Here is a 72,089-nt window from a genome sequence, read left to right as displayed (position 1 = left end):
TGGTGTGGCTTTACAGAAAAGATTGTTTGTAGCCTACACGCTATCAGGGATATAGCCCAGGCCAGCCTAAGGCCTAGTAGGCTACCGGTAGCTTAGACTAGGCTGGGCTATTTTCATGTCTTGATCATCATTCAAAGCATACTTTTTTGTATTTGGCTTATTACACGATAGCGTATTTTCAGACACACAATTAAATGAAAGTAAACAAATGTATAGCCTATACTTGGTGGTGCAGTAAGCGTATACTGTGCTCTCATCGCAAACAAAATGATCTTAACCCAGCCTAGCAAGCATCTGAAAAAAATCATAATGAGAGATCAACTTTTATTTTGGAAATGTAGTCGAATAAAATTTATTTTTTAATGTCGGAAAACAACAGCAATGATAAAGTTACCAATAGCCTAGTTTACGGGAATAAAACCGACAAAAGGAAACGTCGTCGTTGGTACACATGAGCATTAACGCTCCAGCTGAAATCCAACAGCCCGTCGCATATAAAGCTTTATTTGGCGGCGTAAATAATTGCGAATCTCGTTGAGAGACGATATCGGCATTAACGCTCGAGTTGAAATCCAACAGCCCGCCGCATGTGACGCTTTTTCTGGTGGCGTAAATAATTGCGCATACCGATAAATGAGGGGACAATATTGGTGGGACGATTTCGGCAAGGGACGATATCGGCGCCACCCGTTTGCCTCAGGTGCTTCTTATTTACTCAACGTCTTTTCTTGATACGTCATATGATGCGTCTTTGCCTCGTGTAATTTAAACGCCATGTGATGTGCCTTTCTCCTATGCTATGCCGTTTCATTTTGCATGTCGTTTTTTCAATTCAGTGTTTAGATCAGTTATTCATTTTCAGTGTAGATATGATAAGCAGTTATTTTTTTGTTACTTGATAAGGGCTAACGTGTGTATGGCCAAAAACGTTTGTAGCTTATAGTTTATGTTCAATTTTAATGGATTATGTTAAATGCCGTGTGGTTGCTTGGTTGTAGGCCTATATGTCTATAATATTAACCTACCTACTATAGAATTATATATAATAATAATTTTTTGCCATATCTCAATCTTGTATTCAATTTATGAAAAGCAAGCTTTTAATTACACACTCCATATCCAGCACTGGTACGGTATGTCATATTTATCAACCTGCAGTTACCAATTGTTGTTGATATTGTGACAACTATTGTTATGATTGTTAATGCTGGTAGCATAAGTCTTTTTATTCGACAGGACACAAGAAAGTTTGCCTGGGCTTACGCCTACACCAGTTGTACCTGTAAATATTTTATCTGTATAATTAATTTAATTTTTATGTAAATATTGTCTAGCCTTAGTTTTCGAAATGCAGGCTGTAACTTGTGGAATACCACCCAACCAGTAAGTGCTGCTGCATTGTCATTCAAATTTTGTGTGTAACTCAGCAACTCACACATTTTCTGGCGTGAAAATTTGGTACCCGAACATTTTGCCGAATAGACATTTTTTCGAACTCATTTTGCCGAAAAGACTAATTGCCAAAAAAACTAATTGCCAAAAGGACTAAATGCCGATTGGACAAATTGGTAAAATTATAGAATTCGGCAATTAGTTCTGTTGGCAAAATAAGTTTCGGCAAAATGTCCGCGCACGGAAAATTCATTGCTAAAGCAGGGGTGTGCAACCTTTTATAATGCAAGGACAATTATGCATATCTGGGTTAGACCCAGGGATGGATCCAGCCTCTAATTTTTGGGGGGGTGCTGCTGAAATCTATTTTCATTCAAGGAGGTCCATCAGTGTGGCACTGTCAAAATGTGTCTCTGCTGTATTTGGCATACTGATAAGCATTTATGTTGTTAATACAGATGTTTTGTTTAATATTTATAAAGACCTGAAAACGGAGAAAGTGTGCATGAAAAATCATGTCTTAAAAACAAGCATGAAAAAAAAACACTTATGAGATAACAAAATTCAAAAACGTGATGAAATTTTGGGAAATATTCTAAAGTTTAAAAACATGAGCAGTACAAAACACATGATTATTTCCATTGGTACACATTCCATAATCTACACAGCATCAATTTGTTACAATTCAATGATTCCCAAACTGTGTGCCGCGGCACACTAGTGTGCCACCACATATTTTCGTGTGTGCCGCGAATCTTTTTGGAATTTTGGAAAAGAACTGTAGGCTATAAATATTTAAAATAAGGCATGCAGACATGCATAAGCGACTTAACCCTATCTTAGTACCAGGGCCGGATTAAGGGTGTATGGGGCCCTGGGCTGAGCTGAAAGTGGGGGCCCTTATCAAGTGACATTTTTCGCTAAAAATGAATGGTGGAGTGGGGCTACGACACGGGCCCAGTTGCATGTATCTGTGGCACCGAGCCCCAAACAGCGGACCAGTGGCGTAGCCAGAAAAAATTTTGGGGGGAGCCAAATATTTGATGAATTGAAGAGAACAACAAAGTGTTTGATTTAAAGCCATCGCCACTTGATGTGCAGTGGCGTATCCTGGTGGGTTGAAGCAATAAAAGTGGTAGGGGGGTTAGAGCGTGCCGAAGGCACGCGTATTGTAGGGGGGTCCGGGGGCATGCTCCCCCGGAAAATTTTTGAAAAATTACACTCAATTATGGATTATAGTGCTTTCTGAAAACACTTTTAGACTAATATTTGTATGAAATTTGTTAGCAGATAAACAGCTATTAACTTATTAAAGATAACTCTTACACACGAACGGGCAAAAGCTGCGGCTAAAATTAGAGAACACTAAAAACTCAGCTACACAAAAACTCAATAACTACACAAAAACCCAACAGAGTAAGCCATTCTGAAATTGCTTCCATAAATTAGTTCAAAGAAACGTAAATCGCGTAAATTTTGCGCGATTTACGATTTGCAAAATTTATTGGTGTCTTTCTGTGTGTCTAAAACAAGTCCTTGGGGGTGTTAATAGCCAGATGTCTTGGAAAACGATATAAATTTCTACAAACTTTATCAAATTTTCAACAAAGGACTCAATTTTGGAATCCAAACTTGGAAAATTTGGGGGGGGGCATGGCCCCTTTCGCCCTCCCTGGCTACGCCTATGCAGCGGATCACCTTATTGTTTGCCCTTGGCTTTCAACACGGTGCAGTAGGTGGGACCTGTCAGTGTATAACTCCGTTGCGGAAGAATGTGTCAATCTGTGGTGTATCAACGAACTTTAGAAGACTCGATAGAAGAAGAACTGCATCATATCTAACTGACCATCTTGTATCAGATAATGTCTTCAAAACAGGCAAACCATCTAGGAACTTTCGATGGACTTGCCAACGATGAGTAGACGAGACGAGCCATGAATAAAGACTTTGCAACAATTCAAAAAGCTCAGCGGCAGAACGGCATGTTTCTACAGGACATTTAAGCTGGCGATTAAATTAAATGAATGTGCTGTGCAAGGGACATAATGAGCTACACTACATTTCTCGCGCAGAAGAGCTTAAAGACCGTTAAACTTGCCACTCATATTGGCAGCATTATCATAACTTTGACCCGTAATCCGTACCATTTTCGGATATGAAAGTATCAAATGAATATGTTTTTGTTAAAAAAAAAGAAGAAAAATTGAATAACTGGGGTTGGGCAGGGGTGCTGCAGCACCGCAGCACATTTGGGTGAGCCACCCTTGCTTGTGTGAGATACGAATTAAAGCAGTAATCTCCAGCTGTGCAACTAAAAAAATTAGTAGATTTTTTTCTTTGAGGTGGGGGCCCCCAAAAGTGGGGGCCCTAGGCTTCAGCCCAGTCCGCCCCCCCCCTTAATCCGGCACTGCTTAGTACGATCTGTTTGCGTACGAGTCATTCCATTATAATTCAACAAATTTTGAAGAAATTTTACACCACCATCTCTTAGATTTTCTTTATTTTTACATATTTGGTACATATTTTAGAATAATATTCATAACTGTTGGAATTTTTTTGATACCTTGTGTTGTTATCAAGTTATCGCAATTTAAAATTTTACATTTTTGCCACTAGTGGCGCCATTGTGCATGGGAATATTTTGGGAAAATGCTCTAAAGTCACCATTTCTTGTCCAATTATGATGAACAAAGTGTCTATTCCCATGTTCTCATGGGTGAGGAATTCAATTATGCTATTAAAATATCAAAAAAACAATTGCTTGATATGAAAATCCTCATGTTATTTTTTTAAATTTCCTCAAACTTTAAGGCCCCCCCACTCCCTCATGATTGCATCAATTTTTTTCTGATTGGCTCCATTTTGTAAAGTGATTGTTTATTTACCAAGAAATGAAAAATCTTTCACTGAACTTTTCTCTAAGTGCTTTTATCACATTAACTGTTAGCATACCCATTGCAAGCTAATAATTATATTTAAGCTATTGTGAAGTTGGGGATAACAATTATGACTTCAGAGCCATTATGACTTCACAAAGACATAAAAATGATGTGGTTAACCTCAATTTAAAATAAACAATATCACACCAAATCAGAAAAATCAATTTATTAAGATATAGAGCTTTTGCCACACAAGTGCGGCTTCTTCAGTATAATCTTATTCGAATCGGAAGTATTGAAAATATTCACATAGAATTATATTTGAATAAGATTGAAACGATTGAAAATATTCAAATATAATTCTATTTGAATAAGATAATTTATAATAATAATTTAAAAAAATAACATGAGGATTTTCATATCAAGCAATTGTTTTTTTGATATTTTAATAGCATAATTGAATTCCTCACCCATGAGAACATGGGAATAGACACTTTGTTCATCATAATTGGACAAGAAATGGTGACTTTAGAGCATTTTCCCAAAATATTCCCACGCACAATGGCGCCACTAGTGGCAAAAATGTAAAATTTTAAATTGCGATAGCTTGATAACGACACAAGGTATCAAAAAAATTCCAACAGTTATGAATATTATTCTAAAATATGTACCAAATATGTAAAAATGAAGAAAATCTAAGAGATGGTGGTGTTCACCATTTGTTGAATTATAATGGAATGACTCGTACACGGAAAGTACGTCAAGGGCTATCTTAGCCCGTGCTAATTAATCGCTAATAACGAGAGCTATGAAAATCAAAGCCAAAATATTTTACAAGATAATAGCCATGTGTAGCCTATTGTGCGCATAGAAATTAATTTTTTTCTAACAACTTTATTGAAATAAAGTGTTTGAGATGAAAAAAACGTCAGGAAGTCGGTTTTCATTCTAATTTCCAGAAAATAGCTTCAAAATTTACGTAAGTGTGCCGCGAGCGTTTTATAATTATTTTAGTGTGCCACAAGCTGAAAAAGTTTGGGAACCACTGCGTTACATGCTGATATAAAAGGATGCAACCTAGTTCGTACCCTGAAAAGATCGAGAGAAAAAATTAAAAAAAAACGAAGTCGCTGATCGCAGTTTCCGCAAACAAACAAAAACTCTTAGGATCATTACCGGAAATTTTAAAATGTTTGCAGAAACTCCGATCAACCCTAACCCTTTTAAAATGTTTGCGGAAACTGCAATCAGCGACTTCGGCAAACTCTGAGGATCATTACCAGAAATTTTTAAATGTTTGCGGAAACTGCGATTAGCGACTTCGGCTTTGTTCTATTTTTTTCTCTCGATCTTTTAAGTTTGTTTATTTGCCGATCAGCGACTTCGGCTATTTTTAATTTTTTCTTCTCGATCTTTTCCTAACCCTAACCCTTTTAAAATGTTTGCTGAAACTGCGATCAAGATATCGGCAAACTCTTAGGATCATTACCGGAAATTTTAAAATGTTTGCGGAAAAACGGAAACTGCGATCAGCGACTTCGGCTTTGTGCTATTTTTTTCTCTCGATCTTTTCAGTTTGTTTGTTTGCGAAAACTGCGATCAACGACTTCGGCTTTGTGCTATTTTTTCTCTCAATCTTTTCAGGGGGAAAATTTAAAAAATTTGCGGAAACTGCGATCAGCGACTTCGGCTTTTTTAATTTTTTCTCTCGATCTTTTCAGGGTACAAACTGAGGGTACGAACTAGGTTGCACCCGATCCAGTTGTTGCTGCCAGTTGCTGGAACTGTTTGCCTATTTGTGTGAAAGATGCTGAAAATTTAAATGAATTCAAAGCTCGCTTGAAAACGTTCTATTTCAATGAACGTTATGACTGAATGTACTGTATTAATTATCACCATTGTCATGTACAACGCCCAGGAGCATAGTTTGACTGTGGATGTGGCGCTATATAAATACTGTTATTATTAATTATTATTATTATTAGTAGATCTTAACACCATTACTTTATTAAAATAATAGCAGTTTGACATTTTTTTGGGGGGTGCGCACCCCCCCGCACCCCCCCTTGGATCCATCCTTGGTTAGACCACTAGCCAAACTTGCATTTCTCATAATATGTTTCAAATCAACGTAAATGTTTTCAAAATCGATTTGATGGTAGCTTTAAAGCTGACTTGCATTCCCAGCCATTCTATCCAGATTCATTTTAGTTAAAATCATTGCAAGGAAAGGATCGGCCACCCCCACTTTTGGAAAATAAATCTAATTTAGATGATGAGATGCTGGCAATCTGAATTCCATAAGTCAGTTTTTCAAAAAGTGTATGGCTTCTACCCTCAGATCACAAAATCGTCTGAGCATACAACTGTTGCTTTGCCAAGGCGCTTTGATAAAGTATATACAGCAGGTCTTGGTGAGCAGAGTTAAGATCATGCAAAAACAAGAATTATGTTAGTGTGACTAAAAAGATTGACACATTTACCGGGTTAATATGTTTTAGTTCAGAGCATTTATTACGCCGGCCAGAAACCAAAGCCTGCCTCAGGCTACATATTTTCACTTTGTGGGCTGCTGGTTACACACCCCTATGTTAAAAAAAGCTCTTGACTAGTCTAGTCATACTTACATTTTGCAATCATCATGTCTTTCAACTTTCAGTTATTGTTTCTCATTGTTGTAAATATCTGCATGATCTTGTTGGTAAATTAAAGTATTAATAAAACAGTTCAGAACTAGCACTTCACACATAAAAACTTATTTCCTGCCTACTTTAGAAACAAAATTTATTCAACAATAATATTGAGATTGTTAATCTTATTTTAAATTTGAAGGATTAATGCTTGGAGTAATGACGCTAGAGCTGGTAGAGACTCCTCACTCCATCGCAATGATTGCGTTTCCACCAAAAAAAGTAGAAATATGTAAATTCTTGTTGATTTTTATTCATGTTTTAACATGTGCAAACTTATTTTGTTTAATCTTTTGTTGTATGTTTGTAAAATTTAGACAAAAAGTTCATAAAATACTGGTACAATGGTACAAGTCAAACCACAGCTTTCTTTGGAATCTGCCAACTGCTAATAAAATCAGCTGTTTAATGTGTTAACTGGATGGGTTTTAGAATTGCAGTTAATTTTGCAAGCAGGCATTTGCAAAGTGGTGATGATTGATTTCTTCATATTACTTTAATTTAAGCTATAGGGGTTTCAGATTTGGTTTTGAATTGCTTCTATTAAAACTTTTGCTTACTACGTGTTTAGATGCATAACATTAACGCAGAGTGATGGAAACTTTATTGAAGACTCTACTTCTTCTAACAAAGGTAAAACCATTTCATTTTGCATTGTGGTTACAATGCATGAACTGAAAATTTCTTGAAACTAGAAATAATTCTTAAAACATATTGACATCTGTTGTCTTGTTTGTAATTGAGATGATTGTATCTATGATTTAATAATTTCTGTAACCAGAACCTCACTTATATATAATTAATTGATTTGATTGTAAAATTTGCTGAGGATACATTAACTCAGTAAAGAGTATCCATTAGGATACGCGACGCTGAAAACACTTTTTTTTATTTAAAGAAAAAAGGAATTGCGAAATATAGCAAACAACCTAAAACTCATTTCTCAAAATTTTGGGGAGTGGCCCTCTCTGTAGCGGACGGCGAGTGGTCTGAACATCCGCAGGCGTTACACCCTCTAATGGTCGTTAGAGTCCAAAAGGTCAAATTGCCATATCTCAAGAATTACTTAGCTGGAAGTGTCATGTTGCGATGGTCTCTGGGGCTGACAAAGAAGAAGTGCCAAGTTTTAAAACCCCCTTTTTTAATTAACACTAGTATCCATCCAGTTATCGGGTGTTTACTGTTTACATTAAGTCTATGTTTGCAAATTTTGTATTGCAGTCTCTGCCTTACCTCATATACAGCCTGGGTTTTTTTTTTTCGGTCATTTATCGGTCATTGACCGATTTTTTAGCAATGTCCGAAAAAAATATAGTCAATTCGGTCAAAATGTCCGAAAAAATATACAGTCAATTGACTATATATGACCAAAAACGGAATGGCCCGTTTCGGCGAGTCCGATTCGGCGAGTCCGATTCGACTAGTCCGATTCGGCGAGTTCCCTATTCGGCGAGAGCCTTTTTCGGCGAGTGCCCTATTCGGCGAGTTTTTGAAATTTTTAAAAGGAAATTATCGGGTACCGTAGCCTAATTACAATTGCCGTTTTCACATCGTTTTAACGTCGCTAAACGTTGAAATCGTGCAGAAAGGAATAAAAATAAAATGTTTGAACTATTAAATTTAATACTCGTCATGTCAGTTCAGTTATTTTTATTTTTGACCATCATATCAAAAACAATACACGTCAACATAGCAAAGGTAGAAGCGACAAAACGCGAACGTTAAAACGTGCTTGAATTCGTCATGTCAGTTCAGTTGTTTTTATTTCTGATCATGATATCAAAAACAATTCACGTCAACATAGCAAAGGTGTAGAAAAAGGTAGAAGCGACAAAACGCGAACGTTAAAACGTGCTTGTGACCGAAGTAAGTTATTGAGTTGAAAGAAATTTGGCAAGGTTGCATCACCTTCAGAAAAATTTAAGATATGAAGGAAAAATAAAACCAAGAAAATGTTACAAAAAAAGTAATGTTTATGTCTATAAGTTAGTACTTTTGAATAGTTAAAATCATAGGCGCCTAACTATTTTTTTGGCCGTGGGGGCGAAAGCGTGTTTCATCAGCAGCAACGTAAATTCAGCGAAATGTCACGCAGATGGATGACGTAATTATGTCGTCACACTAGGATTGCTTTTATTGCCACACTCGGAGTTATCGCTACGTTCGACCTGCCGTTAATTATTATAAACAAAGCTCAACCAAAACACATGCTATGCGTCTGCGTTGGCTAGCGGTTGATGGACTGCGACTCTTTAAGCTAAGCACAACATAAAGTTTAGCAACGAACAAGAGACGAAAAGGTTTACTAAAAGGTATACTGTAAATGGAATGAAAATACTAACTTGATCATATGCTTGAAAATATACCTGTTGAAAGCAAAATCATTCATGTTTACATCAATTCAACAGCACGTCACCTTTAATAAATTTAAAAGTTGCTGACATCCGTAAACAGCCCTTGAAAAATAGTTACAGAGAGACGTTTGATTAAGTTTTCGACTTGACATTGCTCCCTTTTCACTACAATATCGCAACTTATGGCTGACTAGCTTTCAAGTTCCAATTCGCTGTAATACGCCCGTTTTCGTGTTGCAGATGAAACAAAAGATGCGCATATTCCCCACCTTTGATCGGGTTTCCATGGCAACGGACGTGTGTGCGCCTTGCAGTTTGCGCGAGTCCGTTGTTGTATTGATTATGCCGCTTGTGCGCAATGCGGTTTGTACCAGCCCTTGTTACGTTGGTTAGTGGTAACCTCGGGCCGAGACTTCAAGTTCATTTTCACAGCAACCGATTCACTGCCGCAACAATTCTCTGCAGAGGTTTCGACTTTCGAAAGCGACAGCGAGACTGTTTGCAAGCGTCTGCAGACGTTAAATCAACGTAAATATGACAGATTTTTTTGTCTGGGGTGGGATTGTAGCATCGCTACTCGTTCTAGTGATTATTTACTGCAAAGCTGTTGCGGTTTGCATTTAGAAATGTTTTCCTGCTGCCGATCGCTAGTTCATCTATTGTTTTGTGTATCAATGCGCATAAAGAGTTGCTCCCACGCGGAAATATGCGTGGGGGCCTGGTCCCCACGGCTTAGGCGCCTATGGTTAATATGATTAGTTTGGATCAACAAATGTGTGACCTACACTCCTACAGCTTAGATTGAAAGGAAATTATCGGGTGGGCTACCGTAGCCTAGTTATCCCGACCAGCAAAAATTTGTTCCAAGAACCCAGTTAGCCTAACAGTTCATTTTTACATTGTAGTAACAGAATGAAAAGGCTAACCAAGTGTGTGGCCTATCGTTTTAACGTCGCTAAACGTTGAAATCGTGTAGAAAAGGGTGCTTTTGCTGACTAGGATACCTTGAAACTGAGAAACATCCAAGCACGTTTTAACGTTCGCGTTTTGTCGCTTCTACCTTTGCTATGTTGACGTGTATTGTTTTTCATATGATGGTCAGAAATAAAAACAACTGAACTGACATGACGAATTTTAATTTAATAGTTCAAACATTTTCTTTTTATTCCTTTCTGCACGATTTCAACATTTAGCGACGTTAAAACGATGTAAAAACGGCAATTATAATTAGGCTACGGTACCCGATAATTTCCTTTCAAAAATTTCAAAAACTTGCCGAATAGGGCACTCGCCGAAAAGGGCTCTCGCCGAATAGGGAACTCGCCGAATCGGACTAGTTGAATCGGACTCGCCGAATAGTAGCAGACCCGACCAAAAATGACTAAAAATGACCGAAATAAATAAAAAATGACCGAATTTTTTCAAGCCATTTCAGACAAATGATCGAAAAGTCTCAGCGAAAAAAAAAACCTAGTATACAGCAATGCAGCAACTGTTATTTTTTATTGCACATTTTTGATGTTATTCTCATAATTGTTTTCCTATCCACAGAAGCATCTAGCAGAGAAACATTTCGCTTAGCTTCATACAACATGTGTCAAGTTGCGGCATCTCCTTACTTATTGGCAATGGCTGGTTTTTATAATATTGGTCCCGGCGATCGCTCTCGCTGCTTTAGGTACGATATCCATGTGCTGTAAAAACATAATAGTTTTGTATAGCATTTTCACACTTGAATCTCGTTGTCTTTTGGCCAGTTTTTAAATATATACGCCGGTGTATTTCTGGATGGGTGAACTGTGCTGAAGCCACTGGGTAGTGCAGTCCATGGACAATCTAAAATCAAACCATCAACTGTTTGCCTGCTTGTTTCGCAATTGGTGTGTACAAACAAATTGGTGTGTACAAACAACGTGCAACAACGTGACTTGGTTGAAGCAGCTTTTTCAGTTACTTTCACACTGGCTCAGTTTTGTTGTGGACTTTTTTTGTAACTGTATATGGCAAAACCATCTGCTAAATTACTACGTTTTTGTAGTCCTTAGTCCTATGTTGTACTATATGGTACATGAATACTGAAAAATCTTTAGCTGTAGCTATTGAAGGATCTGTAGTCTGTACCTGTAGTTATTGAAAAATCTGTAGCTGTCCTAAAAAACATGTGTAAAGATTTCTTGAAATGATATTCAAAATGTTTATTATTGCAGTTGTGGAAATTGTGTTGAATCATGGCAAGTTGCAGACGATGTTAGTTCTCCTTCATGGCACAAGCCAGATTGCAAGCATACGTTTCAAGAAGATTCCGGAAACATAAAACTAAGTTTGTGGAGTCGTTGAACCTGCTTTTGTGAAGATGCATTATGTAGCTGCATAATTTTTTTTGTACTATTTAATTCTAATGGAATGCCCGGTGTTCTTGGTGTGTGCCGTAGAATAGACCCGTAGCTATTCTCTTATTCGCGTTGTTCAGAGTTGTGTTAAACAGTAGCCTACTTTATGAAAAATTATGGGACCAAGTCTTTTAGGCGCTGACAGTTAGGCGCTGGTCTAATAGGCGCGCACACTGTGGCGTCTGGATATTTAGGTGCGGAGCACTGTGGCGCCCATTCATTTAGGTGCTATTCCTAGTAAAGTCTGTAGATTGTATCAGCTTGCCAGAAAATTACATCCTGACTTCGTGAGTGAAGCTGCTTAAACCGGCAATGCTTTTCACACAAAATGTTATATTGAACAGAAAAATATATTGTTGTTTTATTGATTTATTACTGTTTTATTTGTTGTTAGTCCAGGTTTGCGTTGGTGAAAGCTTTATCAATAAATCATTCAAGCTTCCGAACATTATTGAGTTCATTTTTAGTTAACTCTTTCGCGACCACGGACGTATACACACGTCTTGGGATTTTTGCCATGAAGACCAAGGAAGTATCCCCAAGTATCCCTACGTCCAAGGTTGAAAGGTAGCCTATTTCAAGCAAAAAAAAATGTAAATGATGGCAGATAAAAATTTTCTCATGTGCAGAATTGTTTTGGCATTCGATTAAACTACATATATTTTCATATTATTGTATCATGGTTGGGTAGTAAGGGTTATAATGAAGTAGGCTACACTTTTCTGCCAATTTTTAATTTTTTTAGAAGTTAGAAAAAATACCGTGTGGAAAGTTGCTAGTTGTACAATGAATGTTTTAAATTTTATTGCAAAGCTTTGCATCTTCGGATAGCTGAAGATGTATGCTTTCATTTGATGTCAAGATTGTGCGTCTATGTCGATCACATGAGATGTTTTTACGGCGTAAATACAACAGATTTGTGTGAAAAATGTCTGGTACTATTTAGATTAAACGTCTTGACCTCGGTGGTTGCGAAAGAGTCAAATAATAACTACACTAAACATCAGTAAAAAACTATCATACCGTGGCCTATATTGAAGCGGGTGGTTAAAATTTTATTACATGTAAACTAAAACATTACATGTGAACTAATAGGAAAATCTATCTAATAGTTTTTAATGTAGGCTACAGTTTTTCAGGCTATAGCTTAACCGCTTTGGACATCTCAAGTTTGTACACACTATAGCATTAATTAATCAAAGTTGTGCGCTTTTAAACATTTTGAAAGTCATTTAACAAACAAGCACTGGTTCATTATTGACCTAGTCAAGAAAAGCATTTATGTTGAAAAATAGTCTACCTGAATACACTATTACTCAGCGCTGCCACTCAGCATTACTCAGCAACTTCACTCATTGAAGCCATGACCAACCACGCACACGCATTAACAAAACAATTTTTTTTCCTGTTCAATATAATATTTTGTGTGAAAAGCATTGCCCTACGCCCCTACCTGCCAAGCTGATACAATCTACAGACTTTACTAGGAATAGCACCTAAATGACCGGGCGCCACAGTGCTCCGCACCTAAATATCCAGACGCCACAGTGTGCGCGCCTATTAGACCAGCACCTAAAAGACGTGGACCTAAAATTATCACCTCTAACCATAGACTCCTTAAGTAAAGGACTGGAATGTTGCGACATTCATCATCATAATCCATCGTCGGTTTGTTCCCCACTAGTGGGAGTGGCCGATATTGACATTGGGGATGTAACTTGAGTCTGAAGGATTAACTTGAGTTCTGGGCTGAAATGACTTCTAGAGAAGCTAGAAACACAATTTTGGATTCCCTATTAGGGTTTTTGAGGATGGCGAGTTCAACAGTGTTACTTTCAAAACCATCTGTGGTCATTTTCAAGGTCAAAATATTATATTTTAAGGTCAAATTACAGAATTTTGATCATTTTTGCCCATTTTGCGTTTAAATCGTAAAGCAAAACTGTTTGAAAGAAGTCTGTTACGAAATATGCTATTACATCTACATCATATGTATTTCTCAATACTATGGCTATTATCTAAACGAGTCTATGATTACAATATAATACAAAAATTGACAATACATGACAAGATGACATCATAATGGACAATGTTTATCACTAGTTGGAAAGCTTTTCTTGCCTCCTGAGGCATCCCAAAGACGTTTCTTTGTCACTTACATTGAGGACATAAGCTTTCAATAGAATGTTAGCTAAAGTAGTACAAGCATCATTATTATTAGCTAAAGGTGCATCTACAAAATGATACACGAACACACGTACACACGAACAACTCAGCAAAATGAAACCGGCAACGCATTTCAGTCTTGTTATGCTAATTACAGCTATGATTTCAGTAAATTGTTACGTCGCAAAAGCTTGGAACCGCAATGTTTTGCAAGGGCATATAAAATCACCAAAATATTTCCCAAAATAAATAAAAAGAACTTTAAAGAACTTACGCAGTGTAGAGAAAATATCTTACACAATAGATGCAGTAGGTGCACAATATCATATTTCACCACAGACTTCTTTCAAACAGTTTTGCTTTACGATTTAGACCCAAAAATGGGAAACAATGACCAAAATTCTGTAATTTGACTTTCAAATATAATATTTTGACCTTAAAAATGACCTCAGATGGTGTTGAATGTAACACTATTGAACTAGCCATCTTCATTCAAAAACCCTAATATGGAATCCAAGATTGTGTTTCTAGCTTCTCTAGAAGTCATTTTAGCCAGGACTCAAGTTAATCATTCAGACTCAAGTTACAAACCCCGAGCATGGGAGGTTCCAGTCCTTTACTTAAGGAGTCTATGCCTCTAACCAACAAAAAAACATTTGTAGAAGTTTGCTAATAGCTGTACTGGTTCGGTTCTACATGCCATCTTTAAAATTGTACAGTGTTTTTAGTTATTCTTTGCTCTATTGTGGTGCAACCCTACTAAAAGTAATTGTGCGTGGTTAGAATATCTTTGAATTTAAATGGAAAGACATTTCAAAAAGCATGTACCGTATTTGTACATCACCAACCTTTTGTGTTTTGTTATATAGCAGAGCCTTCTAAAAGTGGTTCTCATGTAACTTCTGGTAGCAAGAAAAGATCCAAAATTCTCAACCAGCCATCGGTTTCAAAGCTTCCTACGTCACCTTCCAGCCCAATTCCCAGTTATCCGCATGAACCACTGCCGCCACCAGCACGTGTAAGATCCAGTTATATACTTTAAAGCTCTATCAACTGAAGGGCAGTATAAATGAAGTTATGATCAAGTTTTTCTTTTTGGTAGGGCCAACAGTGCTACCATAGGATGTAAAGTTATGAGGGTCTGAAGTAGATGAGACATCCAATCTTTTATAAACAATGGGTTGTGGGTTGTTACTTTTTGCCGCTATATAAAAACATTTTTGTACAAACAAAATCCAGCAACGCAAACGAATTTAACACATAGAACTGACAAACAAAGGGGTGGATCGGTCGTTTTTCGCACAACATTGTATCGTCATAATGATATTAATAAGATTAGTTTAATCTTGAGAACAAAACATGCCATTTAGAGATGTAATCCTTATTAATCTCAAAAGATTAACTACTCAACCGGAATGTTGCCACATTTGTGAAACTCCATTCAAACCGATTTGGAGAGTGTTGTCTTGTTTTCAAAAGCTTTGGTACACAGTAACACACGATCAGAATACAATCCAGTGTCATGTTTCGATGATTCATTTTCATGATTCATGACCTGTGTGAATGCATAATTGCCAGCGATACAAGTATCTCATTTTTCTTGAATTATGTAACATTCAGAGTTTGTTGTGTTTGCCGTTGCGAGTTACTGTGTAGGATGTTTTGCCAGTGATACTGTTAGAAGCAGGTTCTCTTAAATATGTTTTCAATATTAAACAATTCTTTTTGGCAAGTCGCCAAGTTTTTGCAAATATTTATGATGTCATATTAGTTCGCCAAGTCCATCTCGTACTTTGAAATCGATATGGCGTTCTAAAAGATGCAAATATTAATAACTTCAGCCCACACCGAACACTTCTCACTCCTCGCACACCCCTATCTTGCTTTCAACTGTGTATTATCGTGAACATCAGATGCTGCTTGAAAGTTTATCTCTTGAAAAGGAAGCAGACCGAAGGTATATTTTTGAAGTTTTGACTAAATAACTTAATGGATTGTGATATTTATATACAGTATATTTAACCTGTGGTTACCAAGATAACAATGACCTCTGTTTTGTTTCGATGGTGGTATTTTTGTAAATGTTCAATTTTTTTTAGGTTGTGAATAGTTTTGATAAGGTAAACAGGAAGGTAGGAGGAACCTGGGGTTTTTTTTCGGTCATTTATCGGTCATTGACCGATTTTTTAGCAAAATGTCCGGAAAAAATATAGTCGATTCGGTCAAAACGTCCGAAAAATTAGATAGTCAATTCGGTCAAAATATCCAAAAAAAATACATGTTGTATATATCAGCTCCTTGAAAGGAAACATTTTCATCAGAAACAATAACCAAAATAAATTAAAAATGACCGAATTTTTTCAAGTCATGTCGGACAAATGACCGAAAAATCTCAGCAAAAAAAAACACCAGGGAACCCATTCTATGCATCCATTTTCTTGGAAGTCGTTAGTAAATTAAGGAACTGTCATAGGCGTCATTTCAAGCCTTTCTGTTCTTGGTCTTATAGCCCAGTGATTCTCAACCTTTTTTGGCCCATGGACCATGTTTAAAAAAAAAAATATCAGATGGACCACTTTGTTATGTTGACGACTCATGAACGCCACTAGTCGAAACTGTATTGCACGTAGGTCAAAAAACTCAAGGGCGTATTCAATCTTAGTCCTTAATAAAATAAAACGTAGCCTAATTAACTAATTAAGCAAACCCTCTTAATTTTCACACTCAACCTTAACTACTTGAATACACATAATTTTAATTTCAAATTTTATTCTAACAAAACACCATGCACATATTGTTTCAATAAAATGGTAATGTCTCAGTTGTCAGCTTTGCTTTCTCAGCAACAAACAGTAAACTCTGACAACTAAAACAACATGCTTCTGACATTTTGTTAATTTGAAAGCACTGCAGAATACAGTAGTTAATTTAGCGTTAGAAAAAATATAACATGTGACATTCATAAAATAATTTAATTAATATTCAGTGAAACAGCGACTAGCTCTACTCTCCCTAAAGGAACTTTGTACCATGAAGAAGCGCAATCTTCTTGCACCGACAACACCACAACAATTACAGCAACATATGATTTATTGATTAGGCCTGCCAGCTCTTCACGTAAGCCTTGAACAGTTCAATAGCCTACTCGTCAACTAGTAAAATAAGTTCAAAAACTGCTGAGCTTATGCTTATCTAGCACTTCCAGAAAAATTGAACAAAAATCATGAAATAAACATGATTATTACATCATACATGCTACATAATTTTCTTACACATGTTATGTATGCAGTCCTTACATAATTTACTGTAGTAGATGATACAATTTTGAAGAAAGTTTTATAAAGGATTTATAGAACTCTCTGTGGACCAACAGAAATTCCTGGTGGACCACCAGTGGTCCACCTGGACCACGTTGAGAATCACTGCTTTAAAAGCCTTTAGCCTACGCTCAGACTGCTCTTGTTGCATGGCCGAGTGGTGAAAGCGCTGACGCGACGTTTCGAAGAACGTTGGTTCGAAATCTACTGAGTGCACACTGCTGTGTCTTTGCAAAAAATACTTAATAACATACCTGAAGATGAACAAGAACGCGGTTTATCTGCTTTTTAGTTCACTTTATCTTAACCTAGATATGACGAAAAGTACGATATTATGGAGCGAGTTTATGCAGTTAATTCAGTTAATTTTCAATTATTAGCTTTGATAACTATTTTTTGTTAAGCGTGACAGACTCAGATGTGTGATATCTTGGAACATTGGAACAACCGTCTGATGCCCGTGCACAAACATCCTATGCTTTACTACACAATCTAGATATCCACTTTGCATTGTCTTTTCTCCGAATTTTAAATCTTTTTTTTTACTTAGAAAAAGTTTCTCAGTGAATTGGCCAATTCATCTTGCTTCTCTGGTGAACGATTTGAGTCATTCCGGGTTTTTCTTCCTCGGAAATCACGATCGGACACAATGCTTCTCCTGCGGAGCTGTCCTCAAAAGTTGGCTGCCATCAGACAATATTGCAGCTGTACACGCTCAACGCTTTCCGGAATGCAGGTATAAATTTTGAAATTCAAAGAACGTTTAGGTCACAGAAACGTTTGGTATATATTCTTTGGTTACATATTTTTGTTCATCAATAAATAAACGTAACTCAGCAACAACACGACATTTAACATTTAAAGTAATTGACAAGGGTTAGATGTATAGCCGAAAACGTTTGCTATTTTTATTTCATCATGTTAACTATCTTTTTGTTGCTGAGCTTTGTCTGTTTACGGTTGAAAAGCGGAATTTCTCTACCCAAATTGTAGAGGATGGTTTGCTGAAAATTCTACAGCAGTATGTTTGAAGTTTTGGGTGTCATTGACACTAAATCTAATTTCATTATTTAAACCTGAACGTATTCGTGTGTATTTTTTTATGATGGTAGGTAAACTGTTTTTAAGTGTTATGCCAAGACACAGCCACATGCTCTTGAGCGGTGTCGAACCGGCGTCCATTCGATTGCCGTTCCAGGGCTCTCACCACTCGGCTATGCAGCCGACAATTGTTTACAATGAAACCAATGCACAGATTTGTGTATTTTGTATCAAACTGAAATGGATGTTTGTTTTTGTGACAGAATGGTTCTGCATGTAGAGCCACGGAACATACCTTTGCCGAGAGTTCAGTAAGTATGTTTAGGGAGCTGCTAACGGTTTCAAAAGAATGTAGGTAAAAATCCATACGGAAAAAAACCTGACTGGAAAATATCCGCGTAGAAAATATCGCCACTCTCGAAAAATATCTACCTTGATAGTTGGCCACAGCATTTGAACGATATTTTCCGTATGGATTTTACCGATGACCTTTTTAAAACACCTGTAAAATAACGTAAGCACAGCTGTCATCACATAAATTGTCGTTTGGACAACAGTCCACTTGGAAACAGTAAACCGGTGTATAACAAAAAAGTGTATACTTACTTAATATTTGTGTGAAATTGTTTCTGTACTCGAGATAGATATTTTCGTAATACTAACACTGAATATTTAGTTTTGTGTTTTTGTATTTACCGCTATAGGTTAGTTATCCCTCTTAGACTGGTTTCATTGCTTGCCTTGTACGGTGTTTTTCGATTAAAAAATGTCATTTTTGATGTATTATCAGAGGATATTACTTCGACCCCGAAAATGTTCATCATTGGGATGTTCCAGCTGGACTGAATGAAAATCCACTTCATCCCCCAGTGGCATCTTCCTTGCACTCTCTTTCTCCATCTACTTCCACCATGCGTTCTCTTCCTCGGTCAGGACCTTACCATGTACCATCCGCGCATATGGAAGAAGCGATTGATCGAAGTGCCGTTAGATATCCACCTGTTTCTTATTCAAATCCAAGCTCTGAAGTTGCACACTCGTCAACGTCTTCACAAGCTGCTTTGTATCGTCATCCTGATGGAAACTTAGAAGTTAGCCGAAGCTACGGTAGCCCCAGTCATGTACTACCGCGCAGCTTGCCATCTAGCAATGCACGTCCTCTTCAACCTAACTTGCCTTCAGCCAGATTCCCACCTGCTAGTTACGGAAATTCCAGCATCGCTCAGCCTTCTGAAACGGTGGTCATGCAGCCGGTGCAAAGCCAATTCGAAGTGGTTCAAACTGGTCCGAGCGGGTCCGAACTGGTTGCATCATATCCGCCGGCGGAAACTAGTCACCCAGCAATTCCTTCAACGTCTTCGAACCTACTTGATGAGTTGGATCCTTACTCTGCCTCTCGCCGCCCACCAATTCGGCTACCGCAGTCAGAACTCGACGTCGGTGAATACTTGGAAGATGATGTGAAAAACATTCTGCAGTATACCTATCCTTGTGAGCAACCAAAGAACCCCTCTATGGTTTATTTTGGCCAGCGGCTAAGTTCTTTTCGAGCCCCTTGGCCTGAAAATGACAGTCTAAGCACCGTCACTCAAACAGCGGAAGCCGGCTTCTATTATCTTGGTACGGTTAATCTACATAACTTTACGTAATGTGTTCCATTACTAGTTTGGTAATTGTTATTTATTTTCCATAGACACAATGGAAGATCGCGTAAAACTGTGTTGCTTTTTGTTTCTTAAGGCACCTGCAGCTAATAAGGCCCGCTAATTTTCAAACCTCAATATTTTTCTAAATACTGCGTAACTTTGAACGAAACTTGGAATGAGGATACTTTGGATCTATCTAAACAACATATCTATGAAACAAGTTTCTAAGTAAAAGGGGTTGTAAAATATTAAAAAAATAAAAAAAAATCTCAAGCGGGCCTTATTAGATGCACGTGCTGTGAATAAGGCCCGGTTTGAATTAGCACCAAAAGTGATGGCAAAGGTGTATTTTCACTATAACAACACCACAAAACAAATTCTAATCGACAACACAGGCACATAACTAATAATTAAATACACAAAGACAACTATTCCCGCCCCATGCTCCATTTTTCAAAAAGCGACATGGTGTTTTTAGATATGATAGGGATGATAAAGTATTTTGATTCTGAAATTATGATATTTCCATTGCAATAACAAATTGGATTAATGGTGTAACAAGAATTGTTTAGGTCACTCAAGTCTTCAACCCTCACTTTCTTAACCAGGGGTGCACAACGTTACCCCAGGGGCCCATGGGTCTCATTACCAAAATTAGCCTAGTCTGATCATCATTATCAGTCTTGCTTTAATTAGAAGAAAAGTTCCAATTTATTGGTTTTACTGCATCAGCATGCACATATCTTTCACATAAAATGCAAAAAAAACGGAAGTCAAAGCGGTTTGTTAACTGCAGAACAGTCTAAAATATGTGAAAATTAATAAAACCACTCAATTTCAGTCCCCCCAAACTTCAACTTTCCGTAACTCAAAAAGTTCTCAACTTTAGGCTGTGAAACTTTACCAGTTAGTCTCAATTCACCATAGCAGCAATCAGGGCTTCCAATTTTGTTTAAAAGATTTGTAACAACGGAGATCCAGGGGTGGCCCTTATTAGCTGCAGATGCCTTACGTTATATATATATATATGAGATTAAAGACATAATTTCATGCACCTTCATTGAGTCAGAAAATTATTTTTGTTTTTTTCATTGATTAATAGCTGCAAACGTTGAATCAATGTCATATAAACGTATTTTTCAAGCTAGTCAGTACAATTAAAAACAATTCAAGTATCAAACTGAATTTCCTCACATTGCAAAAGCATAATTTTTTTCACGAAGTTTGACTTGTAGATATACCAAAGAGTCAAAGAAACTACACCACACTCATTTCATGTGTATTTTACAGGGCTGCTGGATCATGTATGCTGTTGGTATTGTGGCACAAAAGCGGAAAACTGGGCACATAAGACCACTGCATGGGAAATTCATGCTCGTTTGTTTCCTACTTGTCAGTATTTGCTAAGGAATCGGGGACCTGACTTTGTTGAAGCTGTTTTATCACAAGTGACTGGGGAAAGTCGATCAGCAAACGAAACAATATCATCGCACGTTGCTGGACAAGAACCTTCCTCCGGCGCTGTGGTCTCTTTTCCCGGGGGACGGGAAGAGGCTAGCTTTCGCATGGTTGAAAGCGGCCCCGATCGGCTACCTACACCTCCACTTCCACTCAGTGCGGAAGAAGAAGCCGAAGAAAGAAAGTATGAATGAGTATTTATGCATGCTGTGACGTATTCCGCCGTATATAGGCTAATTGTATGGATTTGAGGAGTATCCAGTTAAGTGTTTGAATAACTAGGCTTACACCGGTTGGTTGAAGATTTTGTCAAAGTGGACGGGAAGGTAACGAAGCCGATCTTTGTGTCCACCTGTCCGTCAAGCAAGACAGTGTCCTGCCAAAGACACAGCCGTGTTTTTGAATGGTTTCGAACTGATATCCTTTTCATCATTGTAGGATACTCTCACTACTCGACCACGCAGTTGTGTATTCTTCAACGGATTGATCAACTGTGACCTTCCTTTTGAACTACCTCCATTTTGTTCTGTCGTTTGTTTTTAGTAATAATTCTGTTGTGTATTACAAAATCGATTTATAGAGAGAAGTTTGGTAGCCATTTTTATAGCATCTTTATCATTAAATGCAATGCCGAAACATGAAGTATATGGTTTTAGTACAATGTAAATCTTTAAAAAGATTTCATTAACATTCCAGGCAGGAATTTCGTACAAGCATGACTTCTCATGTAGTTCGCGACGCCCTAGCAATGGGATTCTCCAGACAACATATTCGAAAAGTTGTCAAGAAGCAGATCGAGAGGTGGTCGTGTAACTTCCAAACCACCGAGGCATTAATTGATGCATTGGAGGATTTCCCTCCAGATCTGATCGACCTGGACTCATCTGATGAGGAAGAGGAGACTCCACCGCCTCCCAGACGCTCCAACCAAGGTTTGGATTTTTACTCTCATTAACAAGACAAATGTTTCTTAGGGATTAGTAGCTTCATTTGGAGCTTAAAATCTTAAGTAAAATTGAAGAGCTGGACACACAGAGAGGCCAGAACACAAAAAATACAGAAATTATAAGCAACCGTAGTAAAACATTATACACCTTTGATATTGGTTGAATGAGTTGATTTTCACGTTTTTAAAACGTTTCTATTTTGGATTGGCAACAAATTGTGGACTACATCGCCTTTCTTGTCGCGAGCGTTTATTTCCATAGACCGCACGGTCCGAATCTTATACCGTTGTGATTTTCCAACGATTTTTAATGTTATTTAAACTTACAAGTGAAAATGTTCTTAATCCAGTAACCATGCTGATAGTTAGTCTCAGTTACCTCAACTAGCTAGTTTAGCAAACGCCGCGTTTTTAGTATAATAGCAACGTTGGAACCAGTAATTAAGGTTCACCTCGTGATTTAGGAATGTCATGTGTTCTTTTATCAGCAGGTCTCTCGTTCCGAGATCTGGATGAAACGGCTGAATTGTACAGAGGCAGTGAAAGCAACATTTCTAACCCTACCGAGGACATCGAGGGTGAAATTAATCCAAGCATCCCCGAAGAATCACCCAGGCGATCGCAAGGGCAATCCATGAGGAGGCAACCAATACAGAGTCAGGCCCCAAGCCATTCGAGAATGGGTGATGTCCACGAGATACGATCGAAACTTCTAGAATTAAGAAATGAGAAGAGATGCAAAGTATGCTTGGACAGAGAGGGATGTATGCTCTTTACTCCCTGCGGTCACATATGCGCTTGCGAAGAATGTACTCGGTCACTTCGTCATTGTCCGATCTGCAGAACACAGATAAGGCAAGCGATTAGGACTTATACTCCATGACAACTGCGATTTTTACTTTGTTTTTTATATTGTAACAATGATAATCGGCTATACGTTTGTTGCTTTCAAAACTGATCGATTTTTGTCGCATGTAGTCTTATAATTTGTAAGCAGGAATCCTTACTAACTTTACCAAGATTTACTGTGTGACTGTTTAAAAATGAATTTACTCAAAGTTAAGTTATACACTGTTGCTGATTGCATTCATCATCATTTGAATCGAAAAACACAGTTATCACCAAAATAAAGGAAATATATCGTTGATACATGACAAATTCATATCACATGAAAGACATATTCATTTTTAGTTGTCCTAAGTTTTGGGAAACTTCCCGCAGTATGCTCAATTTCCATTCTGACACTTGCTAGGTTGCCAGATGTTTTTAGAATTTCCAGCCCAACTGCCACCGAAAAGTAGCCCAATCACAAGTGATGAAACAAGTCCAAAATTTGATGAACAAAACCAAATTTTTAAAAAGCGGACTGCTAAAATTTTCCCGGAACTTCAAAACCGAACTAGCCCAATTCCGTGGGAAAACCGCGGAACTGGCAACCCTGTTCTAATGACATCGTTGATTGGCCTACTTCCTTGTATCATTAAGAAATGTATTGTCGCGCACTGAAGCCACTTCAGCACTGGACCACTTCCTTCATCAATTTGAATGCTCGGTCGTTGTAAGCACAGCAAGGTCCCACAGTAGAGCTGTCATAACTTTCCCAAAAAGAAAATCACAGTCATACAATAGTGCCTTGTTCAGCCGCAACTTTTACAAGTCTACATGCTCAATATCCGCAACTACAAACTACAGATCAAGGAAGTAAATGCCATCGAAATTGATCACAATTTTTTTTATTGCAAAATCTTATTTGTTCACTAATACGAGGAGTCTTTTTTCTTATAGTTGATTTGTGTTTTCCGCATGTTGATTACCGGTTGTGGCACAATGTGTACTTTGTTCAGATTTCAAAGTTTACGTCACCACTGTTTGAATCGCTGCAAAAAGTTACATCCTTTTGGATACTTTGACACCTTGTACAACAACTTTTTATTATAGATGCCCAGTTTAACAAGCTTTCTGGTAAAATGTGATGATTATATGTTTTCGGTTTGTACTATGTCGACATTATTAAGTGTGGTAGATCGATTGCTTGTAAACGTGTTGTTTAAACGTTTAATTCTTGCTTAGAGAAGCTAATTTGTGTCATCACAATTAACATTTATCGAAGTTTGAATGAGATATACTAGATCGTTAAGTAAATCTTTATGACTTACCCTTAAAGCTTGTTAGCTTTTATAAATGTACTCTTCGTATCTTCGTAGTCTATCGAATATATCGTAGTCTTCGTAGTCTATCGTGTATAATATACCGTAGTCTTCGTATCTACAATAATATGCTTGGGAGGCGAGCGAAAAATCTTAAAGCCTAATAACCTGCTGCTGCCTGTCTTGTACTGTCTTGGGATCATCAGCAGTGTTCCCTCTAAGATGCGCAGTAACAATGAGTCATTTGCGTATCGACATTTTATTCTTGCGCACTTGCAACGTTATGACTTAGGTTAAAAGAAAATTTATTCACCACTCTGCAAACGCAACTTTAAAATCTTAATGCGCGCAAAAACTATTTTGAGCATTGTAAAATTTTCTTAGAGGGAACACTTCTCGACAGTAAAAATCCGACAGTCACGCCTACGCAGGTTTGATTTGATTAAAATTACATTTCAAATGAAGATCTGTGCATGAGGCGTAGCAATGTTGTGGCAAAGCTTTCTGTTGGTTGGACTGAGAATTTTTCTTTTCAAGTTTTGTGCCACTAAATTTTTTCTTATTGTATTTCAAAATTTGTTCAGGAATTCAAGTAAGATGATGGTTCATCATATTTATTGCAAACGTTTGATTTATTTATTTCGAATTTATTTTATAAACTACCCAAACTTTAACAGCTTTGTCTGTAAAAGATTGCTTCATTTTCCAATTCATTTTTTTGCTACTCAAGCCTGCAATGCACTCTTCTCTTACAGATGTTGAATCAATGCTTTTAGACTCTGGTGTTGTTTTAAGAATTTTGGAAATAAAACTAAATTCATTGTTTTCAAAGGATCTTTCCTCAAATAGCCTTAAAGTGCTGAAAATACAGAAGTATTTATTTTTAGGTAGCGTTTTCTAACTTGTAGCATTGTTAACCATTTCAGGTATCACAGTATGTTGCTCAACCTGGCAGTGATTTACATTTTTCGTAATAAACTTTGACTAAATGACCAAAAACTCACGAGCTTCAAAGAGTCAATTTATTATGATAATTGATGATATTGATATTTATTATGATAATTGCTGTTGTAACTACAAAATGCAATATATTGACTCGTAATTTTATTTGGGTTTGATAAAAAATTTGTCGTTCAATGAATCTACAATCTACATACATGCAAATAGTCTGGATAAAAATGTTCATAAAGCGACCAATATACAGTAAGGTAAAGTTTTCTTGGCGCCAGGGCTGCCAGAACACATTGAGTCCTTTCTTTAGAAATAAAATTTTAAATCGCTACTCCGATAAATTTTATTTCAGCGGAAATACAGTGTTTTCACATAAGCTTTTTTCTAGATTTGTTACTTTTCGAAACGACTTTAATTTGGACAAAACAAAAATTTACTCGTTTCATGGAAGATACTTGGAACGCCGCGTGGTGTGCCACTGATAGCAAACTCCATGGTTTTATAGCTCACCCGGTGGCGCCCCCCCCCTGGTATGGGCCTGCCCGGGCCGACTTGGATCAAGCTCAATAGAATCCGGACAGGAGTCGGCCACTTCCATTCCAAAGATTTGAATTACTGTCTGACTGAAGTTTTTAAAGATTTTTTACTTTTTGATGACTCCAATTGATATAGAAGCTTTTTTTGCCTTGTGGAAGCATTAAAAAGTGAGAAAAGTAACTGTTAACGGGTGGTTGACAGTCTGGCGTTTTTATGAAGTAAATTGTCTTTGGTTTTTAACGTCTATTGATGTTGAAACCCATTTTATCACCTGGGAAACAGTAAAGAAAACGTTAAAATATAACACTAGTCAAAAAAAAATGTTTGCTTCTTTCTATGGGTTTAACTGCATATCATCCAAGTTACTGGAGAATTTTATTGATAGCTCGAAAACAAGCCTAAAATGTGTCTTGCTCCGTAATGGTGACAAGTATGGATCCCTACTTATAAGACACTCTGTCTTCCTGAAGAAGAATATGCAAACATTAAGGTTGTGCTAGAAAGATTAACATACTGCAATCGTTGATCTGCGTGGATCTTAAAATGGTGAATTTTTTATTTGAGACAACCAGGAGGTTACACCAAGTGTCTTTGCTTTTTATGCCACTGAGATAGTAGGGGAGACTGGGGATAAGTGGGACAAAATTTTAAGGGTTCAGAAAAACGCAAATTACGATTTTTGCTTTGCGAGATTTTATTACTAGCGCTTGTATTTTGTGTAGTTTGATGCCCTTCATCTATTATGAGTTGCATGAAATCATAAGTTTAAAGAAAAATAATTGGTTTGAATTTGAAAGCTGTGAGTCAAATGGGTATATTTGGGACACGTGCAGGATAACTGGGACACAGTGTTAGGAGAAGTGGGACACCTTGGGGTAAAATGGGCAGTACAAAAAATGCACACAAATTTTGCTGTTGAAGCTTGTCTTTTAGTTTCATTACAATAATAACAAACTCAAATAACGAAAATGATGTTAACAGTCAGCACTCAGCACACTATAGAAATGCAATGTTTCAAACGTGTTTGTGAAAAAATATCTTTGATCTTTTAGCGAATATCAAGATCTCCAAACTTGACGGCAAATATTATGCTGTCCTTGGTGTGAAGTAGCCTATTGTGCCTTTCTAAGATGACTTTGAAAGAATGGAGAAATATAATAATACCAAGTGGAGAAAAAGTGTGGGAGTCAAGGACTTGCGGATGAACAAATTTGTTGTTGAATTTACTAGTTTTCCTTAAAAAGTTAACCATCACCTCTTCATCTTTACTAGATGTTTCATCAACTTGAGCCACATAGAATACAGGATTGAGAGCCTTCTCAAAATTTTTTAAATTCTGCAAGAACATGACCCCACTTGCAAGGCATTCGGATCCACACCTCCTAAATAAATGGGATCTAAAGATTCATCTTCACATTCCTCAAGCTCGTCATCTTCGCTATCCGCCATGATCATCGCAACGTCGTCATCACCTGAGCTTTCATCACCAGCGATGTGTTTCTTTTTTTGCAGACGTTTAGGCTAAGCGACACTGCAAAGTTAGACTTTTTCCAGTGTCTTTTCTCAAGATCTAACCCTACGATGAGAACTAGCACTACTATCGGGGAGAACTGGGACAGCCTGTCCCAGTTCTCCCTCATGATGTTTTTACGCCATTTTATAGTTCTACCATTTTTCTTGCAAAAAAATGACTTCTTTACTACCATCAATGCAAGCTGATACCTGAAGCAACACAACCAATTCACTAAAACAAATATATCTTTCTAATTCGAGCACTATTACAACATAATGCCAAGCCTAAAAATTAACTTTTTCCACTCAAAAACTGTTTACAGCGACTGAAGTTGAATAGCTGCTACAACAATGGTCTCAACTGCACACAAGTGAAAGGAAACTGTTGTTTACGTGAACACGTGATCGTTAGCATGACTGGATGTAAAACGCGGGAAATATTGCAGGTGTCCCAGTTGTAACGCGTCCCAATTATACCCACTCTCCCCTAGAGCTAACGAACAACATTGGGTAAGAAAAGAATGGCCACCAAGAAGTAGGCTACGTAGAGATCTGAAGAATATCGTGAACAACCCCCAGGTTGATCGGAAAAAGATTACTTTGCCACCACAGCACATCAAGACTTGGACTAATGAAGCAGTTTTTTTAAAGCACTTGATCGTTCTGGGGACTGTTTTGGCTACGCATATGCTCAAAGTTTCCTGGCCTTGGAGCTATAAGAAAAAGGCAGAAATATTTGATGTGCTTTAGATTGGAACGTTGCTTAAGGACCAGCACTTCGTGACTACTATGGCCCTCATCGAGGCTCGAGCTTGGAATGCATTTGTTGATGTGATTCATAACATCCTTGGAAATAAGAAAGCTGACAATTACAGAGAGATGGGTCAGGAGCTTCTCATCAGCCTGCACGAACTTGGGAGTGGCATGAGCATTAAAGTTCACTAGGCCTACTTGCACAGGCGCCTGAGCAAGTTTCCAACAGAAAACCTTGGAGACGTAAATGAGGAGCAGGGTGAGCGTTTCCTCCAGGCATCAAAGTGATGGAAGAACGTTACCAAGGTCGATTTTTAGATATTTTAGTAGTAAAAATAGGCTCCCCTCAAAAGTGACAAAACGAAAAACTACTCGTTGTTCCATTAGAATGTTATGCTAGGGGGGAAAGTTTCCCGACTTCCCCCCTCTCGGAGCCCCTGGTACCAAGTGGATGGAATAATTCTCCAGCTATAGGCTAACTCTTCAATAACAATTGGAAACTTCGATCACTCTGTCAATCTCTCTGACGCCAAGACCTTAAACATAAAAGATTTTGTAAAACCAATGAAACATCGAACCAATCAGAAGATACGGGAACAGTGTTTCCGCAGGGCTGCAAGGTCGAAGCCGCGGGACCAAGCGTTTTTAATGGACTTGGAGCTGGAGCCACAAAAACATAACAGTTCCAGTTTTGGCTAAAAAACTCATGAGTCATGAGTTTGAAGTCATTTTATTAAATCTTTGTGACGGGACATTATGAGAGATGACCAGTTATGTCACATTTTTCATTATTTTTTTACTGAGCGGATTGTTTCGTCACAGATCAACTAACAAAAAATCAATCTTACGTTACGTATCAGAATCACACTGCACATTAAACGGACGTATAGGCTACGTTGAATCAATCAAAAATAAAAAATGAATTTCGCTAGTTGATAGGCGTAGCCTAATGCAATAATGAGCACTAGGCATTTTGTGTAGGCCTAGTGAGTGAGAAGTAAAAAGCGTAGTTAGTCACAGTTAAGCCTATAAGTAACTACCCAGACAGCAAAATCCGTCATTTTTACATTGATTCAACGTCTGTGGACGTATTGTAGAATAAAAAGCTAATTTGCTCCGTTCCACGAATTACCTACCGAGGCAATAAGCAGAGTTACCTTATCGTCCTCATTTCTTTTACCGGGATTGTTAACTACATCCGCTTTTTCGTTCATCCGCAACATTAGAAGGGTAATTTTTTATTTTTTTTACAAAATAATGTATTTTTTATGGGTTATATAAAAAGAGTGAAGTTGGTTTTGAAGTAATTTAAAGTTTTTAGTTGAAAGCAAGCCAGCAGCAAAGCGTGAAAAAAATGTCAAATTGGCAATTTACCCTTCTAATGTTGGCGGAACAACGGAGTTGCTCGTATTTCTTTTAGGTTATTTGTCGTTGTTTTGAAGGGCTATGTTATAAAAAAAACTCGACATTGTATTTGATGACTGTGTTATAAAAAAAACTCGACATTGTATATATTACAATGCTACGATGCAAAGTCTGCCAGCTTCGGAGCTGGAGCCATTGGTGTAAAGTCTGGCAGCTACGGAACCAGATTTTTTATAGCGGCTCCGCGGCTCCAGCCCTGGTTACATGCCGCAGTGCAATCAACAATCAACATGTCTTGGCTACATGCTCTGCTCTGATTTGATGCAAATGTAGAAGAAATGGTCGTTGCGCTTCACCAACTTTTGCTGTCACGGATATTGTTCCCTAAGTTGCCAGTTAAGAAATTTTTCTGCAAAATTCCAGAAATTTGACAATTTTTACTTTAATTGAATAACAGATTACCAGATTTTTAAAAATAATTTAGCAGGTTACTGTGTGGCTTGATGAAATCATTTCTTTGAGATAAGAGTGTTGAAAACGGTTAAAAATTAAATTTTTATGCTCTATCAGAACATTTGTTCCTTTTTTTCAATGCGCGGTCAAAAGTGTTCGTCACGAATGTCATGAAACATTGATGCTTCAAAGCAAATTAAAAAAGCAGAGAAAATTAACTTTTTGAAATTTTCCTTTAGGCTACATGTTTTTTGTTTGTAGTTGGCTGTTTGTCAAACAGTTTGACAGAAAACTAAAGTTTACTTGGCAACTCTGATTGCAGCCAAGATTAGGCCAGGTTGTCTGAACTGCGCTGAGTTTCAATAATCGCGATGCCATTTTGGCCAGAAGCTCGGATATGAGGTTATATCTTTCGTAATCTAGTTTTATTGTACAGCAGCTGTGTTGATTTGATATAATTTCCAAAAAGGTTTAAATTTATCATTTCAAAACATCTGAAGTGAAAGAAAATAGGCATTTTTACTTGAGCCCGCTGCCTCAGGACGCCAAGAAATTCAGTGAGGTGTTGACTAGCCTCGCTCGTCAGAGCACTTGAATTTCTGCAAAGTTTGAGGTCATTTTTTGCAAAAATGGATGCAGTGAAAGCATTTAATGATGAGGTGAGTTGAGTATGCTATACTTACTTAATATTAAACAATATGGTCAATGGTCATGCTATCAGCTAGGAAGAACTGCTCACTCTGAAATTTAAATGGTTGCCTGTCCAATTGGTCAAATGAGATGCATACTGTATTTGTTTTTCAATTGCATTGCTTTACTCATGCATGTGGCAAATCTTATATCATTTGATGATATCTGTTTGTTCGGCAATTCACCCGGCAATTGTTTGGCAATTTACCCAGTGATTTAGAGTCTTAATTCAATAGGGTGCCAGACTGCCAGTTAAACACCGCTTAAGAGCATATGGCTTTGTCTTTGGCAAGACATACCGATAATCGATTGCAGAATTTTGCAAGCACCTCTTTGATGATTATGAACAGTGGACTGCTGTTGAGAGAAATGCCTACTGCCCTTCTTGGACTCGCTAAACTGTATGTTCAGGCTCTGCACACTTGTGCAGTCTACCTGTATATATGTCTCTAAAATGAAAAACCATAGCTGATATATTAAATCTGTTAAACAAGCCAGATTGTTTTCATCAGCTTTCTGGGATTTATGATACAAAGCCTCCCATATCCCGAGCTAAGATGACATTATTGACCAAGAAGGCTATAAAGGGAATAAAATTTTACAAGCACATTGTTCAAAGCATGGAAAAATTTGTACAAAAAGTAAGGATTTGGTTTAGGCAGTGGCTATTTGACCGGCTCCGGTCTTTGAATCTGAAACACTATTTGACCGGTCATGACGTCACTGCATAAGCACTTTTTTTCTTTTTCTCTTTCAAAGCAAAAGACGAGAAGCGCCGAGATAAGTTCTAAATTCAACGCGTATTCTTCAACTCAGTCCGTGGCGCGTGCGATACGTCTCCGGCTGCCAATCTAGAGGGGATGCGTTTGATACCATCCGGAAGCATTCTTTTTTTTATTTATTTTTTATCTAAATTTTGACCCGAAGCGCATTTATGTGGTCAATTTTTAATTTGAGTAGCCTACAGTCCAAGTTAGTTAATAGTTCTCAAGTATAGTTCTCAAGTTAGTTATATACAATACTTCTTTTTAAAGAAATGATAATGGTAAAACCATTTTTTAAAGAAGTATTGTATATAACTAACTTGAGAGAAAAATGTAGGGTCGTTCGGCAACACACGTTCACTTATGACGATCGGAAAATTACCAAGAGAAATTCTCAAATTCCAGCAAATTAAAAAAACTCTAACAGTATGGCTGTCTTTAAATGTAGCAAACCTAGCAAACCTCGCAAACCTAGCAAACGTAGCAAACCTAGCAAACCTCGCAAATCACAAGGTTGCCAGATGGTATTTTTTTTAATTGTATTTTTTTTATTTCTTGGCGTTTTATTTATCGAGTGCATTTTTTTTAAAACCCTTTTGATTATGTTATTTGTTTAGTGTTGATGTCTTATTTTTATCAGTAAAAAGATATCAAAATCTCTGCTTTGTTGGTTATGGTTAGTTTTGATATAAATACGTTTAAAGCAATGCCTTTGCGATCAACATTTGTGAGATGTTGAAACTTGAAAGGTAATATTAACGCAATTTATATTTGGTAGTCAGACATTCGAGAATCAGTACTTAATCCCTTAGACCATGGTTGGGTGAGTTCACTAATCAGTGGTTCTCTAAAAACCGGGCTGCAGACGATAAATAAAACTTAACTTTTGCAGGTGACCGTAGTTCCTGGGCTACGCCGTGTGACACAAAAGGAAGAAGTTTCTAATGACAAGTTTTTGTGTGTGTTTAGAATGTAAGGAATATTTTGTAAACGAAACCGGTTTTTCCAAAAGTTTTGGTCATTTGAAGTGTGTTTAAAATGCCTATATGCTTTGGCTCCTTTTTGGGCTACGGTACTTGCAAAAAAAATTGGTTTGAAACGTGTTTTTAGCTGGGTAATTTTGTGGAATCTGGCAACTTTACAAAGTTTGCTTCTTTAAATATAGCAAACCTCGCAAATCTTGAGAAAGGTTTCTACAATTGATGGCCGATGAGGTTTTCAACTGTTCATAGTTTGCACCAAATAGATAGGCCTAGACTACAGACAACCTTATCATTACTTGCTGCTAGTCTAAATCTATCATCTTTAGGGAGACTATGAAAACCTATTGCGGTAGGCTTTCAAATGCAGAAACCTTCTCAAGCTTTGCGAGGAATTCGGAGTTCGCGACATTTAAAGACGCCCGCTGAGAAAACCTCATAACACAAAAAATATTTTCCCGTAATTGTACAAATGTACAAACCTTGTGAGGTTTGCGAGGTTTGCTACATTTAAAGAAGCAAACCTTGCAGAGTTGCCAGATTCCACAAAATTACCCAACCAAAACACGTTTCAAACCAATCCCAAAAACAAACCATTTTTTTGCAAGTAGCCCAAAAAAGAGCCAAAGCATATAGGTATTTTAAACACACTTCAAATGACCAAACCTTGGAAAAACCGGTTTCGTTCACAAAATATCCTTTACTTTCTAAACACACACAAAAACTTGTCATTAGGCACTTATTCGTTTTGTGCCACACTGCGTAGCCCAGGGCTGGAAGTACGGTCGTCTGCAAAAGTTAAGTTTTATTTATCGTCTGCAGCCCGATTTTTAGAAAACCAGTAATTAGTGAACTCACCCAACCATGGTCTAACTAAGGGATGGAGTACTGATTCCCGAATGTCTGACTACCAAATATTGCGTTAATATTAACTTGCAATAGGTTATCTCACAAATGTTGATCGCAAAGGCATTGCTTTAAATGTATTTATATCAAAACTAACCATACCCAACAAAGCAGAGATTTTGATATCTTTTTATAGATGAGAATAGAACTTCTGCAACATCAACACTAAACAAGTAACTTGTTCAAAAGGGTTTTAAAAAACATGCACCCGATAAATAAAAAGCCAAGAAATTTAAAAGAATACAATAAAAAATACCATCTGGCAACCTTGTGATTTGCGAGGTTTGCTACGTTTGCTAGGTTTGCGAGGTTTGCTACGTTTGCTAGGTTTGCTACATTTAAAGACGGCCACAGTTTGAAAAGACATAAAAAATGGGCTGTAGGCTACTCAAATTAAAAATTGACCACAAAAATGCGCTTCGGGTCAAAATTTAGATAAAAAAAAAAAATGAAAAAAAGAATGCTTCCGGATGGTATCGAACTCATCCCCTCTAGATTGGCAGCCGGAGACGTATCGCACGCGCCACGGACTGAGTTGAAGAATACGTGTTGAAGTTAGAACTTATATCGGCGCTTCTCGTCTGTTGCTTTGAAAGAGAAAAAGAAAAAAGCGCTTATGTAGTGACGTCATGACCGGTCAAATAGTGTTTCAGATTCAAAGACCGGAGCCGGTCAAATAGCCACTGGCTTTGGTTTATTAAATACGGTAGCTGAGCATTTCATTGTTGTTAATCGGTATGGTAGCCGGGTGCAACCTAGTTTGTACCTTGAACCATTCGTACAGTCAGTTTGTACCCTGAAAAGATTGAGAGAAAAAATAAAAAAAGCCGAAGTCGCTGATCGGAGTTTCCCCAAACAATTTGAAACAAACTCGAGGGTTAGCGGAAACTGCGGAAAAATGTTTGCAGAAACTGCGATCAGCGAGGGTTAAAGCATAGATTACTCTATGGTTAGGGTAAAGGTTAGCGGAAACTGCGGAAAAATGTTTGCAGAAACTGCGGAAAAATGTTTGTGAAAACTGCGATCAGCGAGGGTTAAGGTTAGAGCATAGATTACTCCATGGTTAGAATTAGGGTAAGGATTAACAAAAACTGCGGAAAAAATTTTGCGAACACTGAGATCAGCGAGGGTTGGGGTTAGAGCATAGATTACTCTAAGGTTAGAGTTAGCGAAAACTGCGGAAAAATGTTTGCGGAAACTGCGATAAGTGGACTTCGGTTTTGAGCTATTTTTTCTCTCGATCTTTTCAGGCGGAAAATTTAAAAATGATTGCGGAAACTGCGATCAGCGATTTCGGCTTTTTTTAATTTTTTTTTTTCGATCTTCTCAAGGTACGAACTGACGGTCCAAACTGTTCATGGTACGAACTAGGTTACATCCATGGTAGGATTGGTAGCCTACATAGTGTTAATTTGTTTAGTTTTCTGGTAGCGATAGGTGTTTCATAACTGAGTGGTTTTATCTCAATATCCCTTGTTTTTTGCTTAAGTTTTGAATTCAAGATTGCTCTATTCAACACTAGAATGCCCAGTTGCCCACTGTAGTCAAAATAACTAAAGTTTGGACATCTTTTTTGCTGTTATTTCCAGGTTACAGTTCGGCTGTGATTTTTAATCAATCGGTGAACTTAGTTAAATTTTGAATTAACTTTGAAGTTTATTTGTTTGAGGGTCATATGACCCAAATTTTCTTTATTGCCCAATGTAGTCGTTTTGACTACCTGCGAAGCTTTTGTGGCAGTAGCCATTATTACCAGATTTTTTCTCTATTTGACTGCTTTTTTCTCCTATTTAATTTTTTCTCTATTTGAGTACTGGCAATCGCTTTTTCATTCATTCTGGGTTTTTTTCTAACCAGCAGCAGTAGACAGCCTACTGCGATACGGTTATGTCAAGAAGAAGACATTTTGGAAGAGATGAAGTTTTTGAATATTTGCGTAATATTCCTGATGACATATCTGATTGTAAAGACAGTGGGTCTAGATTTAACGACTCATATATTTCTGAGCTACGTTTAGATTCTACTTCCAGTAACGAATCTGAGCAGGGTTTATCATGGAATTTCAATTTTGGCCCTCGTTTACCTGTTTGACCTCCTAAACGACGTCGGATTCAAAATCAACCTGAAGCAACCAAAGATGATAGATGATACTGTTTCTGCAGTAAATGTAAGTCACAATGAAGGGGAAATAGATCAGAATATTGAGTTGGCACCTGACAAAAAGTGAACTTCCTTCTCCAGATGTTGATAATGCTGATGAGAATAGAGGCATAGTACTGACAGCTCCAGATGGAACGAAGTGAAATCAAATACTCCTGATGATTATTCTGGAGGAAGGCGTTCAGTGTTCACAGCAGAACGTATTGAGAGAAGCTTCTGGGGCCTGGGCTTACACCTTATGCAAAGAGTTGAGTGTTAGCTGGCAGCCCTGCAAGTGCACGGTGTCTTGTCCATAACTATTCGTAAACACATTACCAAATGCACCGTTGCTGAAGCGCATCACCAGTTACAAAGCCAGATGTTTGCTCTTACTGATGAAGAATTCATCGCTGTCATGTATGCGCGAGGAGTTGCAGAAAAAATTGATCTACGTTTGCGTGATCTTGGGACTGAAAGATGGGGTGTGCCATTGTGTAAAAGCGTTATGTCCAGAAACCGATTCTATGAAATTCTCCAGTTTCTTCATGTTGAATATTGATTGTTGATATGAGATAAAATCGTTCACAAAGGCTACAGGCCGAGAAATTTGCTCTATTTTTAGAAGTCTGGAACCGATCTGTAGACTGGGTTGTTTTTTTTTTCAGTCAATCATCGGTCAATGACCAATTATTTAGCAAAATGTCCAAAAAAATATATAGCCTAGGGTGGGGTGGGGTAATGTGGGGTCTAGGGAAAAGTGGGTATAATTTAAAAAAACTTAAATAGCCGTATACTTTGAAAATATATTGTTTAAAGTTTTGGTAAATATTTAAGTCATGTCCAAGACTATGTGTGACTGAAATCTCAGTGCATATTCTTGGGTGCTTCAGGGTGTTTTTAAGTTCACATTTTCTTGTGGTGAGAAAGTAAAAATAAGTGCATATTTTGAACTTCCTAAAACTTTAATGTTTTTGGAATATTTTGTGAAAGTTGTGATGTCAGGTTGTTGTCAATGACTGAAACCACCATTTACCATTGGTATCATTTATTTTAGTATTGTTTATATTTTTTTACAAGAAGTGAAAAAATTTGGGGTAAAGTGAGTAGAAGTGAATTTTGATATGGGGTAAATGGGGTATACATGATTTTAGTACTATAAATCGTGTTACAGAGTGACAAAGACATTTCACTCTCTGTCTCTGAGTGCACTCTTGTGATGGAGTGATAAGTTAGCTATTGCATTTAGAAGCATTTATATCTCTAACTTTTCTCAAACAAAGTGTGCAGGCTAAAGTTGGAGAAGTTTTAAGGTTGCCTCAAAGTTTACACAGGTTAAAGACTGAAGAGTTTCGCAGAAAGGTGCAGAAACAAGCCAAGAATAAAAAGAGGTCAAAAGAAAGTCCAAAAGGTCAAAGGAAAGCCGTCAAAAGAAAGTGCTCCATAATCAAGAATAGATCTTTTTTTAAATGATGAGTCAGGTTTTGGGGAAAAAAACGACGGATGTGTGATGCATATTATACATAATGAACAAAACAGAAATAAACTATGACTACAAACAAAAATGGAAGGTATCACACCAGTACCAAGTTGAAGATTCTGGACTGGGTGGTAGTTACCTATGAAGATCGAAATTTTTTAGGAGAAGTTGAGGAAGTTGCTGAGGAGGACTTGCTTAAGATCAACTTTCTTCGTCATAAGAAGATTGAAAAAAACTCCCAGTGGTCTCTTCACATTTACACAGAACAAAGTTGTGGAAATAATAGACAAAATGTTTTTGGTGTTGTTCAGCCACCAACTCCAACTAGAAGGGGGAGAACTAAAATTTAATTTGAATGCTCACTTGTGGTGACTGGTGATTTACTTTAGACCGAATGAAAAAACTGTTTAATTTAAGCCGGCTTGCATTTTGTTGCTTCTCTTCGCTTGAAGAACATTTTTGGGTTTGGGGACTATGTACTGTACTTTGGCAGTGGTTGTTTATTTTAAATGCACGAGTCATAAATTCAGATGGAGTTGTTGTTCCATGGTTTCAAAAGGATTTTTGAAAAATTCGCAAAATACAATTTGATAGACATATTTGATCAAACAAGAGCATGGTTCTGTGTTGTCACAGTTTGTTGATTTTTTTTTTATACATTGTTGTATACCCACTTTACCACATTGAAAGGCCAAATGGAGGATATGAGTTTATGTTGGTTACTTAGAAGGAAAAATAGTTGGTACACCCACATTACCCCACAAACTGGGGTAAAATGGGTATACAAAAAAGGAAAAAAAAAATTGTCATTGTAACTTCTGTGAAACATTTTTTTTAATATTTTTTTGTTGGTTGTGTAGGTGAATGCCTTAATGTTATAATCCATAAAAAAAAAGAAAAAATCTTGGTAGCAGAAATTTTTTATAGATCATTACATTGCAAATTCTACCCACTTTCCCCCACCCCACCCTAGTCAATGCGGTCAAAATGTCAAAAAAAAAAACAATGTTTTTCAGCAAAACTTAATGTTGTAGCTAGTCAGGAAGTGCAAAATTTGGTTTGTTTTAGCTACTTAAAAGGAAATATTTTCATCACAAAAAATGACCGAAATAAATAAAAAATGACCGAATTTTTTCAAGTCATTTCGGACAAATGACCGAAAAATCTCAGCGAAAAAACCCAGTTTGTAGATAACTACCAAACATCTAATTAACCTTGGAGCCATGGCGACCTTTATACACACTACACAGGCCATGGCAACGTGCAGCTTAAAATTTGACTGAAGGCCGATCTGTTAGTAGCCAAAATCGCGAGTATAAGTTGATAGTTTGAGTATTAGTTGATAAATAGAGTCTTTGTCTATATTTTGTGAGAGTTTGAGTTACTTTTGTGCTGTTTTTACCATTCAAATAACGGAATAGATTTTGGCACTTGAACTGGAAATCCAAAAAGCGTCTGGCAACACCAGTATTTCGGAAAATATTGTCATTTTGTCAACATAATTTTAGGAGTTTGGCAGTGATTTGGGATTCAGTGATCACACTTTGGCAATTTAAATTGTTTAAATTATCATTTAAAAGGAATATAAAGTGAATTTAGCTTAAACTTCAAAATTGAAAATACATCGGCCTTCAGTCAGTCCTCCAGTTCGTACGTTGTCAAGGCCTGTGTATACAGATCGCCATGCCTGGAGCTTTTATCATAGTGAACGAGCAGCTTTTCCCTAGCAAAGCCAGATACCCTTTTACTCAATTTATGGCATCAAGGCCAGACAAGTTTGGGCAAAAATATTGGTTAGCAAAAATATTTGATAAATGGCTTTCCTTGTCAGAAAGAACAAAACATACTTCGCAAATGACCGCGTTTCTGATCATGTTGCAATGCAACTCATGGGCCCTTATCTGAATAAAGGAAGAAATGTAACAACTGATAATTATTTTACTTCTGTGAAATTATCCACTCAACGGAAAGAAATGCAGACGAGTCTTTTGGGAACAGTAAGCAAAATCAGGAGAGAAGTGCCAATATCTTTGAAAAAGATGAAAGAAGAACTTCATTCTTGCAAGCTTTATAAATCTGGAGATATCATCACCAGCGAAAGGTGAAAAAACCATGTGCTGAACCATGCAATGCACAAGGACATTGCAATAGCTAATAATGCTAAGAAACAGTTGCTTCCTACAATGAAACAAAGTACGAAGTCCATATATATATACTTGACCAAATCGCTAAGAAATACACTTGCAGAACCGCCACACGAAGGTTGCCAATACACAGTTTCCAAAGTACACTGTATTTTGCTGCTATCATTGCATGTGTACTCTTTAAAGAGATTACCAATGAGAACATTTCACGCAGAGACTTTATACAAGCATTGGAGGAGGAGTTGACAGAGCCACAAGTGCAAAAGTGAAACGGTATTCTAGGACAAGCATTATTCGCCACCAGCACTAAAGACGAAAGACAACAGAAAAAAATTCTGTTGGCGTGTGCACTCACTGTAAAAGATCTTTATGTGGAAGTTGCACTGCACTAGCCAGTAGCCACCAGTACATTGTGTCTGCAAAACGTGCACTGTACAAGTCAAGTTCAGCTTTATCGACATTTTTAGTTGAACTGTGCTAGCAAATAAATATTTGTATGTGTCATTATGAGCGTGGACAATTTACATAAAATATAACTGCAAGTCAGAAATTTAAAGTAAGTATAAAAAATTTCATTCCTCAGTGCTACAAGAACATGCAAGCATGAACATTGAACAATGAACATGCAAGTAAAACTCTCACATAAACATGTTGACAGTCAATTTAATGTAATTACTATTAGAACATTACAAGTTACATACGATACCAGCAAATAACACAGTAAATGGTTGTTTTATTTCACAGTTACAGTATCGAAAGTAGTCAAAATGACTACGTTGAGCATTTTAGGTAGTAAAAAAAATTGGGTATTCTAGTGTTAAATAGTTTCACACAATGCAATTAAGTTGATTTTATTTTGTTTGTGATATGAATTGTGTTGTATTTTTCTGTTGCGTTTCTTCAGTAACAGAGATGTTAAACTTTCAGTGTCGACCTGATTATAAAGTTCCTGGCCTATATGTAATTGATTCAGTTGTGAGGCAATCTCGACATCAATTTGGTTCAGGAAAAGATGTTTTTATGCCAAGACTGTGTAAAAATATTATAACAACATTTCAACATATTTACAAATGCCCTCCTGAAGACAAAGTAAGAAAAGCGTGTTATTTATTTTACTCATATATATAAATAATCAAATTTATATGTTACTTTTTACAGTAGATCCAAACAAACCTATGAAAATTAATTTACAAAGTTTTAAATATATAATATAATCTTTTATTTTAATCTTATTTGTTTTCAGTTTGGTGAAGTCTTGCTTAACAATATCTGTGTTGACAGTACATTAATGTTGCTGGAATAAAGATTTGACTTAGAGTTAAAACAACCTTTTCAAGCTTCTAATGTACACATTGTACAGTACACGCAAGTACCAAATCAGTGCAAAACTACTATAAAGGAATTGAATTTTCATTTTTTGTTAATGCGTGAGCTTAGGTATTCAATTCATAGCATATATTTAACCAGAGTTGTAAAACTTAGAATCAGCAGATATTTTTAAAAAATCAACATTTTTGACAGTTAATGAATGATAAATGTTTAATTTTTGTCATGATTTGCTTTTTCCAGCCTCGCATCTTGCGAGTTTTAAATCTTTGGCAGAAGAATTCTGTGTTTCCACCAGATATTGTTCAGCAATTAACTGTGATGGGTGGTGCCCCAACACCTGATCAAACCCAAACCAATGCCGCCAATGGAGATGCAACTCAGGCATGTGCCATAGCAACAGTACAAGATCATAAGCCTATTAAAACTTCAGTGCATTCGTGCAAGATAAAGTAAAAACAGCTGTTTTCAGCAAGTTACTATATAAAATTAAATATTTTGTATCAATAATGTAATCTGCAGTGGCGTACCAATATAGTGCATGATTGGTGCCACGATTCATTTATTACGGTTGCGGTTCAAGTGACCTTGGTTTAACTTGTTATGTTCATTTAGAAACCATCTGAACTACTATCTGAGCAACCAGATCAAGCAAATTTAACAAACCTGTTGGCCAATCTCCTTGCCAACCCGGATGCGGGGCAAATACAAAATCTTGCTGGACTTCTTTCCTCCTCCCAACAAAACCAACTACAAGATTTATTGAAGCAGGTCAAGGGAAATGATCAGGTACTAGACCAATAACATGATTTTAAAGAAAAGACGTTGAGACTGTTGCTCTATTGTTTGTATTGAGGTTATATTTAGCTTTACATTTTTTTATTACGAGCAAAGGAATAAAGGATGATGTTGAAAGGTGTTCGACTGTTCATGGTCTTGTACCTGCAATTAGCGCAGTTTAGCACACCATGAAAAAGTAAAACTTTGCTTTGTCAGTTGGTCACTATTTTTTATTTATTCAGTTTTCTTGATGTTGGGTTAAGTGTTTTATAGCAGAATGCTTTGCGATGTTTAGGAATAATATACGAAATTAAGATTTAGGGGAATAGAAGGTTATAGTGAATTAGCATTTAGCAAGTTTAAAAAAAGATTTCTTTGAGGGATTCCGTTTTAGCAATTGGATTTCTAGGACATTTAAATTCTTACAACAGAAAGCCAAAGTGAAGTTATGAGTATTTTTTTAATTCTGTCAGCAGGTTTATTGAGCTATTTTATCAATATTATCAGAAACGTATGTTTTTGACAGTGGAGCTTTGATGAATCTGGTGAGCTTAGGATAGAATTTCCTTTCAAGGTCAGTGGTAGCGACAGAACAAAGTTCACGATTTTCAATGGTGGTTTTGTTGACCTCGGTCAACTAAAACCTTTTTAAATTGCAATAAACTTTTATTGGTGATTAATTGAGTTAAAGGAAAGTGGCTTACTGTTTAAATTACTGTATTGGTAAGTTGTTACATAATTTGATGGAGAATGCTCCCATTACATTTCAATGGTGGTTTTGTTGACCTCGGTCAACTAAAACCTTTTTAAATTGCAATAAACTTTTATTGGTGATTAATTGAGTTAAAGGAAAGTGGCTTACTGTTTAAATTACTGTATTGGTAAGTTGTTACATAAATTGATAGAGAATGCTCCCATTACAAATACAACAACATGTTACAATATCTGTATCACTCAATGTCCACAGTCATAAGACCAATGTGAAAAGGTTTTATTTTCTGGTTAGGGTAATACCGACTTCAGTGTACTGTCAGTGGGCTTTACTGTCAGCTGGCTTTAGTTTGAAGCACATTAAAATTACTTGGATGCTTTTATTAACAACCTATATGTGTTCTGAACATATATCTTGGATCTAACTGCTACACGCATGTGCTATTCTATTCATTCCACAGCCTGTTGAAAACCAACATGAAGTACATGAACCACCTCCTGCTCCAGCAGTGGTCAACAACACAAACCAACAAACATTTGAGCTTCATCGTGACCACCAACTGCCTTTCTTGCACTCAAAGGTATTGCAACACTTTGTTCTTATCTCGTGCTGTCGCTATACATCAGAGCACCCGTCGGTTAGCCACTGACTGGTGTCATCGTCTATGGAGACTAGGCCTTCTATACCATGAGGTGTTCTGTACAGCGGGCAATCCTTGATTATATTATGCTGCCGTCTGCATTTCACAACACTCACAGACAGCACTCTCTCTCTTAACTTGCTACATCTGTCGCTATTACACTTTATTGAGATCGTGTCTTGATTTGACAGAACAGAGCAGCTTAGTCTACATTTTTGTGCAATGTAGGTCCCAGATGTAGAAACACGGCAACAGCCTTCTTTCAACAGAGAAGTTTTAGATTTTGATTACAGCGATGATGAACAAATGCTTCCAACCAAGATTGTAAACCAAACTCACGGAATGTAAGTCGATCACTGATTAATTGAAATAAAATAGTTATATATTTCCAGTATTCCATTCATTTGTAAATCTTGAGGAAGCTTGAGTAATTTTCTTGGTTTTTGTTGTTGTGAACTTAAGGTTCGTCTTTCAGTGTAGCTTGTAACAATTATGAAGTTTATATTGTATTATATTAGTTGCTTATAACACTTGACTGCCGATATGGGCGTAAATCCAAAAGAATAACTTGAGCCATTTCAGAGATCCTTCTCTGCTTGCCAAATTGCCTACCAGAGACCAGATACAACAATTAACAAGCCAACAAATGAGTGGAGGGGATCCTGAGATCGAGCGAATGAAAAGATTGGAACAAGAGCAAGAAATTTTTAACAAACAAATACAACAGTTAGTATTGCTGAAGAGAAGTCTTTCATTCCCCTTAAGTAAATTTAAGAGGCTCCACATTACAGACTTCAAGTGTTTGTCAGATGCTTCTACGTTTACTTTTCCTTATGAGCAATCCACCATCGTCAATCGAGCTATGATTCTTTTTCAGAATGTCTGGAGACCATAGCGATAGAAGCGCCAGCGCGCAACGAAGCGATAGAGGCGACAGTCGAAAACGACGGAGATCGCGATCTAGGTTGGTGTGCTAGCGTAGCCACTGTGGATGGTTTTGCAGCAGTCTCTGCTCAATCAACTGAATTTCCAAAGACAGCCTTCCAGTGTACAGCATCAAGCATTAGATGTAGGCTTGTCCAACAATCATGAGAGCTGCGTTATGGCTGTGTTGAAACTTAAAAAAAATACTTGCTGAAACTTATAAAAAATACTTGCTGAAACTTAAAAACAAACTTGCTGAAACTTAGTGACGTTTTGCACCTCTTTGATGGGCATAGCGGCAATAAAAACATAATTAATAACCTTTAACATGAACCAATGATTGGATGATGTGAGAGAAGTTGTGGTAATCAGTTACAGTATGTAGTATGTATGTGGCAATGCTTATATAAGGGCATCCAATATATGGAAGTCTTCATGCGTGAGTTCAACCAATTATGGCTTCGTTTTCGTCAAGCTAATTTTTGCATTTATTACGCTTCGTGTTTAGCAATTTAACATCGAATCCGTTATTGTTATCCAGGTCACGTGACCGTCATCATCGTCACCACAAACGGCGTTCCCACTCACGTGACCGTCACCGATCACGTAGGTCGAGGTCGCGCGATCGCAGCCGAAAATCTCGACGCTCTCGTTCGAGATCCAAACATCGCGACGACCGACGCGAGAAAACAGGGTTTCCGTCTTTAAAAGATGGTTGTATCAGTGGTAAGTAAATCCCCAGCAACTTCGTAGGGAAATAGTATTATTGTTGTTTTATTATATTATTAACCCTTTCGTCCATAATTTTTTTTAAGCAAAAGATGTATATATTTTTTTCGAAATGTATGAGTTACTGCTTAATATTTAAAAAATGATAAAGACATGGTAACATGATCATCCAAACTCGGTTTTGTTCCTACTAGTGGAGATCACCGATGCTTTTCTTGCAGCAATTGTCTTTAATCCTGTGCCCCATCCCGTTTTGTCCACCAATATTAAAACGGCATGAAAGCAACCTAATTAATCCAACAACTGGACCACCTCTATAATTCAGGATGATGCCCAAGTCTTTTCCGGCAAATGGAAATGAATGAATAGCAATGATATTATTAGTATTTGTAAAACACTGGTAAAATACTATTGTGTGGCAGCTGACTTTGGTCTTATTTGGTATTTGTTGTGCGGATTATTTGTGTTTATATCATTTTGGTTTTTCGCCAACCCAATAAACTGAACTGGTTTCAATTGACTTGGGTTTGGGTGGCTCTAGTGGAATGTAGATTCTGTTTGAATAAGTACAGGCATGTTGATTCATGCGGCATAGACAGTAAGTCGCGTAAATGTTTGGCCGATCTTAACTTTTTCTACATTTTAGTTTGTACCACGACTCTCTGGATTGGAAACATATCGGCCAAGGTCATGCAGCATGAACTTCAAGCCATGGTAGAAGAGCATGGAGAAGTGGAATCCATAAATGTGAGCTTTCGTCATCGCCATTTTGGATTGGTTTCATTTTCACTGCTATTAGTTTTTGTTTGCGTTATCCTAGGGACAGTACATTACTGGACACGCAACTCCGCTGTTCTGGTAACATTAGAAGGATTGGTTGCCAATTTGATATATTTTTACGCTTTGCTACTGACTTGCTTTCAACTAAAAACTTTAAATTACTTCAAAACCAACTCCACTCCTTTTATATAACCCATAAAAAGTACATTATTTTGTAAATCAGAATAAACGTAACCCTTCTAGTGTTGCGGATGTAGTTTCGCATCCCCAGATTTTACAATCCCCAGCGTTACCCTTTAGTTTGTAGTCATCAGAAGCACACAACATCTAATTTTATTTTTAGCTCATGTTAAAAACACTCTTCTTCATGCACAATACAGAATATATTACTTCACATTTTCTTACACTTATTTATCTTGCAACGCCATGTGCGTGGAAAAGTATATGGTTCTTGTGAATTTAATTAAGCACCTATGTTCACACTGAGCCACGAGTGTCGTGTTTTTAGTTTTTACAACAAAATGAGCTGATACCGAGACTCATGGAACTTCATTCGGATGTGAAAACTTAGAGAAAGATCTCGGTTACATACTTATTAAGAACCTGGCCGTTCTTTATTTAACTAACAAAAGTATTTTTTCCATCGTTGCTGCGATTTGAAAATGACTACTTTTGCGAGCAGGATACCGTTTTAACGTTGTTATAACGTACGACGATTTGACAAAACAACAATCCTTTCCCTACGAACCCTCTCGTGCTTGTAGCTTCCCTACCGCGAAAAAAAAGATTTTCAAAACCGGATCTGGGCTCGGAACGGGAAATGCGCTTGCCATACCACGATAGCTCTACTATGTCGACAAGCTACATGATGACCCCACTACAGTTCATCCGTTGCTAACAATGTGCAATTGTTGCTCCACGTTTATATTCCTAATTCCTCTTGCTTCTAGATGATCCCGCCTCGCGGTTGTGCTTATGTTTGCATGAAGAATCGCGTCGACGCTGACAAGGCGCTTCAGAAGATACGTCATTTCCGGCTCAGCGGAAAGGTATGCATTGTGGGTATGAAGGCTTGCAGTAGTACAGCTTGACTTTGCTACTGCGTAGCTTGCGAGTGTCGATATTTCGATAGGTTTTAAGGTTTCTTTAAAGTGTATCTTTTAATAAAAACGATGCAAGCTCTATCCTAAGCGTTTTTCGTTTGATCTCGGTTTGTTTTGTCTCAATGCATGTTTGTTTGTTTGTGCTTTAGTCATTGAAGTGCGATTGGGCTCCCAGCAAAGAGATGCCTGAAGAACAGAAAGCGACATGGGTCAAAGAACATGGTGTCAACTACGTTCCTGTACCTTTAGACCCTGAGCAGCTTCGCTTGCTTGCAACATGGGGCTGCATTGACCCGGATTCGGTCCCTGAAAACCGAAAGGGTATGTACTATGTAGTCTTTCCTATTGTGTGTTACAAAGATGACTTCTGTCACCAATATGTAATAATAATAATGTGTGTTTTACATAACACTGTATCCATCGCAGGTATTCATTGCTCTCGACGCTTTACAAAGCCGGCAGTGTCAGCACAGCCGATTACACGAGAGACATAAACGAGGCATAGCCGCACACTCTTGAGCGGTGTCGAACCGGCAACAGTTCGAACATTATACCAGGGCACCAACCACTCAGCTATGCAGTCGCCAAAAATTGTAGATACTGTATTAAATTATTAATCCTCCTGCTCATTATATTACAGATGATCTTAATCCACCTGATGTTGAGTCTGCAAGTGAAACGGAGCTGAGCAACCCCCCTTCTCAACCACAAATGATGCAAGCGTTTAATCCTGCCACGGCAAACATCGTCCCTAACTCCGCTGCTGGTAACCTCGTACCTGCTGCTATGGTTGCAAGGCCACAAATGCCAGCGATGATGGTCCGTCCGTTTCAAGTCAATCCCTTCGGAAGTGGGTCATCATTGTTCAGTGTTCACTCTATTGTTCTTATTGTTCGCATCACGCCTTTCTTGCTAAAGACGTGTCTTTCAATCAGGGTGACGTAAATTCTTGGGCATGTCCATGTCCGACTCACATCGTTAATATGTTTACTTAACAGTTACTTACAACTTACTGTAAATGTGGTTAACGTCACTTAACAATGAACATGTGACAGTGTGACCATTACTATTATTGCTCAGCATTTACATAAAAACAAAGTATAAAGTGTGGTCAATGCCGTGGGCTAAGTTGCCAGGGGAAAGTCTGTCAATTGTGGGTCCTATCTAGTGCCAGCGCTGCCGAGTTAAATTGAAGGGTTGCCAGTTGACACTGTTTTGACAGTTTGGAGGTATACTTTGTACAATGTACATACAATTCATGGCTCCTCCACTTCATAACCAGAAACAGTCGAGTTTATCAGTCAATATCATAACAAACAGCAAAGGAGCGTATAGTCAGTTAGTCGCTGTCAGCTCATTATTTTGGAATGTCATTAAGCTTCTTGTCGACACGCAGACGCTCTCACCATTCGGTCACGCAGCCGACAATGGCCGACTCAGAAGGTTTTAACTGGCTTGAGTAGTTTTCATCAACTTTTAAAAGTTAAACATTATAATCATGTTACGTTGCAGTGCCCCAGCGTATGCGATTCCAACAACCCGGTTTCCCAAACGAGCAACGGCCTCCCATGCATGAGCCCAGTCAGGAACCGAAGTCTGACATTGGGGGTAACACGACACCAACGGCAGACGAGCACCCTGACGAACCACCTGCCCCTCAGCCTGTTCAAACCTTTCAATCCCCTTCATTTGGACCCGTTTCAGTTGCTCAAAGATTTCCGAGCGCTATGCCCGTACAGGTGATGTGAATATGATTGCTTCAGCTTGTGAATTGTAGGCAGCGTGAACTGAATGTACCACTTGTTGTTGAAAAAAGGAGATGATATTGACTTTAATATAAAAAAAAAACAAAGTTGCACTGTTTGTATGTGTGGTTTTACTGCAAAACTTGGTGTGGCGGTTGATAAGTCAGTTGGTGTTGAACTAAATTGGTGTCTCTTTTGCAAGGTCTTAATAATAATTTCACTGAATTGATTCTATGTAAAGTTTTGAAAATTGTTTCCTCTTAGATCCGCATGATGTCCGGCCCCATGGGTCAGCAAATGATGCCGCCCAGGATGGGGGTGATGCCAATAAGAATGAGGATTCCAATGCAGCTGAGGCCGGGATTCCATCCAGGAATGCAACGGTAAATCTTCAGCGATGCACTTTGAATCATAAACAAGAAGCGAAACGCATGGAGTTTTATTTTTGAGAATAATGTTTTGAAGCAATTTCACAATTTGTAATAATAAATACCTTTTAACATGCTTTGAGCTATCCTTCAAACATGCGGATAATTTTCACGCAAAGTTTCAGCTAGTTATTCTTTTATATGAAGTTTTGGTAGGGAGTTCACTTTGTTGTACAACACGAAGCTCTGACGTTCACTCTAAAACATGCAAAACAACCCCAAACTTGGGGCCAAGACTTCCATGTTCGAATTAGTAAAGAACACGTCAACCGTGGCTCGGTCCACTTTGCATTCTGCTTTGGCAATGTCCGGGGTTCAGCAAACCACATTAACCAATGCACCAGTCATCTACCAACAAACGCAAATGGCAAGCCATGTACGCTTGTTTCCATCTGTTGGTTTGTCAGCTCGAGAGAAGGCGAGCTAATCAGCATAATTACTTATTACTTAACCAAGAAAGCCAGCCGCTTTCATTGCAGCTCGTTTTTCATGAAGAAGGCTTTGACTAATCCACTGTGTTTCTTTATAGTATCCCAATGCAAGGCGGTCCACGAATGATGCCCGGTCAAATGCACCAAGTAAGTGAAACGAAATGGTGTGAGGATTAAGCATTAAGATTGCCATTGTCTAGTCCGCTAAAAGCAACAGGCAAAAACAGGTTTTTTTATTTCACCCATTCAAACATTGTATCCGGTACTTAGTTGACGAATCATACAAAAGTTCATTTAATCAATGAAAAGTGTTTATATTTTGAATTGTAAGGGCTGCAAGATATAATTTATTATCATTTAATTTATAAGATTTGGAATATTCAAGCTCTGATGTAAGGTATTTCGCTATTATTAGGTATATCATGTTATTTTTAAGTTATGTTTATATTTCTATAATGTTTGGGCTATGACGTCTTATGCTTCATTTTTGAAACTGACAACAGCTGCAGCATTCTCAAATGCGTCCTCCCCAGCCCATGAGAGGTTTTCCTGGAGCCATTCGAATTGCCGCCCCTCCTCATCGAGCTCCAGCCTCTGAGGCGCAGCACTTTGAGAGCATGCCCAGACCAAGCAGCCCTCGGATGCAGGAGCCTGACAGGTAACGATTTTGTGATGTTCAATGACGATTTCTTCATGATTCTTGGTAGTCTCCACTTTTCAACATTAGTCTTTGTTTCTCGGCAGCCAATTGTAACAAGAATTAACAGCGATAGACACTGGTACCGGTATTTCGCCCATGAGTCTGGGCTCGTCAGTATCACTACTAACTCATGCCTTAGGGAATTGTGCTGATAGCCAGGCAGAACGCTCTTTTCGCAACATTGATCAATGTTTTGCATTGTTTAATTGTTTTTATCTTTGCTGTAATACAGTCTGGGTAACACTTGATGTACTTCCACTACTTAGGTTATTGGTTAATCTGATACTCCCTATGTGCTCTTGCTTGACACACCTACTTTGTTTACATAAAGCATTTTGGTTACGTACAGGGCACTCAACCTCCCTATTATGGGAAGGCCTAACCAAACAAATGAAAGACGATTTGATCAGCCTCCACCTCATGATGATCCCAGACGGTTTGGCAATCCTCAAGATGGTGAAAGACAAGGTGGTTTTGGTGCTCCTCCAAGTAGGGACATGGTTCGACCCCCTAGGGAGTTTGGCCGTCAGATGTCATTTGAGCGACCAAACCGAGACTTTGGTCCACCTCGAAATGGAGATGGCCCTCCAAGAGACATGGATCGTCCTCCTCAAAACATGGTCCGGCCTCCCCTAAATATGAATCGTCCTCCCCTAAATATGAATCGTCCTCCCCTAAATATGGGCCGCCCTCCCTTAAATATGGACCGCCCTCGGTTAAATATGGACCAGCCTCCCTTAGATATGGACCGTCCTCCGTTAAATATGGACCGTCCTCCCCTAAATATGGATCGGCCCGCTCAAGATATGGATCGCCCTCGAGATATGGATCGCCCTCCTCAAGATATGGATCGCCCTCCTCAAGATATGGATCGCCCTCCTCGAGATATGGATCGCCCTCCTCGAGATATGGATCGTCCTCCTCGAGATATAGATCGCCCTTCTCGAGATATGGATCATCCTTCCCGGGATGTCGATCGTCCTCCTCGAGATATAGATTGCCCTCCTCAAGATGGAGATCGTCCTCCTCGAGATGGAGATCGTCCTCCCCGAAATGGAGATCGTCCTCCACGAGATGGAGATCGTCCTCCCCGAGACGGAGATTGTCCTCCCCGAGACGGAGATTGTAGTTCCCGAGATGGAGATCGTCCTCCCCGAGACGGAGATCGTCCTCCCCGAGACGGAGACCGTCCTCCCCGTGACGGAGATCGTCCTCCCCGTGACGGAGATCGTCCTCCTCGAGACGGAGATCGACCTCCTCGAGATGGAGATCGACCTCCTCGAGATGGAGATCGTCCTTTCCGAGATCGTCCACCCCGAGATGGAGATCGTCCTTCTCGAGATGGAGATCGTCCTTCTCGAGATGGAGATCGTCCTTCCCGAGATGGAGATCGTCCTCCCCGAGATGGAGATCGTCCTCCAAGAAGTGGGAGTCGTTTTCAAAGAGATGCAGATCGCTCATCTCGAGATGATCGACCACGTGATTCTGACCGATCCTCTCGTGATCGTAGGGATCACGATCGTGGTCGAAGAGAAAGAAGTCGAGACAGAGATAGAAGGTAAAACATTGAATGTTGAATTTTTCAAACAATTTTTACGAGCAATTCCTCGAGTCCAGCATAAAAACGTATTGGCGCTTGTAGAGTAGATAGCCTTGTCTTTCACATTCAAATTGCCGCATATAATATCACAAAAGTGAGTGATGAATACAGAATATATCGGTTGCGCTACCCAAATTTCCAATTAGTTGAAATCTTGAGCAACTCGTGCCAATCTTTTGATCTACCTTCAAGTAACTCATCATTAGTTTTGTAATGATAGTAACGTGTATTTTCTGTTAGTGACGAATCAAGCATCTTTCCATCATAAACAGACATTTAGGCATTTACTTATCGTTGAAATGTAAAGCAAAAATTGCACATAATGGCCTTTTGCCCAAGAGCATATCTGACTGGAGCAAAGTGCTTTCCTGCAAGTTTATTGATAGCTGGGATTCTCTTCACTCATCATTTGTCTGAGAAAACAACGTATGTTTGTAAATAATGGTCAGTCAGTGTATTTTCCTTGACACAAATTTGTAGGAAAGCCCGGCTTGATCCATTTTTTACTGGAACTTTATCGTTATGCGATAATGCGTCCGTTATAACTTTGTCTGTTACCTTCTTTGCCCCACCGTCTGTTGTGCGAAGATGCGAGCACCTGCTTTCGACTGGCGCTCAGTCCCGATAACCTTTGAATGGTAGTGATACATTCTGGCATGCTCCAACTAGAAGGTCAGTCGTTTTTTACATTAATTCAACGTTTGCGGACGTTGAATCAATGGAAAAATCAACTGATTTGCCTGTGGGTCAGTCCAATGGATAATTGGGACATCTGATTCTAAAGTGGCCCAAGTTAATTTGGGCCACTTATGAGGTTTTGATGGAATCTTGCACAAAACGATATAAGGTTGTTGCTGACAAAATTTGGAGTCTTTAGACCAAAAAAAATTTTTTTTATTAAGTGTCCAAAAGTAAACTAAGTTAACTTGGTTTCTTGGATAAAAAAAATATTATTGCAAGAATGGCCCAAGCTCACTTGGGCCATTCTTGCATTTACGATACTGCAATTTTCACCAAATCAATAGAACCAAGTTATAGCTTGTAATAATAAATTGATTGGTTGGTAATACTGTACTGCGTATTTTTTTAGTCTCTACTCCTTTGTTAACGAATAAGCTAACATTAAACTTAAACAATGCTGAAGAATAGTTTCATTGTTACCTAGAATTGTCTTTTAATTTGCTTTTGCAGCTGTAGCCTGCTTTATAGTAGGGTCATTTTCAGAAGATCCTTGGCCGTGTTTAGGATACCAAAGTTTCTCAGTGGATTTAACAAGGGCAACTGATACTAAAAAAATAAGCTCTCATACACCTCACGAAAATGGCGGGAAAGTTGTTATTTTAGACGTTTTTCAAAATGGCTGCCACCGCCATCTTTGAAAACTAATAAAGTTCTATTTCTTGACGTGGATGGCCAAAAATGACAATTTAGGTGTCAATTCCCACTAATTTTGGTGTCAGAAACACAATGGGATGACATATTTCATGATTCAGAGTCCCCTTAACCTCAAAATCCAAGATGGCAGACGTATGTGGTCGCCTACTGTATTAGATTCACTATCACTGCAGGACAAATATGATGCACAGCTGTCAGAATCACTTCTGCTGTCATCATCACTGTTCCGTAATCCCTATATATAGATGACTTGGAGTTGTTGGAAGTTCCAGGGATCGTGGAAGTGCAGGTTGGATATAGCTTACTGGGAGGCATATGCCATTTGCAAGGTGCAATCCATGGCCAATTGGTGACGGATGATTCTGAAGCTGGAAGTTCTTCTGCCGATATGTGAGGTAATTGGTGCGCTATAAGTGTGGTCGTAGACTGTCAGAGTCAGGTAAGCCTACCAGTCTGATGACCGTCTTTTTCTTGAGTACTGACCACTTTGCTGCTCTCACCTCTCTCAGTGTCTTGTGTTTGGTGTCACGATAGATGTACCGGGTAACAAATTTCTGTAAGTCAAAGATGATTTCTTGTGTGACCGGGAGGATTGTGCCACAACGCTTAAAGAGGTTGTGAGCTTCTGATGATTGTTCTACTACACGGTCAGCAATAGTTTTCTTGCCTACTCCATAAAATCTGGAGTTATGATCGCATCCGCTAAGAACATAAAGTGAGATTAAAGACTCCGCCATTGCCTCATCACACAAATACCGAGCACCGACATCAGCTGAGATTTGCGTTTCAAGCACAAGAGTCCTGATATTTGCCGAGCCTTGCAAACATGCCACTCTCCATGAATTGTGCTTGGATATGGGGAAGACTTTCCAAGACTGCAATGAAATCTGGAAGACATATTTGCCGATCTGTGCAAACATGCCACTCTCCATGAATTGTGCTTCGATATGGGGAAGACTTTCCAGGACTGCAATGAAATCTGGAAGATGCCGTCCATATCTATCATCATAAATACGCATCCAAGGAAGCATCAACTTCAGTGAGGTCTTGAACTCCGTCCAGTTTCTTGTCCTTATAGCATGGATGTTTTGAGAAAGTATCTCTACCATCTCCAAGAATGAAATCCAGAAATCTTCTTGTGGAGCACCATCTAAGTTCTCGAATAGAGAGTCAACAAGCACCTTGAGATAGGCATTTGCATCATTAAGTTCTTGTTGGTCTACTGAACAGCGTTACTTACTGAGAGATTCCTGGATCTCTTCAGACAGAGTGGAACCTTCCAAAGGTTTGTCTAGTGCATGGTGGACTAAAGCTTCGTAGAAGAGTCGAAGGCAACGCACACCGCGTTTGAAGTGTTTTCCACGCAGAGCTGGATCTACGGATCCATTTGCAATGACACCTGCAGCCACCAGTACATCTGAAATGCTTGAGCCTTTGAACCTCTTGTAGACCGCATTGATGAAAGGCATCTGGATATGAAAGGGTCCCATGCATGGCAATATGTCAGCAGTCATGTCTGGATTCTCACTTTTCAATTCTAGCAATAATGCGTAGACAGGATGATCACCGACAATAACTGCAAATGGCATCTTCTTGTCATCACTTGCCTTTGCAAGCTTGCGCAGGACTTCATACAGAATGATCTTGCTTGGTGGATCAGGATAAGTCATGTGATAAATTGCTTGGCTTTTCTGGGTTTCTGGTGATAGCTTGGCCTGGAAGCCAGAAAAGGCTGGTATGGTCTGGTCTTCTGGCTTTGGTCTTGTTGGGTCTGCCTTAGCTCGGGCCAATGCATGGATGACACCTCTCATTCTTTGAGGAGCTGTGTCCAGATGTTCATCCGTTACCCTTGGTCTGATGGGTGGTTCACCACGCTTGACTGTTTTGTATGGTTCAACTCTTTGCATCTGGCTCCCAAGTTCTTTGAGACTAGCAGAGAAGTGGGAAGTCAAGGTGGTATTTACAACTGGTCTATCCTCAATTAGGGTAGGTAGATTCAACTCAGGCAGGTCTGGCTGAACAAATATGACATTTGTACGATGTGATTGGCCACTTCCAGTCAAACTATCACTTTTGAAATCATCGTTGTCGACGACTATACATATTGCGGGTGTTCTTTCAGAAAGTTCAAATGGACACTCAGTTGAATGCTACAGGTCAGTAACTGACCAGAAATCTCTAAGCATAAGTACATCGTTGTAACTGATTCCCAGGCCATCCTTATGTAATAGGTCTACCATTTCTCTGCTCTTTGCCATACCATGTAATACAGCTAGGTTTGTCTCAAATGCAGTACGTCTTCCAGTGATATAGCTGCTCAAAATAGATGCAATTGATCTAACTGGGGGTGTCATCGACTTCAGACTTAGTGGGGTGCTTTAACCAAGTGATGAGCTTCAAGAGGAGATCATGTAAGTCTCCATTTTCTAACTCATGTATGTATGGAGGCCAAGGAATAGTTTTTGTTTTGATCGGATCTCTGAGTCTCCCAGCTACATTCTTCACCAGATTATCGTCACTTACACCTAGAGAGGATATTGCAGCCTCAAGAAATGAGCTTGCAGCTGTCGTATCATATACCAGTTCACTCACATTCTTCTGACCTCCTTCATGAAATGCTATGTCATTTCCGAATTCCTTAATCAGAATTTCCTTGAAGAAACTGGACTTTGCTGTGGAATAGTAACCACAATTTGAAGTAATGCGTTTGTAATCCATTAGTACCCCTTGCAGTGTACGGATTTCATGATTTTCAAAGATAACTTGACGGACATGATGAAAGAAGATTGCTTGAGCCTCTCGAAGATTAACCTGTTGCAGATGCTCTGTACTTTCATCAGACAAAGATTTCTTCAGAGGGTTGCTGACATAATTGCGCCAATATCCACGATGATAACGAATTTCCAATCTAAACGCCGCTCGACTGTCAGGGATAGATGCGAGTAGGGTATTCAATCTTTCTCTTATAAGCTCATCTGACAGACAAAATGTATGCAATTGGAACCGGCTTCATGCGTCTTCTGTTGACAGCAGCAAAAGTTTGGATTTCCCAGATTTACTGTTTTTTATGGTCCCTTCATACACCACAAGACGCTAAACCACTAACCACAAGAAGCTTGATGCAAGACGATAAACAATAAAATTTTTGTTTGCATTTTTTTTCAAAATATTGTTTCTTGTTTTCTGTATTAACTTTACCGACAAATAGAAATGTTTGTTAGTCGGAGTCAGCCAGCTATAAATCGAGTGGGCATCGCATATTTTTTGCCCGCTTCTGCAGCCTTGGTTTTAAAGTTACGTTTCTTTTATAGCCCGTATTGTTGTTAACCGTTTGTTCTTTCAGTATTTTGTAGTTTGCTGTTTTTTCCTTATTTTAATAAAAAGGTATTAAAAGCTCTGTTTTTCGTGTAACATAAAAACAGGGAAAAAATATTTTTTTAAAACGCAAAATTTTTGACTTGGGCCACTTTTCAGTTATAAGAAAAGCTTTTATTATCTGTACCAAGTTAACTTGGGTCGCTAGTTTTGACTTTTCTAATCATAGAAAAGTGGCCCAAGTTAAAACCTACGTAATAAACGAAGATGACGTCATCACTCAGTTAAACCAAGCATCACAAACAGTTTCTTGCTCACTCAAGTTTTCTCACATACAAGATGAAGATTGCAAACCTTCAGTGACAATTTTTATCACAGTATGAATTTTTAAACTCGATTATCTCAAAACCACTTTTTTTGACTTGGGCCACTTTAGAATCAGACGTCCATTGTAATCTGAGTCCCATGTGATCCTCTAACCCACTTTGCAAACGTGCCAGGGATCGGGACATTGAGCGGGATCGCCGAGGCAGGGACTCCGACAGGAGCTTTAGAGATTTTGATCGTGGTGGACGAGACATGGAGCGACGAGACCGCGGACCCCCATTCCGAAGGGGTTCATTCCGTGGTCGAGATGAAGGGAGAGGCCGAGGTGGATTTGGGGGTAGAGGTGAGTTTTCTGACGATGTTTTCAGTGCATGAGCACAAAAGTGGCATCAGGAACTCACCGGTGTGACGGTCCAGGAGTCACTGCGGTCTAAAAGTTACCGTGCTGCTGCAGCGTGGCAGCCTAGAAATGACGTCAGACCACAAATGACCAGAGCTGCCCGGCGCTTCTGAAAGCAATACAAAAACAAAAATTTTACAACTAAGTTTACTTGAGCAGTTGCTCTCAAACTAATTGGGCAATTCCAAATGTGACTAATGGGACATTTTGACTGCTTTTGGATGTAATTAAGAAATATGAGAAGATGTAAAAACATGAAACCTATGAGATTAGTTATCAGTGACTTGGACCTAAACTTTGCACTATTTGAGAAATTCATGAACTTTTTACTTTTTTCAAAAATCTAAAAGTTTGTTGTGAGTAACGGGACAAGGGACAAATCTTAAAAATTGGGGCTGTGAATGCAAATCCAAACGTCTGCTCATTGACAGCACGAATTCTATTGAAATGCCAGTATTGTGTAGTGTAAATATCAAGGAAATGTCAGCATGGTTTAGTTTGGAAATATCTTTAAGTGTATGTTAGTACTTGCATGATAAATGAAGTGTGTCATTGTGAATAACGGGACATCCATGTTATTTTCATTATTTTTTTGTTGTTTTCTTGTATTAATCAGTGAACTGAGCAACAATTTTGTAAAGCTGAAATGAGTCTTGCACCCCAGGTGAATCACAGAAACATTTCAATGGGTGCCAGTACTTTGGGGCACCACTGCTAAGCTACTTCAATGAAATAATGTACAATATAAATGATCACTAAGCATGAACCACAACACAATGTTGACAGTTTTTTCACAATTGATAACCTTTATACCATCGAAACTGGCAAATTCATGTTTAAACTGAAACATAATCAACTGCCTAAAAACTTTAACTCACTATTTCAACTTAACAGCAACTTGCATCACATATCAACTAGAAGCAGCAATCGATTTTTTCTCCCCTATTACTCGAAAAAGTTAACCTAACAATCCATCCAATTTAGCGGAGTTATAGTCTGGAACGATCTCCCCAAACACGTTACTAAAATCGAAACCTCATTTGACAGTTCGGATTATGATGACATAATCCACTTTTTTAACTCGAAACCAGATTTGTCACATTTTGAAGGATTTTATTAACAGGCTGACTCAAATTGTCTTAAACGTTGCAGTTTCTACAACTAAAGTTCTTTCAGAAAATATTGTAAGAGGGTAACAAACATTTCCTTTATTAGTAATAAGTATTTAAAGCTTTGTACGATATCGTGAGCTTTCTTTGAGTTGATTGATAGTTATTAATCTTCATAAATGCCAATTGTAATACGAAATGAAACCTCTATCAGAAGTAGTTTTCTCCAAACCATCAACATTAACGTAAACGGAGAAAATAAACATTTTCTACAATTCAGTAAATTGTTTCTGATCTTTACTCAATGCACATTATAAAAAAATACGTCTTGGCAGGGCCATTGAGTGCATAATTGGGCCCGGTACCAAGCCAAACTCCGGGTCCCCTCAAAGTTTCAAAACTATTATTTATCACATAGGTCCTCACAACAAGTACGGTGTGTGGAAAAAATAACATAACATACATAAAATAATAACCGTTTTAAATACGTTTGCCTGCAGAAATGACAAACTTTAGAAAAGATCCTGAATACTTGGTGCAAAATAACATACGTCTTTCTTTAGCATACACACGTCACACAACACGACTACAAAAATAATTGCCAATGCAGCAGCCAAAAGAAAGACCATGAAATTGTAATGATAAATGTTTATCAGGGGTGTATTCAGGGGGGCGAGCAAAGGGAGCAATTGCCTCCCCTTGAAATATTTTAAAGTAACATTTCACACTCTATTACAGGATCATTTGACAAAGTTTTACTATCGATTTTGGCTGAAAGAATGGCAATTTTAAGATATATTTTAAAAAATTTTCTGGGGGAGGACCCCAGTGAGTGCTCCACCTTCGATGAAACTCGTTGCCACTCCAGGCTCACTCACATATGAAAAAATACTTATTTGCCACCCCTGAAATTTTGTGCTGGCTGCACCCCTGATATTATATTTCATAGCCTACGTAAAATTTTAAGATTAATACTCGATCTTGCCTCACACCACCACATACACCAAAGGGATGAGAATTATGGTATCCCTACTTTACAATCATACATTGTTTTGCATAAAAATACAAGAATTGTACAAATATCATCGGATCATTGAACAAGCTTTGAAAACTTTACTTGGTCAAATTCATTTAAACAGTCTAAACATATACGGTACTGTAGTACAGTAAATAAGTGTAGGCAATGGGTTTAGCAAAATGCAAGATAGTTAACCTATTGATTTAAAAAAATACACTTACAGAAGTTGAAGCCAAACTGATTGTCAGTCATACATACAAAGACTCTATTTATGAAAAGCAAAATCCTTAAAAATTGTTGAATGTCATGTTGGCAAATGTGTTTGGGCTATCACAATAACTACTGTTGTCTTTGTTGCTTTTCACAGCACGTACAATTTCAGAATACATGCAATAATTAGGTGCATGTCCAAGATACATTGAAGAAATGACTAGAAAAAGGTAACATACAAAAATCATAAGACGGATTAATACTCTCAGTTGTGGTACCCAGCTGATTAATTAATACCAATTTTTTAACACATTGTTTTGAACATATCTACAACGCAAAGGTACGAAAACCAACAAAGGTATATAATCATCACGTTCCTATCTTGTAGGAGGGTTTGGATACAATGCATCATTGTTCATCACGAAGAGCACTTCTTAGTCTTACAGCATTTTTATAACAAAAGTAGAACACTCCTAATGCAGTAAGCTACATACTCACCATGGCACTGAGGTTTAACACCAAGGTCTACTGAAATCTGTACATGCCAACAATACCAGCTTCACCAGTCACTCTAACTCCATCAACGGATAACGAGAGAGGTGAACAGGTGGTAGACAAAAACTTTCTAATTACTTTTATGTTTATACTTGTCACTTAAATACTTTTGTAGTAAGTATTAATTCTTTCAACTTTGTCTTGTTTTGAAGTTGTTCTTGAACTCCTTGTGTTTTTGCTTCTTGTTTTTATATGTGGCAAAGCTTCTTTATTAATGAAGTAAAACCTGGTCAAATGCTGAGTCATTTTCAAACCACTGATATTTTATTAAGAAATTGGAATGCCTTTCTACCACCAGAAAGTGGTCCATCACCATGAATATGCTTAAAAGCAACTTCATTCCTTTGTTCAACATGACACAGCTGAACTTTCCCTTCTATTTTCCTGTTCTTTTTTTGATGAATGAACTTTCCGCGAAAGGACACAATCATTTAAATACAAAATTATAACTTTCAAAAATGTTTGTAATGGCCCTGATTAACTGTAACAGCAAAAATTCTGCATCTAAATGGTGATTGCTATGAACTACGAATAAAACTAGATAAAAGTCTTCGCTAAGCACCTTGTTATAAGGAGGATTTTTAAAAGTACCCCACTTTTGAGACGATGTTTCAGCCTAACACTTACCAGCAAAAAATAAACTTGTTGCTTCAGGATGTTTACAAACGAGTTTAATTAAAAAAGCGATGGCATTTAAAAAAGTTTTTTCTAGTAGACTCACTTTTTAACATATCCATCATGTATTTTTGTTTTTAAAAACACAGCTCCTAAATGTCAAAAAGCTGTTTATGGTAAATATAACACAGTGGTACTTTGTTGGCTATTGTTGCCGCAAAAGTGTTTTAACTTGTAAAAACATTAATGATTTTGTTAGATTTGTTTCAATGTTAATATTATGTTAAGATTAACTTGATTGAGCAGTCTTTGACCCATTGTAGATTTAAAAGCATTTCTAACTCCTTCAATCCTATTTATTTCCAGTAGATCTAGTCTAAGTCTAAATTACCATAGTCCAAGTCTAAATTACCATGTTGTACCGGTATATCGCGATTTCGGGTATTGAACCATTTTCAATACAACTCCATAACCAGCACATTAAAATTTACAGCAGTTCAGTTTACAAAAAGGCTAAATAAAAATGACTGTGGCTATCATTCCCATACAAGGGTTGCCAGACATGGAATTCTGCCTAATTTTGAGAAAATACTGTAGCCTACGTTAAATTGCCCACTCCATTTTTTTTTTATAAAGTGTAGCACACTGCAAAAACTTAATCCAAATACAGTCAAGTTACTACAATTTTTCATGCATATTACAAAGTATTTGACTTGCGATAACTTGAAAAGATCCAGTGTCTAAATATACCGTACTTGGAGCAAAACTAAAGTTCTTGATTTTGTGTTAAACACTTGTCATGCAGCCACTTAAAAAATGTGGGCATAAAAAGATCTGGGGGCTTGATTTAATTCTTTCAATTCTGATCACTTTCACAAAAGCATGGCTAATAAAACCTACTGAGAGACAAATGTCATTTTGAATAAACCATGCCATAATAGCAACCACAAAAATGACTGCAATGATGAATGATGAGTTTTTTCATGATGAAATCAGCACCTGTCAGTTAGGCATACTTTAAAGCTTGGAAAAACTTAAAAGGTATAGTTTTTGCATAGTCAAAATAAAACATTCATACTTGTTTGACACATCATTGGGCTATGTTAGCTAAAGCAGTAGACACTAGACAAGGCACTCTAACAGCTGCAAGGTATTACGGTATCTGTTAAACATACCCAAAGATTAAATTGGTGAATGCCTAACCTATTCTGGTATACCTATGCCTGTTGAACTGCCCAGGTACTTTTCAGTTTTAAGTATCAACTAAGCAGCTTCAAAAAGAAAACAGACCCATCACTAGTGGTTTGAACTGCTGGACTTGGCTGGGCTGCATTGATCAAAAGTCTCACCAAATAGCCAGTTGAGTATGTGGGAGTGGCAAATAAATCATGTTTAGTTAACTCTAGTTAAAATAACAATAACACATGAACTTTTTATCAATCAACTGCTTTTAACTTTTCTTTAGCAATCGCTATCTTTTCGAATATCCTGCCACATTTTGCCAGCAACTCAGACTGTTAATGTTTCAAAGAAAAATGTGACAAATCAGGCCAGACACTAGAGGGGGCCATGTGTGGACTGTAGATGAACTCTGTTAACACTAAGTTTTTGTATGCTGGCCCGCTGTGACATTATTGAAGGCCCACTAGGGACAGTAGAATAACGGACGACTCGCTTTGTTGATTTTTCTTGCAATATGGACAGCTGGAGTGTCACTGCACAATTTAAAAATTGGTAGAACTGCAAAAAGTTTTGTTTGCTTTTACGCAAATTCATTTTTAACAAATGAAATGCTATATTTTGCGCGAGGTATAGGATGCTAGAACATCGGCAGAACCTTACTTTACTACATCAGTTTGAGGTTAACTACTGTTACCAATGTAGCGTGAAATCTATTGCTGCATTATTATGACTAGTATAGCATTACATAAGCATGATATCACATATTTTCATGCATTTATTTTAGCAATACACACTTTTAGTCCAGTCGTTGAAGCGAAAAAAAGGGCCAAACCTTGACTTAATTGGTTTAAAGCTGAAACTTTAAGCATTGTTTCTGTTGATTATGTACATTGACCAAAAAAAATCCCCGTGAAAATCTTTTGGTGAAAAAAAGTTATCCGCCTTTTTTGAAAATCCGCCATTTTTTTTCTCAAATTAGCGGATAAACAAAATTTGAATATTTTTTTGAAGTATCGTCATACTACGGCTTCTTTAAAATACGATATTATCATTGTCACAATTAATAAGCAAGTTAGTACTCAATAACATCTATATTTCACTTTAAATGAAGTGACATTAACAAAATATCATATAATAGCCTGCCGGTACAATAATGTATAATAGTTCCAAAAGCGATAGTTTTGTTCACTTATAGTCAGGTCAATATATGGTTTGACCATCCCTGGGTTTGACCCCAAAAAATTCCTACAAAAGGTTTTCCAAATGTTTTTTCTACTATTTTTCATCAAGAATAATATATTAAAAATCTAGGAGAATCAGAGCACCGGAAAATTGTCATTTTCAAGATGGCCGCCAAAACAGTATAATGACAATAATTCACTTAATATTTCTTTCTGTTGCTTCAAGTAATTTTCATAGGTTCCCTTATCTTTCATTTTTTGAATCTGTTTCCTTTTTCTTTCAGCAGCAGATTTGGCCATCTTTATTACAAATTATTTATCATTAACAACAGATCAGGCTTTTTGAATAGTTATTAGTGTCAGTGAAAAGACAATATCTAAAAAACAATTTTTCACCACAACATACCAAACTTTTAGTTTATTGATAATAATCCAACAAAAGATTGTTGTGGTTGTTTACTTTCAAACTCTACCAGATCAATTATCTAGCACACTCCCCAAGCCCTTAAAAGGTTGGTAGTTGTATTGCTCGTAGTGTCTATTTAAAATGCTACCCACAATGCCTCTCTTTATGAGTATGTGGTAGACTTGAGGGAAATCAAGCGTAAGAGGATGAAATAGTGTGTCTGTTTGCCACTTGGACAGCCAGAGCAATTATATTTCAATATGTATAATGATATGTAATATATACATTATACAAGTAATTTAGTATTATCTGTATAAACAAGCTATGTATACATTCGTTTTTGTTGTGTTAAAGGACTAGCATGAAAAATAACTTGCATTTCATATTACACATCTTCCTTAAATCAAAAAAAAGAATTGGTAGTACCAATTACCAATTTGGTACCATTGGTCCAGCACCCACTAAATTCCATATACAGTAGGTAAGCAGCCCTATGCTTCATAACCATACAGAAAATGAGATAAAACATCAACATTGTCATGAAATAAAAGTGTCTTTCAACATCATATAAATATATACCCAAATTGTATTAAAATAGAGACTTTCTTATGGCATGAGATTTTGTGACTAACGGGACAGCGTGATTAACGGGACAGCGTGATTAACGGGACAAAACGTTTTTCACTAAAATATAGCTACACAGTTAATTTTCTTTAAATTGTGAAAGATGTCTGTACAGTACTGTTAGAGTCTTTAATTAACCTGGAGTATGGCATTTGAGGGATTAGACAATTTGGTAAGAAAAAATATGTTGTGAAAATATGTGACTAACGGGACATTGTCCTCCGGTCTGCTTTAAATTGTCAAAAACAAACCATAAAACTATTTTTACATAACTTCACACAATGTTAATCCTTAGAAGAACAGTAATTTTGTTCAGAAAACTAATCAGATCACAAATATATGTTGTTTTATGCCAATTCGGGGTTATTTGAAAATTACTTAAAATATAAACTTTTTTTGTTTTTTCAAGGTACCTCAGTAGATGCACCAAAGACACATATTTTCCAAGGTTAAAACTTGTAAAAACTTTTTTTCATGAAAGTTCAAGGTGTCCACTACAAGTTAAAACCTTTCAGTGTTCTATTTTTTTATTTTTATTTTTTTACCACTGGAGTACATTTAACGTGGAATTGCCCTAATGCACATCTTTTCATTTAAGATTAATTAATGCCTAAAATTGTCAATGCAACTTTCTGAGCAGTAGAAATTTCAATTATTTTCATAAAAAAAATAATTAATTATATTTGGCAACCCTGGTAACTCTTAGACTGCAATCACTCCTGGACTGTTACACCAGCAAGCTTTTGTTGCGTAACAGAATTGCAAATTCTAAATTTCTATTTTGCAATCTTGGTTCTACTCTCAAGTGAAGATGAATCAAGATTATCTCGGGAATCTCACCGTCTTGATCTTGACGTGGACTTTTTGTTGATAAAGATTACGAGTCGGCGGCGAAGAGCGATTTGTTAAAACTCTTGGGATGATCAATTATCTTCTGCAGGGAGAGGAGGAGGAGGTGGATGGTCTGGCGGCGACAGGAAGCGATCTCCGGAAGTTGATCCCGAGGAAGAGGAGTATAAGCGGAAGCGGCAAGAAACCCTCCGTAAACGCCATGAGGAGGAGGATGAATATGTCACAGAGGAAATCGACTTTTCTGCTTTTGGCTTACCGAGCGGGTTTGGTGGACCATTGGGAGGTGCGACCTTTTCCAGTTGATATTTTTAGTTACATCCGAGTTTTCTTCCTCCTATAGTGTCTGATAAAATTGTCTGCTTGAAGCTGTTGACTGTCTGTCAAGCTGTCATAATCAATTAGTATAAGACGTTGTGAGACTGAAGATGCTATAATTATATTGAAATTCATTTCTAATTATAAATATGAAGCAGGTAAATTGGTGTTGCGTGAATAACGAGTCATCTCATGCTATATTGTAATTAGAGTTCAGAAACACGGCGCTCGTTATTTAGAAACTAAGCGTTGTGTTAGCACAAGATTTCACTTATATTGACTCTGCATTTTAGGAAAATGCAAATCGTAAATATGTAGGCCGACCTTACCAACACCTTCCTGAATGGTTCTGTTTATTTACTGTGCGTTAAATTAAAGTTAGTTAGAGACGTTCGACTAAAGGTAGCTCCTCGGAAGTCCATATATGCAAAGTGAACATCTAGAATTTTTTTAGCTATTTGAAATTAGATTATAATTAGAGCTATTGAAGTTTTTCAAATTAGACTAGAATTTAAACTAGATTAGAATTAGTTTGACGCAGTTGTACTTGTAACCTATGTAGTAGTAGTAATTTTACATCTCTACCACGGGGTTTACGTCGATAAAAAAACTGTTTCCATTCCTCAACAAAACTACTTTTTTAATATTTTATTTTGTATGAAAATTTATGCTTTTTGTGTCTGGGCTCGGCACCTTCATTGAGCGCACAACAAAGATTGTGTTGAAATTTATGTTGTAACGTATTTGCTGGATGATTCATTTTATTTTAGGAGAGGACGCTAAAAACGACAAGACTGCTGAAGGTGAGTGTGAATGTAATTATTTAATTATAATTACTTATGTTCTGAATGAATGTCTCTTCTAACCTGTAAATTGTATGGATTGTGAAAGCGTTTTCATTTTGGCGTTACCGAATTCAAGTTTATTAATGAGACAAGTGGATTACTTACGCGACTAAACATTGCTTTTTTGTTTGAAGTAAGATCAAGCAGTGATCGTTCAATGTCGGCCGTGTCACTCTTCCTTGCGCTTGAACTACATGTTTCAGTAACTTTGCGCACAAGGAACTGCACCTACTACAAACAATTACCCCAACTTCGCAATGGGCGCAAATAAAAGCATGGTTATTATTATTATTATGTGTAGCAGTCGTTCAAAGCTTCTGCAACTGTATGTATTTATACAGTGCCAGAATGAAGCTTTGAAAGCAGCATAGTTCCAGCATGTAGCCTACACTTTTTGAATCAGTTGTCATTCATCACTTGTGCGTTGCACCCTTAGCTAATCACTGCTCTTACTTTTCAGATGAAAAAGCTTCAGAAGTGAGTATATAGTTTCAAGAAAATATTCACTTTTTAAAGTTTTTGCAAGTGTTGCTTGATGCATGTGCTTGTTCCAAAGACTTAAGACAGTGAGAACTAGAAAACTTTTGTAAGCATGTCATCGGTAATGGTTAAACCCCCTAATCAACCGACCCCTCGGGAAAATCCCCCTATGTTTTGGATTAGTTCGCATTTTCTTCGTCTGTTGACGGTACGTCAATGCAAAAATCGACTGATTTGGGCACATTAGATCAGGGTTTCCCAAACTTTTTTGGGCCACGGATCACTAATTTTTCGTAAGCAACTTTTTAACTGCAACGAAGGTGCAACAAGTAAGATTTACGATACTGGATAGCAAAAGCTTTCAAAATCATTCAAGTTGTAAAGAGCTGTGGCAATTATCTTTGACAGGGTACGTACTGTACATGTGTACAACGTATATGTGTGACTTTTTAATTTCTTGTCATATCGCCACGGACTATCTGTGCAGTCATCGCGGACCACAGTTTGGGAAACCCCGCATAGGATCATCACTCCAGCTGGATGCCAGAGTGTAACTTTTATCGTTTTAGTTACTTGGTAATGGGGTTATGAAAAGTTTTACAATTTATTTCCGCGCATTTGCGAGACATTGTCGACTGAATTAATAGCTTCATCGAGTAGATTCACGTTTAAACTTAAAGCGCAGTGCACATTGTTTGTCAATTATTATTGAAGTAAAGTTGGTCGTTTTCGGTCGGGCCCGCCCATCAAAAAAGAAGCTTTTACTGCACAAAACGACTAAAGCATGGATGTTAGTGTCATATTATTAGCTGGAAACAGGTGCATCGTAAAAAGGTGTCTTTTACTACGCGTGTAGGACTGTAGGTGATTTACGTCATTTCGCTTTAACTGTTGCAGACTTCCAATAAGACAGCTGCGAGTAGGAAGGATTGGCTAAATGAACAGAACAGGTAAACTACGATTTAGTTTCATTATGAATTGTTTGGTCTCTTGGATAGAACAGTGAAGCGACTCCAAATGTTAGCCGATGCTTGTCGTGAAACTCAGTCTTATGGCTGGAACTAGGAGTTGCATCCTGTAGTTCTTGGAAGGAATTGCTGCAAATGTTCCAGAACTTTAAGCCGTCACAAGTGCTATCCTTAACCCATGCAATACGGTGAATTTTTTAAAGCGAGATCAGGTTCCTTTCACCATTAAAGTGTAGGTTGTGTTAAAACGCTTTATTGGTTATATTATGTAAGACTTTTAAGTTTTTAAAAAGACACGTATTTTTAGGTTTGAAATCAGCATCGTCACTTGTTTGCTCCATGGCATATTTTCAGGGGCATGTTCTCCACGGAAAACTCATGGTTATGTTAGTCAAGCAACCACTTGTTGTAACACAAATAATACTATGATGTCACACAAGGTTGTCCCTGACTTGATACTTCATCTTGCAGGAGGAAGACATCTCCTCGCAACACGGAGCCAAAGAAAGCCAACAACGAGTCTTCTTCGCCACGCGACGAAGTAGCTCAGGTCGATGAAGTTTCATCTGCTGGTCATCAAAACGAGCAGCCGATTTTGTCCCCTAAACCAGAGGAAGTATCCTCTACAAATAATTTATCTCCCCCAGTTCACCTCAGTCCAGGTACCCCCACACATGACGAACAGGGGGCTAATGTAGAAGAAGCGGTCATTGTGCAGGAAATTATCGAAGAAACTGAACAACCTGTCGCGTCACCTGAAGAAATGGATCAAAGTTAATTGAGCTCGGCATTTTGAGGAAACAATCTGAGATTATGAATAAATCTGTTTGACTTGTTTAAAAAAAGGAGTTTTCTCAATTAGACTTGAAGATGGAATCGTAGTTAAATTGATTTCTGGATCTTATCAAGGTTTTCTTACTCATAGTCTCCAACCAGTCACAATCTTGAAGCTACCACTCCATTTGACCACTGTTCTTCGTATGTTTGATTTCCTTGCTGGTTTTCGGTAAAGTCTGCTCACCACTGCCGTAAATATGCATTTCTTTTAAATCAAATTTTGAAGCTTTTTTAATCTAAATAAAGTTGGTTTGTAACAAACCGAATTTTGAGTCAGTTAGTAAACATCCAAAGAAGCCAGCCAAAAAAAGAGTTTTTCTTGGATCTGTAGCCAAACCGTACGACGGTTTCTTGAACCGATATGCGATTCCATTTTATTTCTGATGAGTCCATTTCTTCCGAAGATAAAGGCTCTTGTTGGTGAGAATACTTGCTCTGAAGCTTGATGTAGATATTTGCTAGTTCATATGTATATAGTCTTGCAGTTAAAACAATTTGTGCTTGTAAATATTGTCTTTGGATTATTGCCACAAATTGTGGTCAAAAATGCTCACAAATTGTGAGTGAAGATTGCAAAAGAGCCCACAAATTGTGGGTGAAGGCAAAAGAGCCCACAAATGGTGGGTGAAGCCAAAAGAACCCACAAATAGTGGGTGAAGCCAAAAGAACCCACAAATTGTGGTTGAAAACCAACAGACCCACAAATTGTGGCGGACGAAGACATTGGAAGTAGAAGTCCAGACAAATTGTCTGGCAAAAGTTGCATGTGTATTGTACTCTAGCTAAATGGTGTAGTTAGTGTAATTTTTTTAAAAATTTGGTCGGAAATTCATCACTCTATGCTTTGTAATTTCGCTAAGGTTTTGGCAAGCTTTTGCATTGAAAATATGTCTGTCTAAACAAAGAAGCTTTGCATTTTCAAAAAAGTTTATGACTAAGGGAACGTTCAAATATTACGTAACGCCTCCGAGGGGGAGGGTTTATGCAAAGCGTTACGTTAGCGTCACATCAGGGGGAGGGGGTTCAAGCAAAACGTTACGTAACGCTTTCGAGTACGGAATGGTAGTTTTTTTGTGCTGAATTCGTAGTGAAAAAGCGTTACATGGGGGAGGGGGGGGTCAAAAATTCGGAAAAAAAGCGTTACGTAATATTTGAACGTTCCCTAACCTGGAAAGCGTGATGCCTCGAGCATTAGCAGTTTTGCAGTGGACCTGATGTATGCTGGCACAATTGAAGGGCAATTTGATTAAATACCTGAAGGAAACTTGTTTCTAACGAGAATGATGCTGAAATAATGTAGGCGTCCGATAAATCAAGAACTTAAATACCGGAACGTAGCCTATTTTTTTCTTGGCGTAGGCTATGTCGTTTAAAAGTATTTCTAGCACAACACCTCGTGTCGAGCACAAAAGCTAAGTTATATTGAAAATTTACTCGAAATTGGTATATGGTGGTCACCACTGATTACTTTTTCTTGATTTGCAAAAGGACAACTTGGAGCCTGCCAATTATCCTGATTGGTAAAAATCGTTTTTATTTGTGACCAAGCCTACGTCATTGCTTTCGCAGGGAACCTGCAAATTCCATTAAGAATGCACAAGCAGCCAACTGTGGTGAGGTACTACGTTCGTTACTTTACAGATTTTATAAATGCTCCACATTGATGGCACTAGCCTAAAGCATGCCGTTGGGTTAAATATGAAATTATCAGTACCGGTAAGTTCCTGATAACGTACCAAAAACAATCCGCCTACATGGCAGAAAAACGTACAGACAGCTCTCGTATTCCCATGGCCCTTACGAGAATAATTTTGGCCCGGTGCCAATAAGATCCTTAGGCTACAAATCAAGACGCTTCACAGAAAAAAGCAGTGTATCTAAATTATACGCGGTGGCCCATAAGTATCCCCTTGTCAATGATAGCCTACTGCGTATCCCTGAACCAACTGGGCATTCTGCTGGTGGGTAGTTTGACAATAAAAACGTTTATGTTGTCTTCGGGATTATTCTGTAGAGAGAGTGCTCACACAGTCACAAACTTAATGCGGAAGTTTCTGACGGATTTTCGGGAATTGATTTTTCGTAAACTGAAGTTTCACTTTTTCCTGAACGTTTGTGAGGTAAGCAAATATAAAAAAGGACAGCACTATGTTCCCATCAGCTATTGCTGTGGGTAATTTTTTATTGATCAAGTTAATCGCACCATTCTATCCTTTGGTGTTTCAGATTGTTTTGTTGTTTTTTTTCAAATACGCTTATTAATCTCCAAACAAACCGGGCCTGCTTTTCAAAAATATCTTTCTTATAAATCAATTCGCATAATTTTTTTTTGAGGGTAGCTGAATAAGTTAATCACAGTTTCTCGAAGTGCACACGGCGTTCCATTCAAATTGTCAATGTTTAAGGAGACCAAAGTGGTAATTTCAGTTTTGGAGATTCAAAGTGTAAAAAAATACAACAAAATAATTATTTAGTGGTATGCTGCATCTAAAAATGCTACGTTTTATCGATGTAAGATTTTGTAGAGGTGGTACATGCCATCTAGTAACTACATTTGGATGAAGACAATATTGGTTTTTCAATTGTATACATTCTCAAAGTACGTTATTGAACAAACATTTGAGCAACTAATGAAGAAAATCACTCTGTCGGCTAACTTATCATTTGTAAGCTGTTAAAAAATTTGAATTCTATCGACTTTGTTTCTGATGCAAATTAGTAAACTGAATACCCAATTAGCGTTTATAGATAAATTATTTCCTTACCTGGAGCTATTCCGTTTTGTTTATGTTCGTGTCAAAGCCGGGTAAACAATAGCAGAAAGAGTCATAGCCTACCTAGGCTACTCATGTTTACAATAAAGAGGGCACAAGTGTTTGCGGGAAAGAGTTCCCTATTAGTTACTTTGCCTGTACCGTTTAGGCTATTGTAATATTTGTCGCGGGGACTTGTAACTGTTGTATAGCACAGTAAATGTACAATGTGAATTAAAGGTTACATTCTTGACCACCATCATGCGTTCATTTTTAGTTAAGTTGTTGACACAAGGGCCGAAAGCATTTGGTATTAAAAATCACAGTCTGTCAATGGCCTTCACTTAGCAAGTGCTTGTTAAAGTGCTCCACCATTCGGAGAGTCAATCCAAGCTTTACGCTCTGTCCGCCCCCTTAGCTTAGTGGTTGCGCGCCAGGTTTAAGATCACGCGGCGCTGGTTCGACTCTCGGGGTGTGCGCTTGAGCAACGCATTTCAGGACTGCTCTCCGTTCAGCGTCACCTAGTGAATGGAATAAATTATTCCCCGGCAACAACATTTCAACAATCGGAAAACTTCACTCTGCCAATCTCGGTAACCGGCCCTGCGTCAAGAGCCTCTAGCCTACAAGAATGCGAAACTACCAGGAATAACCTGTCAAGGCTTTGTCAGTCCGAGCATAAAGATTCAAAACCAACCAGACCAGGGTTTTTTGAACATTTTCTTGCTGCGTACCCTTTCGAGTTATCTGCATGTATGGCGTAGGGGAGAGAGGTTGGTTGAATCACGGTCGACTGCGCTGGGACTAAAATCATTGAACCGCATCAGACAACTTGTTTCGCAAGGCCATTATTTCAAGCATTTTCGACTAAGGGATCGCAAGGCCAAGGCCATTATTTCAGCATGCTGCAACGCACGAGTTTCGAAGTTGGCGTGTTTTTTTTGAGTAGGGGAGACCGGGGAGATTTGTTACAAGGGAGGGTTGTTACAGTCCTTTTAAATTAGTTCACATCAACCGCTGGAATTAAGTTGTTTTTTTCAGATTTTTAGTTTCCATGTGCAAACGAAGCTTCAGCCCATTTGAAGGCTGCAGTAAAAAATTATTGATGAAAAACAGTTTTAGGGTATGAAAAGTAAATTTTGCTTTTTCAAAGAAAATGTTATTGCTACAAAATTATGAGTGATATTTATCTGGCTTCAAAGTTAAATCAGACTTGAAGTGCAATACCTTTGATTCATTATAAATATTGTAAAGCTGAGTGTCACATGTTTGACATATGTTGATTGTTGATCTTATTCAGCCAACTACTATTGGGGTGAGTTGTTACACTGTGCAATGCTTGCTCATCCCAACTGGAAAAAGTACTTAATTTGGTACTCAAATAACAAATTTTGTATTATTTAAAATAGTTGATTATATTTTTAAGTTCTACTGTTTGTTTTGTTTGTCGTATCCAGGCTTGCACCCGGTTGGTGAAGATTTAGATTAAGTGGACGGGAAGGCAAGGAAGCCAATCTTCGTGTTCACCTTCAGGCATGCCTTTGAGTGTCCTGCCAAAGACACAGCCGCATGCTTTTGAGCGGTATCGAACCGGCGCCCTTTCGATTACCGTTCCACGGCTCTCACCACTCGGCTATGCAGCCGGCAAGTTCTACGAATATCTGTTGTTGCTGTATCTGTGCCTAAACATGCCAAAAACTAATAAAG

The 72,089-nt window shown here is 37.9% G+C and overlaps 2 protein-coding genes across 5 annotated transcripts; both read left to right on the top strand.

Annotated features, from left to right (window-relative positions):
• Positions 1-1,242: 1,242 nt before the first annotated feature.
• LOC145768706 (inhibitor of apoptosis protein-like) lies at positions 1,243-25,735 on the top strand. Of its 4 annotated transcripts, none has more exons than XM_082580282.1 (13): positions 1,243-1,383; positions 7,104-7,193; positions 7,533-7,594; positions 10,870-10,993; positions 11,523-11,635; positions 14,741-14,889; positions 15,713-15,828; positions 17,739-17,924; positions 18,493-18,540; positions 19,020-19,849; positions 21,166-21,517; positions 22,030-22,265; positions 22,768-25,735. In XM_082580282.1, exons 1-13 carry the CDS (start codon positions 1,349-1,351, stop codon positions 23,160-23,162), a joined length of 2,736 nt encoding a protein of 911 aa, XP_082436408.1. In that variant the 5' UTR covers positions 1,243-1,348; the 3' UTR covers positions 23,163-25,735. The 4 variants fall into 4 exon arrangements, with proteins under 4 accessions (XP_082436408.1, XP_082436407.1, XP_082436406.1 ...); XM_082580281.1 differs by having other exon boundaries at positions 10,867-10,993; positions 14,744-14,889; XM_082580280.1 differs by having other exon boundaries at positions 10,867-10,993; positions 22,771-25,735.
• Positions 25,736-30,395: 4,660 nt separating this feature from the next.
• On the top strand, positions 30,396-70,641 carry LOC145768382 (uncharacterized). The gene is made up of 26 exons (XM_082579865.1): positions 30,396-30,656; positions 31,200-31,328; positions 40,025-40,186; positions 40,667-40,807; positions 41,039-41,212; positions 41,730-41,777; positions 42,376-42,495; positions 42,784-42,899; positions 43,138-43,281; positions 43,433-43,519; positions 44,021-44,205; positions 44,855-44,955; positions 45,939-46,037; positions 46,241-46,412; positions 46,732-46,941; positions 47,604-47,830; positions 48,101-48,219; positions 48,794-48,842; positions 49,199-49,353; positions 49,745-50,953; positions 56,206-56,375; positions 64,273-64,467; positions 65,270-65,302; positions 65,805-65,821; positions 66,722-66,774; positions 67,264-70,641. Exons 1-26 carry the CDS (start codon positions 30,627-30,629, stop codon positions 67,568-67,570), a joined length of 4,452 nt encoding a protein of 1,483 aa, XP_082435991.1. The 5' UTR covers positions 30,396-30,626; the 3' UTR covers positions 67,571-70,641.
• The last annotated feature ends 1,448 nt before the right edge of the window (positions 70,642-72,089 follow it).

This window comes from Aplidium turbinatum, chromosome 4, assembly GCF_918807975.1.
Source record: "Aplidium turbinatum chromosome 4, kaAplTurb1.1, whole genome shotgun sequence".
NCBI classification, from domain to species: domain Eukaryota; kingdom Metazoa; phylum Chordata; class Ascidiacea; order Aplousobranchia; family Polyclinidae; genus Aplidium; species Aplidium turbinatum.
This window is presented reverse-complemented; position numbering and strand designations above follow the sequence as displayed.

Bases quoted from the DNA above. Each gene is read 5' to 3' on its own strand.
- LOC145768706 (XM_082580279.1), top strand. From the start codon at position 1,349: ATGCAGGCTGTAACTTGTGGAATACCACCCAACCA. The intron at 21,518-22,029 runs GTATGAATGAGT...TTAACATTCCAG, and splicing joins GAAGAAGCCGAAGAAAGAAA to GCAGGAATTTCGTACAAGCA. The intron at 22,266-22,767 runs GTTTGGATTTTT...TTCTTTTATCAG, and splicing joins TCCCAGACGCTCCAACCAAG to CAGGTCTCTCGTTCCGAGAT.
- LOC145768382 (XM_082579865.1), top strand. From the start codon at position 30,627: ATGGATGCAGTGAAAGCATTTAATGATGAG. The intron at 43,282-43,432 runs GTTAGTATTGCT...ATTCTTTTTCAG, and splicing joins TTTAACAAACAAATACAACA to AATGTCTGGAGACCATAGCG. The intron at 43,520-44,020 runs GTTGGTGTGCTA...ATTGTTATCCAG, and splicing joins CGACGGAGATCGCGATCTAG to GTCACGTGACCGTCATCATC.